Source organism: Onychomys torridus, chromosome 4, assembly GCF_903995425.1.
Source record: "Onychomys torridus chromosome 4, mOncTor1.1, whole genome shotgun sequence".
In the NCBI taxonomy this organism is placed as follows: domain Eukaryota; kingdom Metazoa; phylum Chordata; class Mammalia; order Rodentia; family Cricetidae; genus Onychomys; species Onychomys torridus.
In genome coordinates this window covers 149683253-149754325 of record NC_050446.1, presented here as the reverse complement: position 1 = coordinate 149754325, position 71073 = coordinate 149683253, and the positions used below count along the sequence as shown (strand labels likewise).

Genomic DNA, 71073 nt, shown 5'->3' with positions numbered 1-71073 from the left:
TCTGAGGAGCTTAGCTGTTTGCCAATGTGGTCTAGGAGAATTTGGGCAGGAAAACATTTCATAGCAGAAGACAGCTGAAATATTGAGGCTGTATAACACCAAATATTCTGTGATAAGTGGCTTCCTATTGGACGGACCCTTGGCCAGTCCAAGTATAGCTTTAATGCACAGCTGAATGTCTATAATGTATTCTTGTAGCCCTCAAGAGTCTTTGAAGTGTTTGAAGATTGCCTATCTATCTGAAATATATCTCTGTATACCTAGAAAACCTAACTAACATGACTATAAATTTGATAGTTATGGATGACTATTAGCCTGTATTTCTTTATTATCCTAAATAGCTTTGAAGGACTAAAACTTCACATTGCATACTTAACAAGCTGTATAGGTACAAGCTATATAGGTAATAACTTAAGCAAAATTAAAAACAGATTATAAGGACAATAAACTCAAATTTGTAACAATACACAAAAATATCTTAAACAGAAGTAGAAACATATACACAATATAACAAAAATAACCTTAAATCTATAGCAAGATACAAAAATATCTTAAACAGAAGTAGAAACATATACATAGTATAACAAAAATAGCCTTAAATTTGTATCAAGATATAAAAATACCTTTTTTAAATAAAAAATATCTTAAACAGAAATGGAAACATATATACAGAGTAACAAAAATAACCTTAAATTTGTATCAAGATATAAAAATATCTTAAACAGAAGTAGAAACATACATACAGTATAACAAAAATGACCTTAAATTTGTATAAATTTACAAACATCCACACCAACATAAATTATTTAAGACTAGTAGTTGCTTTTTTAGTTTGAAAATAGATTCACTAATCTACCCTTTTATCCTATCTGTTTAGAGAGTTTGACCTTTAACTAGACATCCAACTCTTTTTTTTTTTTTTTTTTTCCTTTTGGTTTTTCGAGACAGAATTTCTCTGTGTAGCTTTGTGCCTTTCCTAGATCTCGTTCTGTAGCCCAGGCTGGCCATGAACTCACAGAGATCCGCCTGGCTCTGCCTCCCAAGTGCTGGGATTAAAGGCGTGTGCCGCCGCCACCGCCGCCGCCACCACCACCCAGCTTCCCCCCCACACACACTTTTTTTTTAGCATATCCAATAACAGCTTGTAACCAACGCCCCCCCTACACGATGGCAAATAACCATAACCCAGTGAAAGACCAAAAACCACCCATCCTACCTCTTGGGAATGTGGGTGTCATGTTCTTAAAATTACTTTCTGCTGTCTGGGGGGCGATGGCATCTCTTGGGGACACTGCAAAAAGAAGAAAAAATGGTCAAGTCCTGGGAGCACTAACTGTACCATTTGTTGCCAGTCTCTGAGTAATGGAAAAGTGTAGGGCTTATCTGAAGTCCTGCTGGAGTAGTGTGTGAGGGTGGACCATCTCCGCTAGCCACCTGAGCAGTTTGTAGTCCAAAGTCGATCTTCGTGTGGTGGGTTTTTTGTTTGTTTGTTTGGTTGGTTGGTTGGTTTTTTGAGACAGGATCTCCCTGTGTAGCTTTGCGCCTTTCCTGAAACTCACTTGGTAGCCCAGGCTGGCCTCGAACTCACAGAGATCCACCTGACTCTACCTCCCAAGTGCTGGGATTAAAGGCATGAGCCACCGCCGCCACTGCCACCACCCAGCATGGGTGGTGTTTATTAGTTTAGTGACATATCAAAATCCAGATAGTATCATCATTATGGTGTCCCATCATCATTTTGGAGACTTCAGAGATTGATGTTAGGAATGTTTATTATTCACTATAGAAAACTTAAACATTAACTGTTATATGCTGTAAATCATAAGGAGGTTAAAGGACCATGATCTATTAAATACATCTGGGATATTCTGGCTTAATTCCTAAATATCTGTTTAAACTCAAGCCTGAAATCATGTGCAGGAAACTAATGAAGCCTAAGGTTAGAATTAGTTAGTACTTACCATCAATATCAAGTCAGAAAGTTTAAGTTTTGAGATAGTACTTATACCTTAAGAAAAGTTTTAAAGAATCTACAGTACATTCCTCTAATCTCAGTACTTTAGAGGCAGAGACAGGAGAATTGTAAGCTGGAAGCCAGCCAGGATTACATACTGAGACATTACAAAACAACAACAACAAAATCTAAACATGTAGTTTAGATTTGACCCAGTGATTGCAACTGTACTTTTGTAATTATTATAGAAATAAAATTTTATGTTCTGGGGTTGGGGATTTAGCTCAGTGGTAGAGCACTTGCCTAGCAAGCACGGGGCCCTGGGTTCAGTCCTCAGCTCTGAAAAAAAAAAAATTTATGTTCAGACATAAAATATACAGTAATATTAATTCAAAAAGCCTTAATTGGAAGATCCAAAATTAGAAACAAGCCTACATCTTTTAAAAGGCAGCTTGTTAGAGGAACAATGGTACATCCATGTCATGGAATACTACTCTGCAATACAGAGGAATGAATTCTTGATAACCTGATACACTCTCCAGAGAATTATACTAAATGAAAAAAAATTGGGGCCTAAAGAGATAATTCAGTGTTTCCGAGCTCATGGTGACTTATCACAGCAAGAGAAACCCTAAATAAGACAGAAATTGGTACCGGGAGTGGGGCATTTCTGTTACAGACCTGACCATGTTGTTTGGGGAGGATTGTGGGAGGACCTTCAACTTTGGGCTAGAAAAGCCACTGAAAATTCAAAGCTTGGTGAACTATTCTGTGAGAGTTTGGGAGATAAGAATGCCGAAGTAATGCAGATGATGAATTGTGAAGTTTCAGAGGGAAATTTGAGAGTCCTTAAAGACTCTATCAGGGGCCATTGAATATTTTGAGTTAAGACTCCGTGATTCCAGGGGCTAGAGAGATGGCTCAGCAGCTAAGAGCACTGGCTGCTCTTCCAGAGGACGGAGATTCAATTCCCAGCACCCACATGGCAGCTCACAACTGTCTGTAAACTTGTTCCAGGGGATGGGACACTCTCACATAGCTATACATGCACATAAAATAAATGAAATAAAATAAAAATAAATTATTAAAGAAAAATTAATGTTGATTAAAAAGAGACCAGCACTTAGAAGGCAGAGGCAAGAGGATCTCTGTGAGTTCAAGGCCAGCCTGATCTACAAAGTGAGTTCCAGGACAGCCAGGCTATGCAGTGAAACCCAGTCTCGAAAACCCAAAAGAAAGAGAGAGAGAGAGAGAGAGAGAGAGAGAGAGAGAGAGAGAGAGAGAGAGAGAGAGAGCTGCATCATTGAGGCAAAGTCTTATAGGAAGTGTTTCCTCAGAGTCAGCACATAGAAGCTGTGTTCCAGATATGGCCAAGACCGTACCTGGTGCTGGCAGCCAAACTTAGCCATTTGTAAGAGTCTCCTAAGGGTACTGGTTTTGAAAGCATGAAGAGGTCATGGAAAGCAGCTGAGGCTTGACACTGAAAGAGGACAGGAGAGGCCATTAGTGAAAGTGCAGCCTCAGTGGCAGTTGAAGGCTCAGGACTGAAAGGGTCACACAGAGAGTAGAGGCTTGGCACCATGAAGAGAGCCTAGGAGAGGCTATTGGTGCAGATGAAGCCCAGTTGCAGCAGGAGACCCCAGAGTTTTGGAGATGCCAGTAGCATGGTAGGACCACCGAGGACCACAGTAACTATTGAGTGGAGCGGGCCAGAGTTTAGGAGACCAGCGGTGTGGGCTGCAGAGGATGGAGCCAGACAGTGACTCAGGCCCTTTGGAGGAGTGCACAGGATCATGAGTGGGTCCCAGATATGGGACACGAATTGTTTACACTTTTGGAGTTTCATTTTGCTTTGTTCAGGTTGTGACTATGCCCTGCTTCTTCCTTCTTGAAATAAGAAAGTATTTTTTATTTTGCAGGAGTCCACAGTTGAGAGACTTTGAACTTTTTTTTTTTTCTTCTGCTTTTCAATACAGGGTTTCTGTATGTAGCCCTGGCTGTCCTGGAACTCACTCTGTAGACCAGGCTGGCCTTGAACTCACAGAGATCTGCCTGCCTCTGCCTCCTGAGTGCTGGGATTAAAGGCGTGGGCCACCACTGCCGGGCACCATTTTCTTTAAAAAGGAAAATAAAGTGTTACCACTTCAGGAAGGAATACATAGGTCACTGTGTATTGTTTCTTAGAGCTACATGTAAATCAAGTTCATCTATGTCAAAATAAAAATGTCAATTGGCCAGGCGGTGGTGGCGCACGCCTTTAATCCCAGCACTCGGGAGGCAGAGGCAGGCGGATATCTGTGAGTTCAAGGCCAGACTGTGCTACCAAGTGAGTTCCAGGAAAGGTGCAAAGCTACACAGAGAAACCCTGTCTCGAAAAGCAAACAAACAAACAAAAAATGTCAATTGAAAAAAATAAAATGGAAGCATTAGAAACTAAAAAATAGTTTTCAAAAGTAGATCTTCATGGGACTGGGGACCTGGCTCAGGGATTTGGCACACACACTGCTCTTACAGAGGACCTGAGCTTGTTTTCCAGCACCCATTTGGGGCAGCTCACAGTTGCCTGCAACTCCAGCTCCAGGGAGATCTCGTCACTGGCCTCCATGGGCACTGCACTCATGTACACACATAATTAAAAATAAAATAAGTATTTTTCAAAAAGTTACTAATAAAATTAATTTTTTTAAAGTGGAATATCAACAAAAACTATTTTTAAACAGATCAGAAGGAAAATATAAACAGCCACAAGGTAGTTGCACATGACTTTAATCCCAGCACTCAGGAGGCAGAGGCAGATAGAGTACTGAGTTCAAGGCCAGCCTGATCTACACAGAGAGCCCCCATCTCAAAAATAAAAATAAAAATAATTTTAAAAAATCAAGATCCAACGTTAACCTAGGTGTTCTGACCTCCTGAGAATTCTCCTTACATGTCAGTCTCACTGAGCTGTGAGGTGCCCAGACAGCTGGCGGCAGAACATAATTTCTTGGTGTTTCTACATATGATTAGCATTTACAACTGGATTGGGGAAAGCGGTCACCTTCATCAATGCAGGTAGATGGACAAGGGATAAATTCACTGTCTGTGTGTAAGTCAAGACATTCAGGATCTGACCTTGGACACAAGAGAGGGGCCAGGAGAAATAAAGGGTGCAAAGGAGACTATTTCAGGACTTGGCAGAGACCAAGAGTCATCTAACCCAATTTTTACCCAAATCTGTAGGTTTGAGAACAGCTCCGTCCTATTTCTAGATCGTGGGAGAAGTCCTTTAGCTTGTCAGCGCTTTGCTCTCTTGGTTTGCAAAATGGGAGTCTCTGTAGTGGGACCATCAGTGCCTCCCAGCATGCCGCAGACCCTTGCCAGCCTGTGCACATCTCTGCCTTCACGCTCACAGGAAGGGAAGATTCAGCATGCTCCAGAGCAGCACCAACCAGGGACCAAGAGGAGCTATGAAATAGACTCCTGGGGCTGGAGAGATGGTTCGGTGGTTAAGAACAGTGGCTGCTCTTCCAGAGGACCCAGGTTCAATTCCCAGCACCCACATGGCAGCTCATAACAGTCTAACTCCAGTTCCAGGGGATCTGACACCCTCACACTGATATACATGCAGGCAAAACACCAATGCACATAAAATTTAAGAAAGAAAGAAAGAAAGAGAGAGAGAGAGGGAGGGAGGGAGGGAGGGAGGGAGGGAGGGAGGAAGGAAGGAAGGAAGGAAGGAAGGAAGGAAGGAAGGAAGAAAGGAAGGAAGGAAGAAATAGACTCCTAGACTCCCAAGGCCAGGCAGGTCAGAAAAGCTGTCCACAAGTCTCCCAGAGTTCGACAGTGAACTTGAACTCCCATTGCTCATAGTGATAATGCATTTGATCACACAGTCTCATCAGCTGCCCTCTGTTATATTTCAATTCCCTGTGAACCCCCCCCCCTCCCATATTAAGTACTTGTGCCTTTATTCTTGTCACAGGCTCAACTTCTGGGACATCCCAAACCAAGAGACTTTCCTATGTTCTCAGAGTTTGGTTGAAATCTTGGCACTATTCTGTATGCAGGCAGAAGGAGCCACCGTGCTGTTTGAGTGGGTATTCGGGAGCTTTTCCATCCATGATGCTTATGTAGAGACTTAGTAAGAGGGACATATGCAATAAAACATGGAGACTGGGCACATAACTCAGAGGTGGAGCCCTGGCTCCTGACTAGTTTAATGGCTCCCAACAGACCCATAAATTCAGCCTCTGACTTTCAAAGACCCAGCCCAATACACCAAGCAGCTAACGGATGTGCTGAGCAGCCTTGAGGCAGAGCACCACCTTCGCTGTCAAGTGAGTGATATGATCTGTACCCTGGAGAGAATTATCTGAAAATGAACTAAGCAACATTGTAGCAAATCCTGGGGAATTGCGTGGAATCAGGAAAAGATGGAGTTTCTTCAAAGGATGCAGAAGCTCCAGAAGGTTCCAATGGCTGGGGGCTGAAGGAATATGAACAAGAAAATAAATAACAGCATCACACTGTGACCCATAGGATAAAATACATATCCATGAGTTCACACTGAGATACATTAATATTTGGTTAAATAAATTGCTGGAGAAATAACAGCTCTTCTTTGGGACGGAAATTCAATCACTCAATATGGAAGGATGCGGGGGAGGGGAAAATCGACATTAGGCAAATCACAGTGACTGAAAACAGGAAGGTTCGAGAAGAAAAGTGATTTTCAGAGCCTCAGATGATCTCTTCCAGGAGATTGCTGACAACAGTGGCCAGGGCAAAGGGGAAGTAGTAACCACAGCACAGAAGAAGCCCCTAAGAGACTGCCTTGGCCAGGAAACAAGGCTATCATTACAGAAGTGTGACCTCAATGCCTTGTGACACAGTGCACATCTGCAATGCATGACCAGGATGCAGGATCTAATGAGAGGCCCCAGCAGAGGGTATTCAGCAAAGCAGCCAATCAGAGGAAAGGCTGCAGGTTGGCAGGGCACTAAGGACAAACAAAAGTAACTATATTGCAAAGGTAGACCCTTGCATGGACTCTGGTGAAGGAAAAGGACAGTAGTGAGGAAACTGGTCCAAGGCTTGACTAAGGATACTGTGCCAAGGGTCATTTCCTGGATCTGACCATATTCCTGTGGTTTTGTGAGGTTAGGGGCTAAAGGAGGAATGTGGTGAAACACTGTACTGTTCTTGTAACTTTTATTTTCTTTTGGTTTTTCAAGACAGGGTTTCTCTGTGTTAACAGCCTTGGATGTCTCAATTTGTAGATTAGGCTAGCCTTGAATTCCACCTGCCTCTGCCTCCGGAGCGCTGGGATTAAAGGTGCACACCGCCACACCTGGTATTTTCTTTCTTTTCAAAAAAGATTTTAGGGGTTGGGGATTTAGCTCAGTGGTAGAGCGCTTGCCTAGCAAGCACAAGGCCCTGGGTTCAGTCCTCAGCTCTGGGTAAAGAAAAAAAAAAAGATTTTAATTATGAATGTGTGTGTGTACAATTTGTGTTCCAGTGCCTCAAGGCCGGAAGAAGGCATCTGATCCCTGAGCTAGAGTTATAGGCAGTTGTGAACCACCATGTAGGTGCTGGAAATAGACCCCAGGTTCCTGCAAGCACACTAAGCACTCCCAATCTCTGAACCATCCTCTAGCACCAAATTCTTGCAACTTTTCATTTCTTGTTTTGTTTTCTGTGTACCAGGGTTAGAACCTAGGGCATTCTGCATGTTAGGCAAGGGTTCTACAACTGAGCTAATTCTCCAGCCTTCCTATTACTTTTTTTTCTACTACTGTTTTTTTCCCTGAAGTACAAATTTAATAGAAATGAAGAGGGAGAAAATCCAGCAGCAGTGGCCCAGTTTTCCAGCAGTGTCTCACTGTTTGTGTTGAATGGCGCTTGACACCAGGGCAACAGAGCTCAAAATATTTTGAATGTGGGAGAGAAGAGGTCAGGCTCAAGCATTTTCTCTTTAAACTCGCTCCCTGAGCTTTGGAAGAGGCAAACTCACAAAATCCCAACTGAATAACTGGGGCAGGAATGATGCTGGGGTTTGGTCTGGGACCGGTCAGTCACTTATCAACAGCAGCCACGACTCCACATTCCGGGATTGGGCCCACATCCTGCATCAGCCACCGCCAGGCTCTTACTCCCCAGAAAGTGATGTGCACATCTGCTGTAAAGTGCATGTCCCTGGCCGCAGCCTCTTTGCAGCCTGTTCAAATTTGGATCCAGAGCTTGTGCTGAAGCCAGCAGTGTCTCTGGGGCTGTGAGGCATATTCTGAGAGCCTCTATTCTAGGCCATATGACTAGAACTGAGCTTCTGCTCACAATGCCTTTGGCTTGGAAAAAAAAATTGTTTTGGCCTGAGAAATTTTTATGTGACCCTGGATATAAGTATATATATATATATACATGTTTATAAAATAGGTATAAGTGGGGGTAGAGAGATGGCTCAGAGGTTAAGAGGGAGTACTGCTTTTTAGAGGACCCAAGTTTAGTTCCCAGCACCCACATCAGGTAGCTCACAACCACCTGTAACTCCAGCTCCAGAGGATCTGACGCCCTCTTTTGGCCTTCATGGACACTGCACTCATGTACATAAATCATGTACCAACACACACATACATATAAAATTTAAAAAATAAAATCTTTAAAATAGGTTTGCAAACCAAAAATTTGCTGATAATAAATCATAAACAAATTTACTTTAGGTCAGGCATGGTGGTCCACACCTTTAATGTTGGTTCTGAGGAGACACAGGCAAGTGGATCTGGGAGTTCGAGACTAGCATGGCTTATATAATAAGACCCGTCTCAAAATAAAAGGCAGGGGTTGGGGTGGGGCTGGAGAGCTGTCTCAGTAGTTAAGATGCTTTCTGTGACCTCCAGAATTATTGCATGCCCATGGTACACAGACGCACACACACACTCAGGCACACATATAAAATAAAATTAATAAATATTTTAAAAGTAATTTTATTTAAGAACTTTATTTAAAAAAAAAATCCAGTAGCAGGTAGGCTCTATGAGTTTGAGAATAACCTGGTTCCAGTCAAGACTAAATGGTGAGACCCTGCACAAAAAAAATAAAATAAAATAAGGTCTCCCAAGGCATCCAGTCCCAGGGGAAAGACAGGCTTGCTTTGAAGCCTTCCTGCAGAGAGTAGATAGCTCCTGCCCCACCCTAAAATACCCAGAGGAAGGAGTTGCAAGACAAGAAGGAAGGGCAGCCATGTCTGCCCCTGCCCTTTACACAAATATCATGCTGTTTGAGGCCAGAAGAGAAATAAATATTGACAAAAGGAGAAATAGCCTGCCAGAAGGGACTGGATCCTGTAAAGGACATCCCAGGAAAGCCCAGGAGAAACTTGAGGCCCGAGCTGTCTTCCCCAGGGACCTCTCTCTTAACTGAGGCCTTCAGTGCCTTTGGATGACTCTATAGTTCCCCCAGGATTTTGAGTCAGGCCTCCAGGTGTTTGGCTGCTACTGCTGGGCAAGGCTGTGGGCTCCAGAATCTCTGGGGAGTGCCGTGGTGATAAGGCCCTGGGCTAAAAGTGTCCTGCTACAGCAGCAAGTGTGCCCCTCTATCCACAGACCCTGGCTCTCAGGATGCCTGGGCTCAGCGCTCTCATCAGAGGCTCTGGGTTGCTGGGTTGGAAGGTCCCCACCCAATCTCTATGCTCAACCTTGGGATGCACTCCAGAAGCAGTTTCTCAAACAGCTTCTTGAATTGGAAGCTTCGGGGCCTAGAAGAGGAGGCCAGGGTACAGAGAGAGGACAGAACTTTCTATAGTTCCCCAAGCTCTGAGAGGCTCAGCACTAATGTCCCAACTTCCATGTGGCCTCCCACAACCAGGACAATGGGAAGCAGGCAGGGCTGGGGAGCAAGCATAGGTACCCCAATCACATGGGAGAAGTCTCCTTCCAGAGCAGGGAATGTGTCTTATCCATCCATAGGATCTGAAGCCCCAGCCTCCTGCTCACCTATGTGTGACTATCCACCAAGTCTTTCCCACCCCAGCACAGTGGTCAGCACACGGGGGCCAAAGCACAGTGGCCAGCACATAGTGGTCAGCACAGTGGCCAGCGCACAGTGGCCAGCGCACAGTAGTCAGCAAAGTGGCCAGCGCACAGTGGTCAGCACAGTGGCCAGCGTACAGTGGCCAGTGCACAGTGGCCAGCACATAGTGGTCAGCACAGTGGCCAGCGCACAGTGGTCAGTACAGTGGTCAGCGCACAGTGGTCAGCACAGTGGTCAGCACACAGTGGCCAGAACACAGTGGCCAGCACACGACACAGAAGATTGAGGCAGGCCTGACATCCCAGAGAGAATCCATAGCACCGAAGGTTTGCTGGCTGCTCTGACGACCCCCATCAGCTAAGTCAAACCCACCTACCTCCTGTTGATACGTAACTGGTCCTGCACTCTCCTTTCTTCATATATAACATATTTACACCATACGTTCCACAGAAACTCGTATCCCACGCCAGCTGCCTACCCAGCTGCAGGCACCTGGCCTTCCCCACATATGGAACATTCTGTACTTGATTCCCCAATACATCCCCATTATCTACCATTCAAAACAATAGGCTGGGCGTGGTGGTGCACACCTTTAATCCCAGCAACTCAGGAGGCACAGGCAAGTGGATCTTTGTGAGTTTGAAGCCAGCCTGGTCTATATCACAAGATTCAGGACACCCAGGGCTACATAGAGAACAAGACAGCAAATGAAAGAAACCGTAATACACCTTCCCAAGCACAATCACAGAAGGCAAGATGCAGGTCAGGTCTCTGTCTTCCTCCATGACCTTCAAGGGAGGAGAGGTTTAGTTTGGCTCCGGCTTTTGGAGGGCTCAGCCCCACCTCCTAGTCTCTCCCCTTCCCCATCTACAGACAGGGATTTTACAATGCCTTTCCAACTCCCCAGGAGGAGAGTCCACTCTGAGGTTTTTTCTTCTCAAACTTTGCATTGAGGCCTGACATGTCCCTAAGGTGGGAAGACACAAAGCCCTCCCCAGAAGCAGAAGCCTCCAACGACCCTAGCTCCTGAGCACACTGACTTTTATGTTGTTTTATGTAGAGTAGCCATAAGCAAAGAAAAGAAAGGACGAGCAGGCTGCCTCCACTCAGACACGTGAAAGCAAGAATGAGGCACAGGGAAGAGGGTCTGGATGTGAGGAAGACCAGAGTTAGGCTCATCTCACTCCCTTTAGTGACCCTATCATCACAGTGTCAGAGGTTACCTGGTTTGCAGTATACAACGTCAGCTATCACTCTTGACAACACCTCGGATGTATGGCTACTCTGGAAACCATTGCTTACACTGTCATCTAAAATTGGGAGGTAGCCTTGTATAGCCAATGCGGTTGAAACCACCTACCTTTAGGGGTGTGCAGAAGTCTAGCAAGTGAGATTTTGACCTCAGAGGCCCTCAACTCCACCCCAAAAGACTTATTTTCTGAACACATATGCTATGAAGAGTCGGAAGTCTGCCTTTACACACACGCAGCCATGATGCTTCCTTCCCCCTTCCTTGCCTTCAGGCCCCTTCGCCTGCCTCAGACCACACTACTTTGTGTGTGTGTCACTGGAGGCTGAGCCTAGGCCTCGTGCAAGCTAAGCAAGCACTCGATCACCACTTTATCCTGCACCCCCAGACTCCATATCACCAGATATTAATTATACAAGATACTGGATTTTAATGCATTATGGGGTTTTTATACAGACATTAAAAACAAAACAAAACAAAAAAAACCACCATACTTTGAGCAAACTCTCCCCCCATTACCCACTACCTTTTCTTGAGAGAAAACATGTAGTATTTGTCTTTCTAAGCCTGGTTTATTTTGCTTAATGCAATGATCTCCAGTTCTTGGCTTATTTACTTGGGTCCTGGGGACCAAATCCAGGTCCTCTTGTTATAAGACACTTTACAAACTAAAGCATCTTCCTAGTCCCCCATTGTAACCTTTTAAAATTATGCTCCATAACCCTGAGTCATTCTCTCTCTCTCTCTCTCTCTCTCTCTCTCTCTCTCTCTCTCTCTCTCTCTCTCTCACACACACACATATACACAAAGGTAAGATGGTCAGCTTGTCTAAAAATGTTTTGTTACCCATCCTTCTGAAATCATGTCCTTAAGTCGAGCATGTTCATAAATGGGCCCAACGTCACATGACTACATACAGGCTCCCAGAAGAAAACCTCCAACTTCCTCTATTGGAGGGCACTACATTGAACTAACTGCAGACGGATATCATCCTCCACTTTCACATCCTGGCTGTACGTGTTCTGGTTTTGTACTCACCAAGATGCAGTCCAGTGCATTCAGTAATCATAGAATACTAAAATCTCCATCATTAAGCATTGCTGGGTGGCAGCCGCAGCTGCTTTTTGTGTACTGGTGTTTTGTGTACTGCCTGTGTGTCCATGCTCCATGTGTGTGCTTAGTGCCTGGTGTCCAGAGGCCAGAAGAGGGTGTTGGGTCCCCTGGATCTGAAGGTGCTGGGACTCCAAACCCAAGTCCTCTGGAAGAACAGACAGTGCTCTTAACGACTGAGCCATCTCTCCAGCCCCTGCTGGGGCTCCTTATGGATTATCTCCTTTGAAGTTCACAGCTCCTTCAGTGAGACAGAGATACCTCTCTGACTATCCTCTCCCCTGAGACAGGACCAATGGCCCAAGTGCCTCTCAGCAAGTAGAGACCAGACCCTCCACAGCCTGACACTCTATACTTAGAATACGGAAAGGGACAAATTCCACATGGCTCACTGGTGTCAGGGAGAGAGGCAGTGACAGGACCATAGGAAGTCTAGATGGTCTGAACACCGAGTACTTCCTGGAACCCTATTCTGGCAGGAGCCACCACCCAGGCACAGGGAACACCTTGAGAAAAAGAGGTAAATGTTAACCCAATGTGAAGGCAGCAATTCCACACACAGCTGGGGAGGCCATTTCCTTCTGCTCCCTTCTAGATATACCCTGCTGCCCATTCCTTTTATGTCTCTGTAGTTCAAGGAGTAACTAAAAAATGTACTTAGGCGCATGCCTTTAATCCCAGCACTCGGGAGGCAGAGGCAGGTGGATCTTTGTGAGTTCGAGGCCAGCCTGGTCTACAGAGCAAGATCCAGGAAAGGAGCAAAGCTACACAGAGAAACCCTGTCTTGAAAAAAACAAAACAAAACAAAATACTTAAAGAAGCTGGGGATATGGCTTGGTGGTAGAGTACTTGCCAAGCATGTGTGAGGGCTTGGGTTTCATGTCCAACATGGGGTGGAGGTATTTAAAACAGTTGTCTCCTGCTCTTACCAGTCTTACTTACCTTTTTTGGGCTTTACAAATGAGCCTCTCCATTGGGCAGCAGGCAGCAGGAAAACTGGCCCTTCCTCTAGCCAGAGCAGCTTCCCAGGGATAAGAGACAGCTGAGGAGGCAATGAAATTAGAGACTAGCACTGAGTAGATTACAGAAATGAAGCTGCAGACCAGGGAGCCTGTCATTAACTCAATGTGCTGGAAAGAGGCCTGGCTAAGGAAAGAAAGCCAAGGAAAAGTGGTTATATACCTGGGATAGAGCAGAGTTTACTGGGAGTCCCTCCAAAACCTAGGGGTCCGTAACTGTCAGGTCAGATCCTGTTCTTTCACTGTTGGAACTGGAGTCCCAGATACATCTGGGGTCTTGGGCACCTGGCCTACTTTCCACACCTCATCTTCCTGAGCTGTAAAATGGAGCAACAAATCCCAATGCACAGCAGATGATGACATTGAATGAGTCAAGTGGTCCCAGCCCTGGCCTTGGCTCACAAGAGCATGCATACCAACCCACCAGCCATACTGGTGCCCATCTGTAATCCCAGCACTCATAACCAACTACAGTGGTAGACGTTGTGTCCTCTACCACTGAAATCTAGAGCTTTAGGGTGAGAATTGGAGTGGGAGCCCTGATGCAGGAGGGGTCTCAGGAACCTGAGACTGTGGCTAAATGGAGTGTGGGTGGAGCAAACAGAGTGTTAAGAACTTCCAATTACACTTGCCAAGAAGCCCTGAGCACCAGGTGCACGAAACCGGCACCGTTTCATTATGACAAGACTGTCTGGATGGAGGCCAGACAGGGCTGAGCGGAATGGTTTGTCCGTGTTACTCAATGTTGGGGGCTTCAGTTAGGAAAATATGAACATCACAGGATTTAAGTGTGCCTGGATCTGAGGCTGGCAATCTATGTCAATGGTGGGGCATATGCTCCACAAGCATGAGGTCCTAAGTTTCTAATCCCTGGTACACACATGTGAACATATGTAGGCATGCTCATCAATGTACATGTGCACACACATGCTCGAGCAATGTATGTGCCCCTAAATTAAAATGCAAATAAATTTAAAATGAAATTTAAACTTTTGCTCATTTGTACTAGCTACAATTCCTCAGTATAGAATTGCCAGACTCATCAAATAAAAATATACATATTTCCCAGTAAAAATTTACATCTCAGAACAAAAAAAAAATGTCAAATACTACATGCGATATATTACACTAAATACTCTATTACCTGAAATTCAAATCTGACAGGGTGTTCTGTGTTTTACCTAAAGCCCAGCCTTCCCTCTCACAGCAAGAGACTCTGCTATGGAGACCTCGTCACTCACTCAGGATGACCTGAAAGCCAGGACTCAGCAGGAGACAGGCCTTACCCACATGTGGTTGGCTCCTCACTGGGTTCCAAGAGGAAATAACCTCCAAAGCTTTTCTCTGCTCTGAACTTGGGAGTTGGCCCCCAGCATCCCTTCATGGCTTGCATTCATGTCCCCAGAGCAGACTCTGATTCTAGGAGTAGGCAACAGTGGGGTCTGGACGGTTACTTAGACTGAAGCCTGCCCTAGGCCAGGCTGAAATAAGACTCCAGCCAAGTTGTTGGTGATGGAGAAGTTGGTATGACCCCACTTCCCCTTGAGCTCACCCCAACAAGGACCCTTCCAAGTAGCAAAGTGTCCTCAGCCCTCACCCCTAACTCTGAGACAAGTGGCTGGCAGTTTCAATCCTCCTGCCGCCTCTGACATTTTTCAGACTATGTGCAAGGAGCCAAAGACACCACGCAGACTTCGGACAGACACAGAGGCCTTCTGGAATTCACTGCAAGCTTGCGTTGTTCTCCAGCATTCAAGGAACAGGCCAAACTCTGCTTCGCCCGACTATGTGGTCTTTTCACACAGCCTGTGCACACTCATTGGCCCCTTCCCCATCTCTATGGGATACTTTTCAGACACCCTTTCTATTCTCGCAGACTTTCTGCCAGGCTCCCACTTCCCAGCCAGGATCCTGATATCGTCAAATCCAAGAAGCCTAGAGACCTGTGGTGGCTGTAGCTGGATCCGGCTGGACTTGTAAAAGCTGGCTCTAGCTTGGTGTTCCCACTCTCCAGCAAAGCACTAAACCACTTTGCATGACCTCCCTGAGCTAATAGGCAGGGCAAGGCAGATATAAAGTAGGACTTGTAAGAACTATGCTGAGAATTACCATGAGCTTTGGGCCTGGGTCACTGACACGCAACCTGACTAGGCAGCAGTTCACATTTGCTGCTTTGGACTCTTTATTTGGGGGTGACCCATCAAGAGGGCAAATTGTTCCCTCCTATGGTTGCCAACATGAAGGACCCAGGCCAACCAGCAAACACACAGCCCTAGGCCATTTCTAATCCCACCCAAGTTATAGGGAAGACCTGAGACAAGATGAGGTCAACAGTCCCAACAAGCAGCCATCCACTCACCTCCATAACATGTTAGGTGGAAGCCTGAACTTTCTAACCCGCCACTGCATGTGGAAATCCAGCATCAGGACTACATAGAGACCTTTTCGCAGAAACTTAAAAATTACCCGATAAACTAACAACTCAGAGATCCACCTGCCTCTTAAAGGTGTATGCTACCACTGGCCAGGAGACTAACAAACTTTAAAGGAGGGTTGAGGAAGAGGAGTACATAAGCTGGTCAGAGTGCTTTTGGGACAAGCCTAGCAACTTCCCTTCAGTTTCCCAGAAAGGAAGGACATCTGACATCTTGAGAGTGGTCTTTTGACTTGTGACACATGCCCAGGTCCACACAATAACATTCAAATAGCTTCCTAGGCCTTTGGAGGCATTCCGGGGATTACTCCAAGGGGAGAGGGGCTGGGACAGAGCTCAATGGTAGACCTAGTTTATACAACATTCTGGATTTGATCCCCACCCTTCTCCCCTAAATGCCCTCTATTCCATACTGAGAGAATGGTTGGAAACTATACTGGTATCATGGACCATTTCTGCCCAAGGTGTGTATATGGATAGAAAAGAAATCTGGAAATGCTTGACTGCAGTCAAACAGGTCTTTTTCATTGTTTTGTATTGTCCCAATCAAATATGTACTTTCGTGATTGACCAAGGCAAAGGTTAACCAAATCTGCAGTAAACACTGGGCAACCCACCCAGACACAACCCAACCTACAACTCAATACATATGCATTGAGGTATACTGGGTAGAGGTGAGAATGTCCCTGGACCTATCACTTCCAGCCATGCTTCTCCCAGACAGGTCACATGGCCTGGCTTTGAATCCCTATTACCTCATAGCTGCTTGATGAGCTCCAGAACATAAGGCCTTAGCCAGGAAGGCTCTTGACTAGGAAGCTCAGGCTCACTAGTCTGGTTAGACAGTATACCTGTACTAGTGGAGGTGTCAGGTGATTGGGCACTTCCTTTCCTGTTATGATTCACAGGTTAGTTATAGGAGCCGAAAAGCTCTGGAGACCAAGACCACCCAGCCCTGAACTGGTGGCTCAAACTACAAGCAGAAAGTTGAACATGGAAGGCTTGCTTAACTCTTCCTCTGCTGGAAATGATCCAATGGTTGGACAGGTAACTCAAATGACTCTCAAATGTACAGCAAGACAGGGAAAACTAATATAGAACTCAAGCTCAAGTGAGTGCAACAAGGCAAAACTCACCCTTTTAAATTTGTGTGTGTGAAGCTTCATGTATCACAAGCATGCAGTTGCCAGGAGTCTAATCCAGAACTGGAATACAGGCAATGTGCAAGCTGCCTGATGCACTGTACTTTTCCCTGTGTAGCTTTGGTGCCTTTCCTGGAACTCACTTTAGACCAGGCTGGCCATGAACCAAGAGATCTGTCTCTGCCTCCTCAGTGCTGGGATCAAAGGTGTGTGCACCACCCCACTTCACTCCCTCAACTTCCTGATCATGGTGTTTGAGCCCAGTAACTAGACAGTCTGCTTGTCTGCAGTCTGTACAACTTGAGCATTCTGGGAATTTCCACATTCTAGATTGGACTCCAAGTGGCCCACCTCCAAAACAACTTCCCATCACCACTTTGGGAGGAGTTTGTTAGTCTACAATCCCAGCACTCAGTGGGTGGAAATAAGACCTTACAGTTGGGCATGGGTGGCACATGCCTTTAATCCCAGCCCTCGGGAGGCAGACAGGCAGGATCTTTGTGAATTGGAGGCCAGCCTGGTCTGCTGAGTGAGTTCCAGGAAAGGAGCAAAGCTACACAGAGAAACCCTGTCTTGAAAAACAAAAAAAGACGACCACCTTACTCTAATTTAAAAAGACCCTTCACATGTACTGTGTACCCTAATAAACTTACCTGGGGTCAGAGAACAGCCACAATATTAAATACAGAGGATTGGCAGTAGTAGCACATGCCTTTAATCCTAACATTCTAGAGGCAGAAATTTGTCTGGATCTGTGAGTTCAAGACCACATTGGAAACAGCCAGGAATGGTGACACACACCTTTAATTCCAGAAGTGAGCCTTTAATCCCAGGGAGTGATGTCAGAAAGCAGAAAGGTGTATAAGGCGTGAAGCAAGTCAGGTGAGACTCATTCTGATGAGGACAGAGGCTTCCAGTCTGAGGAAACAGGATCACCTGAGGAATTGGCAAGGTGAGGTAGCTGTGGCTTGTTCTCTGATCTTCCAGCATTCACCCCAATAACTGGTCTCAGGTTTGACTTTATTAAAGACCTGTTAAGATTCCTGCTACAAATGGCACCCAGTGTGGGGCACAAACCCACGATCCTGAGATCAAGCAAAGAGAATTCTGGAAAGTGGAAGGCTGAGGCAGAGATACACAGCCACATGGCAAAGTATAGATTAATAGAAATGGGTTAATTTAAAATAAAAGTAGAAAACAAGAAGCCCGCCTAGGCCATAGTTTGTTAAGTAATACAAGTCTCTATTTACTTCCGTTGGGTCTAAGTGGCTGTGGGGCTGGCAGGTGAGATTTGTCCTGTGAACCAGGCAGGACCAGAAAAACTCTAGCTACACCACCTGTACTCTTGGCTTGCTTCAGGATGCTGATGCGTCTTTTCTACTACTTCACTTAGTTCCCAAGCACCTTGAGAACCCACCCAATGGCAGCCTTTGCGGTATACATTTGTTAGGTCTACTTAAGATTCTCAGTCAATCTATTCGTGCCAGGATCAACCAAAAGGGCACTGAATAAGCACACAGGGCTTCAACTGACTTACAGCAACTCTAGTTTATCTAACATTCAGGTAGCTTGGCAGTGGCTGCATACCAGTCAGGAAGCGGAACTAGGACCCATACATGCATCCTTTTCTTTCTTGGTTTCTTGAGACATGGTTTCTCTGTGTAGTTTTGGTGCCTTTCCTGGAACTCGCTCTGGAGGCCAGGTTGGCCTCCAACTCAGAGATCTGCCTGCCTCTGCCTCCCAAGTGCTGGGATTAAAGGCACGATCCACCACTGCCCGGACATACATGCATCTTAGTCATCCTGTCTGAGGAAAGAAAACATATGATCACATAGCTACTACTCATGTAGCTGTGATCTAGGTACCCACTACCACCCACAACAGAGAATTGCTTAGTAAATCTCTGAAGTTATCAGTTATGGCAAACAGCCAAGCTGCACAGTACTCAAAACAGACTAAGCCAGGCTTGCTGGTACACCATAATGGCAGAACTCTGGAGACTGAAGTTGAGGCAGTGGAATCCTGAGTTCAAAAATATTGCTCATGGTAAGGCAGCACACAGCTTGCCTGAAAGCCCTGGGCTGTCCCCAGAAGACAGGTAAAGACTACAGGATTGAGCAGGCAATAAAGCCTTTCCACCCGTGGAAATGTCAACAGCATGCTTGAGACGCACTCTAGTCTTGTGTTTTACAAAAACACTCCATATGGCAACATGATTATTTTATTATATACTTTATATAAAAACATCCAAAGTCCAAACACACATGCCCTACCATCAGGGAGTGTCAGAACCCTAGATTCTCCTTTTCCCTCAAGCATTTATATCCCAGTCACAAAAATGGAGCAGTAGAGGGTGCATAAACAAAGTGAGATCTTGCTTGTCACTGTACAAGCATCTGAAGTGACCTTGACAAGAGGAGCAAAATCTACCTAATTAAAGAACAGTGCCTGCAACCTGCCCACAGACAGTTACCACTTGTTGTAATTGGCACCTGACATGTCTGTAGGGGCACAGGAAATGTTGAGACAGACATGAGCCAGGCTATTGCTTCTCATTTCCAGAAGGCACACATCTCCATACCATTTATTCGTAATTCCTGACAATCTATAGGAGAATCTGTTAGATTCTACCTACTTTGAGGTATTAAATGCATAAGAAAAGGATTAGTTATGTCCAAGTAACATGCAATGAAAATTTTAAACCAACATGGTTAAATGTTAAGATTTTTAGAAATCAAAGTGTTTATTCACATGATTTTTGGACTAGTCAAAGCTATTCATCTGCAGTAATGGGTTAAGTGCAGGTGATGCTGGCTTTCACACTGGCGTTCTTCAGAGTAGAGACAGGTCAGTTGTTCTTGAATAAGTCAATGCAGCTCTGCAAGAGGGAGACGTTGTTCTAGGAGGAAAAAGTGTGTGAGAGAATGAAAATAAACCCAGACAGTTTTCCTCCTCAATTCTGAATCTCAAGTAGCCAAACCAGCTGACCCTTTCCTCCAGGACAGGTTGCCCCAGACTAAACACAGTATCCTGACAAGTCCAGTAAGGATTGCTGTTGTTAGTGGGGACCAAATCTATGCCCTTCATTATTGCTAGGGCACTGATTTGCCACTGAGCCCAACCCAACCTGACTGCAATTTAAATACAGGTGACAAAATTCTTATAGGTTAAGTAAGACCCCAGGATTAAATCATGCCATTCTGTTTCTCTGGTGAGCTACCAAGTCACGACAGGCCAATGACTTTTTAGTTGGGGAATCTCTGTGAGCTCACACCAGCTGCCAAAGCTACAAACAAAGCAAGTTCCAAACCATGGCTATAGTTCAGAAGTCTCAAACAGAAACAAAAAACAAACCAAACCCTGAAGATACCAAATGCCCCCTTTTGGTGTGGCAGTATTTCACTACACAGTCCAAGTTGTCCTCAAACTTGAAATTCTCTTGCTGTTATCAGTCTCTTACTACTCAAGAGACTTCAAGGTCTGCTACCACACATGGTTCAGAAGAGCTTACTAATAAAAATCATGGCAAGAACTGACAAAGTGGCCTGTCAGGTCTGTGAGAGGGAGGCAAGAAAGAATACTCTAAACCTCAAGTCAACCCATCTCCACTGCAGTGAGACCATTAGCTAGCAAATGAACAAGTCCCTAAAATGTTGGGTTAACAAAGGAACTCACTCTGGCATGCTTTATTTCCAATTCAGACATTTCAATTAGGTTCTTTCTAAATGCTGCCACTCTTTTCCGTTTGAAGTTTATCAGTTCTGTAGGAATAAAGAGTTAAAATCACCAAACTATAAGAAAGATCAATCTCCCCACTCATTGCATTTCCAAAAGAGCCCCTTTCACAAATGACCTCCAGCACTTCCTTACACAGCCATTCAAGATACATACACTGAACACCACATAGCACATTGCCTGCATCTGGGCCAGCACTTGATCACTAAGCATACCTTGGTTAAAAAACCCATAGCCCAGGATTGCTCAAATTTGTGATAATCCTCCAGCTCCTGTACATCCTTGGTAGGATTCTAGACATGGATCACCATGCTTACCTACCGCCTTATGAAAATTTGAGGGATAAAGATAAATCAAATCCACTATCCTATCACAGCTACAAGTATATGTTTGGCTTTGTTTCTTTCATGCCCATGAAGAGAAGAGCCTCCCAGAGAAAGACCATACCTTGCATTCAAGCCTCTTAAGACACTGCTGGTGAGCTCCAGGCTAACGCACATCTTTAGACCAATCTCATCTGGGAAGTGTGCTAACAAAGGGGATAGACCTTACCTTCTGCCTCACTGGCAGATTTCTCCTTTCATATAACCCACTATTATTGTCTCTAGTGTTGAGGCATGAATTCTCCTCACCCCCTACCATGTTGTTGCTTACCATTCCATGGCAATAATTCTAACACATCACTATAATAACTAATATACTCCCCATTCCCCAATAATCTCAATGTCCTGCTGTGGAACAATCTTTTTGAACACTGTAAACATATATTACTCTCACTGGCTAATAAAAAACTGGCCAACAGCTAGGCAGCAAAAGGTTAGGTTAAGACTTGTGGACAAGGAGTGCAGGGAAGGGGGCAGTCACGGGAAGTCATCAGGAAGCAAAGCAAGATGAACATGGCAGATCATAGATAAGAATGATGGGTTAATTAGATGTGAAAAGCTAGTTAGTAATAAGCCTAAGCTGTCAGCTGAACATTTATAGTTAATATTAAGTCTCTGTGGTTATTTGGGGAGCTGGCCAGCAGGACGGAAAAACTATTCCACCTACAATGTCCCTTTTACAATTATTTACTTATTTTCTGAATTTTGTCTGCGTGTATGTGTGTGTTCATCACATTCATGCCTGGTGCCCACTGAGATTGGAAGCAGGTAATCAGTTCTACCATGTGGGTGTCCTGAAAACTGAACCCTGATACTCTACAAGAGCAGCAAGTACTCTTAGCTACTGAGCCAACTCTCTTGCACCTCCACAACCTAACAGGAAAGCTGAGTTTTCTTTAGTATTAAAACTCATCTTTCTTCGTTACTAGGGACAAGCCCATAGCCTCACAAATGCAAGGGAGGCTGTCTACCAGAACTGCACAGCAGCCCTGTGGGGATGGGGGGTTACTTCTGCATAATTTGTAATATTTGTTTCCAAATAAAAATTGAGTACAGAAGAAATGCTCAACCTTCTTTTGCAGATTCAGAAAGTTGTTCAAACTTCTGGCAGCATTCCTGCTGGTGAGTCTCAGCCAACTTGACATCTTTGCTTTTTAACCGAGCCTTGTCCAAAGCTTTGTTTGAATTCTCATAGTCAATTAGGGCTTTTGTGCGTCTGTATAGGAGATCCTGGGAAGCAAATTAATAGCTATATATAATCTCCAGAGAACAAAAGGAAAACACCATGTGTTGAAAATGAGTGTCTAGACATGCACACAAAGTCTAAAAAGTAGACTAAAAGCACCAACACTTTGAAATGGCAAAAGGTAACCCCATTTCTCTATCCAACACTAAGGCTTTATTTTTGTAGCTATGTGTAAGTATCTGCACACACAAGTCTGAAGGCACCAGATCCCTAGAGTTAAGAGGTAGGTACTGGCAGTTGGTTCTAAATCACCTGACATGGGTGCAGGATATTAAACTGCTGGAGCACCACTCTAGCCCTTTACCCAGCATAATCTTAAATCTTCACAAGGGACTGAAGATGTAGCTTATTGGTATAATGCTTGCCTAGTTTGATCCTTAGCAGCACCAGAAGGGAAGGGGGAGTGGAGACAAACTCCACCTCTAAAATGAGGGGGCCCAATTCCCAACATTTTTTGAAAATCTTTGATGAAAACTTCCTTCTTGTTAAATCAATAACTGAGGTTATATCAGAAAATGGAGCACAGCATATCAAACGTCTATTTACTGCTGACTGAGTCAAAGAGAATGCCACCGAGCCATGAACATCCTGCCTCTCAAATCCCATTTCTGAAAATCAGCACCAGAACCCACCTAACTTGAAATAAAAGCATGGGTCTAATACCATGAAACCTACTGTTTGAATTCTAGGCCAGTAAGAGGCCCTGTTTAAAAGAGGGTAAAATGTATCACACTGCAGGAAAAATTCCACATGTTTATTCTCAGGACTTCACATACATGCACACACACACAAAACAAGACATCTTAAGCATTAAATTTCTGGTTGGGCAAGATAAATTAAGGGCTGCTAATGGGCCACCTTACCTTTGCAGCCTCTATGTTGAGCATGTAGTATCGGAGGAGCTCTGTCAGTTTTAAATCTTCATCAGATGAGACTCGACCTTCCACTTTCTGGTTTAAACAAGTAAAGGTCACCAGTCAGGCAGAAATCAAATCTAGGGACCTTAACTTAATATTACCAAGATCAACACAAAACTTCTTACCCTCAGTTTTTCAAATAGCTCTGCAACCTTCAACAGGTACCTGAAAGTATATAGAAGGTCACGGTCCTCTATGACATACAGAAAGTTATCAATAAATACTTAAGACTACCACAGTCAATAATCATACATAAGGTTAGCAGAATGGTGGTGGTGCACATTCTTAGTATGTGCATTTGGGAGAGATGCAGGCAGAACTTGGGAGTTTGAGGGCCAGCCTGGTCTACAGTGTGAGTTCCAATGAACAAGGGAAGGGCATTTAAGACTTGGATGCTGGAGACATTTGTTGATTAGACTGTGTTCCAGGACAGAACTGAAACCAGCATTAATACTTGAGATTTTTGTTGTTGTTGTTGTGTTTTGTTTTGTCAAAGACAGGTTCTCACATAGCTCAGACTTGCCTCAAGATCACTATAACTAAGGGCCACTGATCCTCCTGCCTCTTGAGTGGCGGAAGTATAAGCATGTGACACTAACCAGGGCTTTGTGAAGGCCGGACCAGCCCTGGTCTCCTTTCCACTGTACTTCACTTTAACGTTTAATCAGGTATATGGATTGAACTAAGTAAGGCCCTTGCATAAGCTAGGAAATCACTTTGCTTACTTTTTGATGACTGTGGGTTCTTCTAAGGCAAGGCTATGCAAGCAGGCTGCAGTGTGGATGTAGTCATCAGCAACACCTGGAGAAAGAAGCACAGACACTGTTATCTGAGAAGACCATAGACAGCAGAGCTGTAAGTGGCCAAGTGGAGAGGTAAAGGTATTTACTTTTGTGACATCTGGTCATCTTGTCGGCTTTAGCACAGGAATCCTTGATCCTGTTGTAATAGTTAATAAGGAAGTTCTTCTCTTGTTCAAAGAAGTCATCTACCTCCTAAAAAGGAGGAAAAAAGAACTTAAGCAAAACTGTCAAGAAGAGGAATAAATATTAGAAAAAACATGGGCAATCCAGCACATTGGTGGCTGAGGTCCAACCACCACTGAAATGAGTCTAGCTTGGACTGCAGTGAGAATCTGCGTCCAAACCAAACAAAGAGGTTATTAACAATCATAATTTTAACCAGTAGAGACTACATTATCATGAGACTTACACCCCAATACTGGCAAAAATAACCAAGTACTAAAAGGCTGTATTAGCAGAGAATCATTTTGAAGAGCATCTTTGTGAATGGCCAATAAATACTGATATCCTCCACAACCCAATTCTTGTGCTGCAGCTCTTAGGTGGGACACTGCCACCTAGCCTTGAATATCATTTGTATTTGTGTAGGTTTGTATCTATGCTTTTGTTTTTGATTTGGCTGATTTCAGACTGACAATTTGGGGGTGCCTGATAGGTCCTTGCCAGGAATAGCAACCAACCCACAATACATATGCATAAAACACACACCCATGTTATCTAAGAAACTCCATTTTCAATCTTCCCCTTCTCTCAGTACCTGTGTCCTATGCTCCCTTCTCAAGCCCTGGAGAGGCAAAGCCAGATACCAGATAATAACTGTCAAAATCATTATTTACAGGGGAGGCAGAGATGGCTCAGAGGTTAAGAGCTCTGACTGCTCTACCAGAGATCCTGAGTTCAATTCCCAGCACCCACATGATGGCTCATCTGTAATGAGATCTGGCACCCTCTTCTATGTACATAATAAATAAATCTTTAAAAAATCATTATTTACAAAGTGTGAAGAAATAAGGCACCCATGAACAAGAATGGGAGTTTGTCATTATCTTCTAAAGCAGCCCTGCCAATCCCACAAACAAAAAGCCAAGCAGACAATGTTAACTGTAATCCTGATACAATCTAAAAACAGTCATTTCAACATATAGCAACATATTCCTCTTGTACTAAGTACATAAAATCTAGTATCTGTAAGATTTTAAATCTAGTCTCTACAAGGTCTGGTGGCAAACACCTTTTATTTCAGCAATTTTGAGGAAAAGGCAGCTGGAGCCAGGCCATTCAAGGTTGCAAAGTTGAGTCCCTGTCTCAAGAAAGAGAGAACACTAGTTCCTTATGTCCAGCTAAGCTACATGTTTTTCACCATTACCTATGGCTGGCACCAACATTCTGCGGTCCTTGAACACTGGCTTCCACGCATGCTAGGTAGTGCTGCAGCACCACAGAGCAACCATCCTTGCTGTTTTCAGACAGGGTCATTCTATGTTACACAGGCTGGTTTCTACCTCAACACTAGGTTCATAACCCTGTCATACCATGTTCATAACTTGTTTTCTTTTTACAACTGAGAAACTGACATCCTTCCCCAAAAAAGACTCAAGGATTAAAAGTTAATGTTGGAGAAAGGGTATTCAGAGGAAAGTTAAGTTGCCGGACATGGTGGCCCATCTTTAACCCTGCACCCAGAGGGAAGGAGGCTTGAAGACAAGTCCCTGGGTTTGAAGCCAGGCTGGTACAGGACGGCCAGGGCAACACAGAGAAACCCCATCTTGAAAATACGAAAAAGTAAAGGTTTAACACCTGATTTATAAACACTCTCCTCCTCCAAAAGAAAGGGATCTGCTCCCATGAAACCAAGAATTTTCTGAAACAGCCTAAGCTTCTTACCTTCACTCCAGAAAAAAGGACTTCATCAGCACTCTTCACCACACTTTTAAAAAAGCCACCAAACATCTCTTTGGTATTTTTCCGCCTAACACTTAGCTAAAGGAAGGAAATTCCAAAAGGACAGTTTATGAAATGGCATCTGTTTGTTAGTACCTTAGTAATCACACAAGTAACACGTTTTACTAGCATAGACACACCCAAGGTACTTTAATTCTTTCTCAAACAAAATCTAAAACATAAAGTGCCTAACAATAAATACAGATTATCATATTCTAAAAGGCTAACCAAACATTTCTGAACCATGGAGGCACCAAGTGTGTGTGTGTATATATATATATATATATATACACACATACACACTCACTAGTCTCCAACTCACAGAAATCTGCTGGGATTAAAGGCTGCATAACCTAGGCTTGCTGAATATACATAAAGAAACACGGTTTAAAAAATAACTACAAAATAAAGGTACAATCAATTTCAATTCTTCCAATATTAAAAGGAGGAAAATTAGTCTAAGAGGGAAGTCAATTCTCTTTCAGTGGTTTTTAAAAAGTGACCTCTATAATGGATCAGCAGGAAGAAAGAGCAATGTTTCTCCACCTTTTTTCTGTATTGATAAATTCCAACTCAAGAAGCTCCTATTTTAGAAGTATTTCAACCATGGAAATGGAAAAATTGCCTTACATCTTGATCATACTCCAGGAAAACATGAAAGTTTCGGTCTTTACTAAGAACAGGGTGAGAAGAAAGCCGCTGAAGAAAGACTTCATGGGAAGACACAGTCTTCTTAAAGACAGCGAGATACTCACTGAAAAAACATGTGCAAAGAATTCAGTTGGCATTGCTCAATTCCTGCCCAATACAGCTCACTCCTTAGCTTCACTCTTTTGCTCATGGTCACTAAGGAAAATAATGCAACTAGACTTGACCTAAACACTATGATTGAACTCAGTAGCTAATTAAATAATAAGGCAGCTGCCATTTTGGAATTCGTAGACTGAACTAACAAAGGTAAACAGTGCTACAGTGGTAACTGAATTTGTTGCATCTAGTCTGAGACTCCAAGCTTACATGCAATTACTGCTGTAATCAAGAACAAGATATTCCTGTCTTTAAAACCTCTTTCATTCTGCAGGGACACAAATACCACTGTTAGTGCAGGCCCGATAATAAAGAATTGAAGTAGGCTGATGGTGGAAGGAGAGTGAGTGCTTCTGAGTCAAGATAAAGAAATCCAAGCTATGCAAGCACACATGTAGAGATTTAAGGAAAAAAAAAAAAAAAAAAAAAAATCACACAGTACTTCTAACGTTTCAGGCACATTTGCTGGCTCATAACTAGCTGGTTTGTGTGCAAACTTTAAGGTGTTATAATCTGTGAACCTGGCCTCCTCTTTCAAGGCATCTATGTGGTCATTCAGAAGACTCTGCAACAGTATTTGCTACAATCTAGCAAAGTTCCACAAGTACATCATATAACCTGCCAAAATCTACAAAATGTAGTCTAGAAAACAGCACTTGGCAATAGATAGATCTATTTTTAAGCATCAGTCCTTTGCATTTGGTCGCATTCAGTCCCGTGAACCTCTTATAAGAGAGAGCAAGAAAATTCACTTACGCTTCCAGTTCTTGCTTCATCTTGGCAAACTCTTCTTTTGTCATAGATCCTTCCCCTTCTCCCAGTTTCTGCATCTTCTCTCGAGGGCCATCAAAGTCTGGCTTTGTAGGAGCAGGAGGGATCTGTAGCAGAGGCAGGTAATCTTACCCCAGTGGCCATATATGGGGTATTGTCATCTCATCATCTCTGCCAATACAGATGGCCACCCCAATCAAGCTAGCTAAAAATCAGCCCCCATTTCATACAAACTTTACTCTTTCTAATCCTTTAAAAAAGAATTATCCTAGCTGGGCATGATGGCAGACCTTTAATCCCAGCATTCACAGGACAGAGGCAGGTGAATCTTTGTGAGTTCGAGACCAACCTGGTCAAGGGATAGTTCTAGGATAGCCAGGACATATAGAAACTCCTCACAGTAGAGCACTGATTGCTATCTTTTCAGTTTTAGACAGCTGGCAAAACACCACAGCACAAATACGCTACTTCACTGTCAGCTAACAACAGGCACAATTAATGCTAACGATGACTACATCATTCAGAATGAGGCTTCCACATACCCAAAGGAATCCCCCCTATTCCCAAAGATTCTCATTTGGGTGCTGGAGATCTAACTCAGAAGTAGAGTTCCTACCTAGTGTATTTAATACTCCATATCACAAAACCAAGTTTATTATGTTTCAATTAACACCATTCTGAGCAAATATCAAGTATCAACCAAATTCAATGTAAAAAGTTTCAGCCAGCTATGATATACAGCACCTGAGAGCACAGACAGGAGTCAAGAGTTCCAGGTACTCTTAGGCCATGAGATCCAGTGTCAAAGAACCAGAGAGATTCTTCATTCTGCCCAGCTGTATAGGACGCCTACTTCAATTCATTTAAAAACTACCCATAAGCTCTGCCTACTGTCTCCATCACTGTAAGTACCAGTAAGGAATTTTACTGTATGCTAATACTCAGGTTTCTTGGAAATCAATTCTACTGGTACTTGGTGGGGCTGTGGAGGGGAGACAGAGGGCTGGAGAGATGGCTCGGTGGTTATGTTCAGTTCACAGCACTTATGTACTTACAACCACTGTGAACTCCCAGCTCTAGGGGAAAAGACACTTTCTGACCTGTGGGCACCCACACTCACACAGACACATTTACACAAAATTAAAAAATAAATCGTTAAAAAAAGAGGAAAAACCAAAAATAAAGTTAGGTAAGACTTTGCTTTACAATATAAGCATAGACCTATCTGCACTCTTATCTCACCACTCCTGCACTAGTCATTTTAAATGTAGCCAACAACAGTCAATAGACTAAAATAAAATAAAATAAAAATAGGCAGAAGAAATGAGACTTTTTACAAACCATGACAAAGCATAGAACTCACAATAAGTCCGGCATAATCTGTTGTTTCAGTAAGAGTGTCATGCAGCCACACGAAATCTTCATGTTGCCTGGTAACAGAAAACTCTGGGCTCTGAAATGTGGGCAGTGTGGTCTGTAAAGAGAGGGAGTAAGTGGTAACCCACCATCTGAGTAAAAAAAGGCTTTAGATTTTCTAGGCTGCACTATGGGAGTATCACAATCAATATCATAAACCTAAGTTTCATCTCTAGGAAATTCTTTTCACAAGCCCCTTTGAAGCTCGCTGTGTATGAAATAGCCAAGATTAGTGAAAGTTAAGTTCTAGAAAGTTCACAATTTCCACAGTGAACCATAAAAACAAAAGAGCAAGCATAGTAATGTTAAAGGTCTTCACTACAGTTTCCTACGGCTCTGGAAATTGTCCTTGGCTTCCTTTTCCAGCCAGTGATTTACCTCATATGCAAATAAAAACCAAAAGGGAGAGAGTCACCGCTGTGGAAGCTGCTGTGGCTACATTTGCTTGTTAAGGGCTCCACCACCCCAGCAGAAAAGAACTAACAGCACAACACAGGAGCCCAACAGGAAAGACAGCAGCTCAGCTTCCCAGGAATTTGCCACACTGCCCCTAAAAACAACCATTTCAACTCCAATCTCTTTCCACTCCTCTGAAAATGCAACCCAGTACTAACAGTTATTGCTAAGGTTATTCTGTCACTTACCTTGGTGTGCACTGTAAATTTGACCTTATCTCTCTCACTGAGTGCATCAGGTATGTCGATCTGAAGCGAAGGGTCAACATTCAGGTCCACGGACACAGATCTCAGCTGAAATACATTTTAATTATTAGACTATTTCCTACCAGTAGAGGGAGCCAGCAAGCATTCTTTTTAATGATGTGACCTATGGTAGGCTGCCCACAGGCCAGACCATCTGAAGATTTACCCAGTAAAATGGTCCACGCTAGCTCAGACAGGCACAGTCAGAGATGGCACTCTCAGGTGTGAGGATCCTGAGTGGAAAAGTAACTAGACCTCTACTTAAATATGGGAACTGAACCTCCCTCCAGTACTGCCATAACACAAAACCTAATAAAACAAAGCAAACTCTTTCAAGAAATAGATTCACTAGATCCAGCTGCATAGCAGAAGCTGAGTTTGGCAGGCCCCAACTCCCAAGATCAGCTGGGCAACACAAACTGGACTTGATACGGGAAGAGAAAAAAAATCTCAAGTTGGGTATGGGAAGAGATGGGAGGGTGGGTATGTATGAATATGTTCAAAATATACTGTATGAAAAACTAGGTGTTTAGAAATGCATTTAATTACCCAGCGGTGGTGGCCCCTGCCTTTAATCCCAACACCAAGGAGGCAGAGGCAGGTGCATCTCTGTTGAGTTCAAGGCCAGTCTGATCTACAGAGAAACCTTGTCTTGGGAAGAACCAAAACTTTATACAAATGCTACCATACCCTCATAACCAAACAGTCCTGACTTAGCATAAGCACTTTCGTTTTCTCACACTCTGTTTAGTTTCTTACGTGTCCATTTGAGATCCCTGCCTGTAGACAGTCTGTACCTAAGCAACATGCATACTTATGACATAATACAGAATAAGCATACTTACAGAACACCAAGTTTTATTCTATAACCAGAGAATGTCAAGAAGTTAGACACATTTGAAAGCCTGAAGGCCAAGGGATTTAAAAAAAAAAAAAAAAAATCACAATTTTGTTTAGTTCTGACATTTCTGATAAGCAACCTTTCCTTCTGTAAATTACTATTGAGTAGACACAGCCTCCAAAAATTATCAACATATAAACTTCAAAGGCAAACTGTCATTACACCTTTTATGACTGTTATGGTCAGGTGGGATCTTAGGATAGGAATAAAACCAAAAGCTAGGCCTTTACAAATGGCCAGCACTAGTACACACAAGGGCAGCCAAATCTCTGGGACACTTCTCTATAGAATGCATTTTCTGGAACTCAGCAACAATGTCCATACTTCTGAACAATTTCCTTATTCTCTCTCTTTTTTTTGAGACATGGTTTTTCATGTGAGGCCCTGGTTGGCCTGGCCTTAAACTCAAGAGATGTGATGCCTGCCTTGGCTTCCCAAATGCTGGGATTAAAGGCATGAGCCACTCATTTCCTTATTCTTAAAAAGTCAGAAGCACGTTACCAGAGAGTTAACATGCTTTTCAGTGGTGGTTGTCAACTTTCCTAATGCTGCGACCCTTTAATACAGTTTCTCATATGGTGTGACCCAAAACAAAATTATTTTGTTGCTGCTTCATAACTGTAATTTTGCTTGTTATGAATTGTAATGTAAAAATCTGATATGCAAGCCCCAAAGGCTGAGAACTGTTATAAATGTTGACAATTCCTTAACCTTTGCTCATGAGCCTAGCAAACCTTTGGCATTATGGTAGAAGGGCCCAGGGGGGAAGTGATCAAGTAAATAGGGTTTCTTTTAAGTACTATAGACAAAGTGACAAAGGAGTCCACCATCAAGTAACTATCATCTGGTTTTATCTTCTTGCACTGACATCACAAAGGGGTATATATAGCTCCTACCACTTACATCCACACGCAGCAATAAAAAGTGCAATCCTCAGAACTAAGTCAGCACTTGTATCCAGAACCACCAAGCAGATTAAAAATTAGCATTCCTGTTTATGCTTAGCTAGCAAAACCAACACCCAGTAAAACCAGCCCGCATTTGCTAAATAAACCAGGCCCAAGGGTAGAAGGGTGGTAACCTTGTCACCTCCTTCATCCCATCAATCTTTTAAATTATAATGCAGTTAATTATACCACACCCCTCCACTTCCTTCCTCTTATCTCCACAAGTGGGAGATGCACACTCACATAATCAATATAATAATACGAACATGACTAGAAGGGCTGCAGGAAGTGATCAGATTTGCACCACTCATCTTAGTGAGATGGAACCCAGAGAGACCCATCCCTGCTGACACTAGCCATTCTTACCAGTGTAGTCTACCAACACACAAGCAATCCACAGTAGAACACTGCAGATAGCAGGGCATTTGGAGGCTACTCAGCCCTATGTTCCCAGAACAGGAACCAAGGCTGGGAAGAAGGTCAGCCCAGCGTACTCAGCGAATGGATAAACAGAATCATCATTTCACAAGGCTGCAAGCCCAGGTACTAGTCAGAATATGCCAAATTGCTGCCTTAGGTAATTCACGTCAAGAGATCTTAGCTATCTGGACTACTTTCAAATAATCACAAAAGATTCCACTTTCCTCTTTTAGAAGAAGAATCTTCAATGGCTTACTGGAAAACAGGGCCAGCAAGGCACTTGTGGCCAAGCCTGATTACCCAAGCTAGACGCCCAGGACCCACACAGGGAGAGGACAAACTCCCAAGTGTCCTCTGACTTGTGTCCACAAACGGAAAAAATATAAAGGGGGAGGGTACGTGTTGCCAATGAAGTCACTTTTGGAAAGTTAGATCATACAGAAAATTTTCCCAATTTAGTTACTACTTAAGTAAGCTTACTATAAGATGTCTGTCCTGTAGTTCCCTTCTGATTACAAAGAATGAAACTGTTTTGTCACAAAAAAAGCAGCAGCTATCCCAGCACTCCGGAAACAGAAACAAACTCTGAGTTTGCGGTCAGCTTGGTCTTGTAGTTCCAGGACAGCCAGGGCTATTTCACAGAGAAACCCTCTCTCAAAAAAAAAATAACAAAATTGAAATTCACAAGATTGTAAATAACCACACTACATTTTTTAATACTTGATCATTGAAGACATTCAGGTTTCTACCTACAAATCTGTGTCCACTCACTACTATTCTACTAGGCAGCCTATGCTGGCCAATATCTTCCTGAGTAGTATGCTAGAGTTACAGGTATGGTCAGCCACATTCAGCAACAGCACGACTTTTAACCCAATCAGCAATCCATTTCTGGATGAAGTGCAGTTCTGACCCACAACGTTTTGTGAGGGATGTAGCAAAAGAACCTCAGGTTCCCCAAATACAAACTGAGCACATACATCACTCACAAATATATTGTACTGCTGAAATGCTAAATTAAATGCCAAGAACTTGTTAAAGTTCCTCATAATATCTGGACCATACATTTAAACCCTTGCAATAAACTGGCAAACTTCACCCTCCCATCACATCATTTTAGAAAGCTAGTTTAACCTCATGATTGATTCTCAACAAAAGGTAATTTGCTCAGTGCCAAAGGACATCTGACAATGTTGACAGATAGGACAGGTGACTAATGTCACATCTAGTGAAACTGTTAGTCATCTACTATGGAAAAGACAGGCTCCCAAAACACAATTTCGCCAGTGCTTAGGTTTGATAGAAGGCCTGACTTATAAGCACTACATCACAGTAAGTCAAACCAAGAAAATCCTCTAAAAGCTGGCAGGCTTCTTTCTGCAGCCAAAACCTGAATACCATAACCGGCTGAAATATTCACAAATGGGACACTAAGACACCATGTGCAAGTTGCTGATCCAGAACTAAGGTGTGGGCAGCTTGGAGAAGCCACACTTCCTGAGTCATATGACTACAGTGTGAAACTTCACTGCACAAAATTGATAAATTTAGACTTGCTACGGTACTGATCAAAGTTCAAGGCCGTCTATAACTAACAATCACAGTTAATCAAAGTATCTATAGAGAGAAACAGTAGCAGCAGTTAAGCTTATAAATTTGTCACTATGTACGTCTGAGCAAATGTCCTTCATTAAGTACATTAGTGAAAGTTCCAGTCAAAATTGTTACAGGCACTAAGGATTGGCTTTAGGGTGTTGTTCATGTTAGACAAACAAGCTACCACTGCTACATTACCAGCCCTAACAAGAAGAAGCCCTAGTTAAAAACAGCAGAATACAAAGTGCTGAAATAGGCTCAACCTTCAATCTCATTCAGTTTTCTTTTTTTGAGGCCGAGTCTCGAGATACAGCGCCACTATCTACCAGGCTGGTCTCCAGAAAGCCTCCTGCCTCTGCCTCCTAAATGCTGGAATTAAAGGAATGGGATCCCACACCCTTTCAGAGTTTTCTTCTTTGGAGACAATGGGTCACTATCTAGTCCAGGCTGGCCTTGAGGGAGCCTTCTGCCTTAGCAAGATGGGATTACAGGCATCTAGTCAAAAGCGAATACCCAGGGACAATCACAACACAACACAAACACTACTGCACTTGATTTACCCTAATTTAGACGGACCTACCAAGACACACAATGAACCTAGTATGTCAAATACTTAATAGGCAGGTAGACCTCTGAGATCGAGGCCACCCTGGTCTGGTCTACAGAGCAAGTTCCAGGACAGGCTCCAAAGCTACACACAGAGAAACCCTGTCTCGAAAAACAAAAAAGCTAAATAATTAAGAGTACTTAAATAAAATAGTAAAATATATTAGTTGACAAAATTTGCCCAACTTGGATTCCAGTTCCATTTTGACACTTGCCCAATTTCCTTCAGGTAACTCCTGCCATCTAGACCAGATCAGGCAACAGAAATGAAACCACATGCTTATAAGCAGTAATTGATTGTATTTCTCTAACTCAAAGGAGAAGGAAGCAAAAGCTGTGTACTTCCTCCACTGTAGGCGTGTGTTTGCACTCACTAAACCCTTAATCTCCAATCTTGCTGGATCAAGGTGATGGCGAACTCACTTTTAAAATCTATTAGCAATTAATATAGGTGGTCAAGTCATTTTATATAGCTGATTCTGCTCCAAGCTACAAGGAAACAGATATCAGAAAACAAGAAAAAACAGCCATCAAAATCTCACCCAGCACCTATTATAAATGCTAGAAAGAAAAGTTGCTAATTCTTCTAATGTACAAGAAATAAAACATCACCTACAAAGCTCTATTTCAATACAGTACCCTCTGTTCAAACAGGTGCTCCAGATTGGTATTTACTTACTAGATGAGAGTTTGTCCATTCAAAGACACTTTTTAAAAATCTAATACAACTCTTCTTTAAACGCAAGAGCTCCTACTATTTTTCTAGGATTTCTTTTAAACTTATTTGTTGGGGAACTATTACTGAGGATTCTGCACACAAAATCGTGACCCATAACCTAATTTGTGCAATGAAAAATTAAAATTTAAAGAACCAATAAAAGTGGGATCTTTAATTATCTAAATAGTAACCTCCGTTTATTGCATCAGACCTCAGGATATTTGCAGCCCGGGGCTTACATCAACACCAGGATTTACTAAAAATTACAACTCCCACAAGGACACAAATAGCTTTTTTTAAGTTGCAAGAAAGATGCTACAGATTCTTGGTGGAATTTTCCCATTCGCTTAAAGGAAAAGGCCGTTTTATTAAAAGGGGGTAGGACTCGCCAGGGAACCTCTGATTCACTTTTCCAATTACCACGGAGTTAAGTTTTAGGAGCCTTTAAACACGCTCCTAAGGTCTTCGGGCAATAGCGGCACTCGAATGACTGGCAGAGCGTCTGTCGACTCAACACCAAGAGCTTAAGAATCAGGGTCCTGTCCGGTTCCCCTTGGCCAGAGAACGAGGGTGCACTGAGACCCCACAGGAAAGCATTTATAAACGGGCCGTAGGGAATGGGTGGAGGGGAGCTCTGGGTCTTGCAAGTGCTTCGCCTGCGAGGACCGCCCGAACCCGGGAGAAGGAACAGCCAGCCCAGGGAGGCCGGAGGGACCTCCAACTTTAGGTAGCGAAGCAGGGAGGACCTCACCTTGCTGCGGTCCTCATCCTGCTGCTCCAGCAACTCGGGAACCGCGGCCATGGCGACGCGGGCCTCGAGCAAGGGCTGTCTGGCTGTGCGAGGAAAGAAGAGGCTGGGCCGCCGCCGGGGCGCCTTTCAGGGGCGGCCGCGGCCCCGCCTCCGCCGGCCTCCCTGCCGGACGGCGGCTGGAGGCCGCTGGACTCCGCCACCATCCCAGCAGCCCCGGGCGCAGGCCAGCGGCACGCCACGTGCTCCCCCAGAGAGGCCTCCCCCGTCCCCGCTGCCGTCCATCTTGGAGCCGGGCAAAGAAGCAACGCGGGGCCTACCCTCGCTCCACGCCACGCGCACACCAGCACCGCAAGGCCGGGACGGGGACGCGAGATCCGAGCCCTCTCCCAGGGAGGCGCGCCTCGAGAAAGAGCGCGTACAACCGCAGGGGGAATTTATTGCTCAGCCAGAGTCCAAGATGGCGACAGACGGTGACGTACGCGAGATCTCGCGAGAGCGGAAACGCGAGGCTTGGAGGTGCCCGTGTTTCAGTTTTAGCGGGTGGGGGGGAGGAACGCCTCCCGGGTGTGGCGTGAACAGCGCAGTGCATGCTGGGGCCGTCTCTCTTTCGCGGGGGGGGAAAAGCGCGGGACGCATAAAACTACGGGTCCCGAGAGGTTGGCCGCGCCCTGGGCTCCAAAAAACGAGGTGGTGTCTCAGGTACAGACAGAACCCTGCAGTAGGCTGAGCGTCCGTTCAAATAGTCTCTTCCCTGAGCACGAGGGGCCACAGTTGCCCTGTCCCCACGTTACTGGGCCCTGCAGACCTACCTGCGACACGTGACCTGCAGGGGTTCCTGTCCCAAGTCTTGTACCACAGGGTCATAATGGCACCCACGTTAAAGGGTGTGAGGAATAAACGAGAAATGCCCTTGCAGAGTGTTTAATAAAGAGTTTGGGCCGGGCGGTGGTGGTGCACGCCTGTAATCCCAGCTCTCGGGAGGCAGAGGCAGGCGGATCTCTTGTGAGTTCGAGGCCAGTCTAGTCTACAGAGCGAGTTCCAGGACTACACAGAGAAACCCTGTCTCGGGACCCCCTCCCCCCCCTCAAAAGAAAAGTTTTGTATATAGGTGCCGGTGTGTAACTGTTGAGTAAGATTTGTGAGTTTGGCTTTGGGGTGGGTGTGTGGTGGGCGGGGGTGTTTTGTTTTTGTTTTTTGAGACAAAGCTAAGCCAACCTCAAACTCACAATCGTCCTCTCTCGACCTCACAGGTACTAAGTTTCCTGGCCAGTGCCACCAGGCCCTGTCACGTTACTTCAGATTAAAGGTTTAGGGTGTCTTGTCCCCAACGGCCAACACGGTGACATTTAACGAATGCTGGCTCTTGTAATTGTGGTGAATCTTTCTTGGAAACGTTTTTTCTCCAAATGTCAGAGGTTGAGTGTATGCACTTTTGATGTTTGTGCTTGTGTGATTCTTCACTTTGATGGTTTGAATATATAAAACAGCCCAAGTCTAACACCACTTTCTTTGTCTTTTTTAGATAAGAATACAGCATGCTTTTAAACGTTACAGACTAGAGAAAAGTGAGGGGGGAAGTCTAAACATGAAGCTATTTCTGACCACGCGCAGGTTACTTAGAAGTTTAACCGGATTTTCCGTAAAGCCAAGCCCTCTTGTGAGTCTCTCCACTTGCTCTCATTTGTGTGGCCAGAAGAAAAAGAACTCTTACGAAGCAGTAGACCAGGCCAAGTACTCTCGTTTAGTACGGTCCGTCTTGTCCAGAGCCCCGGTCCAGACCCCAGAGTCATTGTTTGATGAAGACGATGTACTCTATGGTCCTGTAAGTAAGCGTAAGGCTCCAGGGCAAGAGCAGCAGGCAAGAGTTCCACAGAACTGGTTTCCTATCTTCAATGAAGAGAGAAATGTGAAACCACACACAAGTATTTCCTCAGGTCCTTTGAAGATCCCTTTGCAAAGAAATGTGATACCCAGTGTAACACGCATCCTTCAGCAGACCATGACACCAGAACAGAGCTTCTTCTTGGAGAGGTGGAAACAACGGATGGTTCTGGAGCTGGGAGAAGATGGATTTGCAGAATATACTTCAAGTAATTATTTTATTTCTGGTTATGTGTGATCACTGGTTTCTAGGATATAGAGCATTCCTGTCCAAAAAATACGAGGCTAAAAAAAAACTACTTAACTGGCTGGGCATTGGTGTCACACGCCTTTAATCCCAGCACTCAAGAGTCAGAGGCAGGCGGATCTCTGTGAGTTCGAGGCCAGCCTGGGCTACAGAGTGAGTTCCAGGAAAGGCGCAAAGCTACACAGAGAGACCCTGTCTCCAAACAAACAACTGAAGAAGTACTTTTGAATAGCATTAAATAGCATTTCATGTCTGAAAGGAAGAGTGTCGGCTCAGGACCCCTGAGGCCAAGTTCTCAGCACAGAGGAGATTTATTTGCCACAGAGGGACAGAGGCCAGGGAATAAGAGACAAAGACAGGAGAAGGGGAAGGAATATTTGTCCAGGAAGGACAAAGGACTGCCTCTGGATAGAGAGGAGACAGATGTGGCACATAGGAAACTGGTGGTTTATAAAAGGTATAAGGGGAAACCCTGTGTTAGGACGAGTGTTCATTAGGCAAGCCAAAGGGGGCTTTTGATTGCTAGACTTCCCACACTTTGATTGCTGGACTTTGGTGGTCAGCCTCAGGAAAAAGGAAGCGGCCAAATAAGGGAGTAGACCTTGGTGGCTAGCTTTAGGGATGTAATCTCATGGGAGAGAAGAGGAAGGCCTGCCAGAACCATGCCCACCATACCTACTAATCACTTAATCCTTCTGTTAGCTTCGATTAACTGTATTTTACAGAAAAGAAAAGAAAAATGGAAGTACAGAGATCAAGTTACCTGACAAACTTGCATAAAAATGCATTTAATTTGTAAACAATCATTTTTTCCATCTCTTGACAAAAGTCTACTTTTTTAATAGTTTTTTTTTCTCAGAATCTAATTAATACCCATTGTTGTACTTATCAGTGTCAATTGACCAGTAAGTTTAAAGACTAGCTACAATCCAGAACACATGAGCCCCACTTATATTTTGACTAATTGGACTGATCAAATGTTCTTGACTTAAAACTGGTTAAATAAACTTTAGCCTTCAGCTTTCTTATTTTTAAATTTTTTACTAGTTCTTAGAGACATTTGTACAATGTTTTTTGGTCATATTAAGCAGCCTTCGACTCTTAACTTATTAGACAAGTGAGGGTAGCTTCCTTAAAGCAGGTCCTTTTAAGCTGGACATGTGGCACATACCTTTAATCCCAGCACTAGGGTGGTAGAGGCAGGCAGATAGACCTCTGTGAATCAGCCTGGTCTACTGCGTGAGTTCCAAAGCAGAGTAGTGAGATCCTGTCTGGAAACAAAGAAGATTCTTTTTAAAAATAGAATTTTGAGTCAGACATGGTGGTGCACGCCTGTAGTCTCTTTTCTCAGGAGACTGAAGTAAAATCACATGTTCAGGCCAGTCTGGACTACATAAGGAGACCCTGCTGGTGGTGGATCTGGGAGTTGGGAGCAAACCATTGGCATGGGAGAATGAGCTGGTCTCATAAGGATTATATAGATGTCTTTGGTTAAAACTGGGGTTTACATAAACATTCCTTAGCCTTTGTTTCCCCAAGAATATTATATGTACCCTAGTGACATGAGCACTTTTAAGATTATTGTCTTTATTTTTAGGTCTTTAGGGAAAAAAAAAATACCAAAATAGTGTAAGCATATAATTATAAAGGTGGTACCTGGATATGGCAAAAGTGACTAAGGTGGGGCTGGGGAGATGGCTCAGTGGTTAAGGGTACTGGCTGCTCTTCCAGAGGACCCAGGTTCAATTCCCAGCACCCACATGGCAGCTCACAACTGTAACTCCAGTTCCAGAGTATCTAACACCCTCATACAGACATACATGTAGGCAAAAACACAATGCACATGAAATAAAAATAAATATTTTAGGCTGGGCGGTGGTGGCGCACGCCTGTAATCCCAGCACTCAGGAGGCAGAGGCAGGTGGATCTCTGTGAGTTCGAGGCCAGCCTGGTCTACAGAGGTAGTCCAGGACAGGCTCCAAAGCTACAGAGAAACCCTATCTCAAAAAACCCAACTTAAATAGATAGATAGATAGATAGATAGATAAAATTAAATATTTTTTAAAGTGCCTAAGGCTTTCCTTTACAACATTCTTTAGCTGTGAGGGGCAAGGATTATATGCCAGGAGTACCTTCTTAATGATTAATCATAACCACTAAACTCTGCTTTCTAAACAAGCAAAGTGGAAACCTGGTAATGGCATTCTAAGTTTCTTATTTGTGCCACTAGAATTTAGAGTTGATATTTTCCTCATGATAAATTGTTTTGGTTTTCCTTAAACTAAGAATGGTTTAGTTGTCAGGAATCCTAAAGTTATTAGTAAGAAATGTAGAGGCAGCATTAGCAAGATGGCTCCACAGGTGAGAAGGCACTTGCTGCCAAGCCGGAGGACTTGGATTGGATCCCCAGAATTCTCATTGTAGAGAGAACCATTTCCAGCAGGTTATCCTCTGACCTCCACACAGGAGTGCACACACACACACCACTAAATTAATTAGTTAATGTTTTTAAAGAGTGAAAGACAAAGCTGCTGGGTCGTATAGATCGGCCTTGACAGAGTAAGGAAACACACTGGTGACCTGCTTGATGAGGGAGAAAGCTTCTGTTTGGAACTGGCTGAACTCACTGTCCAGTCGGACAATTTCCTAGTCAGCAGTAGACTAAGGCTCTGCTGTGTTTCTCTGTTAACTTAATATGGACTTTAAGCAGTGAGCAAATTCACTTTCAAGTAAGGGGGTACTCATGTTGGTTCATGCAATGATAGGAGAAAGGTAGTTGACCTTAATCTTGGGATCTTCCTCCCTCCTCCCAACTGCGGGGATCACAGGCACACACCATGCCCAGCTAACCTATTTTTAAATGTTTTTAATTTTTTTTTTTTTTTTTTAAATATGTGGAGCTGAGGATCGAACCCAGGGCCTTGTGCTTGCTAGGCAAGCGCCCTACCACTGAGCTAAATCCCCAACCCCTAAATGTTTTTAAATTTTGTAAGTTGAGTCTTGTTAATGTTTTCTGAGCCTAAAACTCATGGGATCCTCAGATCTAGATGTTCATGGTTACATATATATGAAGAATCTAGCCAGGATGGGTCTGTAGCAAGTAATTTTGTGTTATTTGATAGTGCTGAAGTAATTTTGTATTATTTGATAGTGCTGATGGTTAAACTCATGGCCTTGTGCTCTGCTACTTAACTACCCGCTCCTGTTTTAACAAGGTTGTCTTCTGATTCATTAAGTAGTGTGTAGGCTAACACTGTATCTTTTTAAATTTTTTTTTTAAAGATTTATTTATTTATTATGTATACAGAAGAGGGCACCAGATCTCATTACAGATGGTTGTGAGCCACCATGTGGTTGCTGGGAATTGAACTCAGGACCTCTGGAAGAGCAATCAGTTCTCTTAACCTCTGAGCCATCTCTCCAGCCCCATCTTTTTAAATTTTAATTCCATCAGGGTTAAATTTCTTGTAGGCCTTTCACATGCAGATAATTTCAACAGGGCCAAAGATATGTGGAGTAGAATAGTTTACCTCCTAAACTGAATTCCATTTAACTCTTCAGTAATTTCCCAGAAGCAATTTTAATTTTTGCTTATGTAGAACTAGCCTTTCAAAGTCTGTAAATTTGATAAACATAGTATGGTTTACTATGACCCCGTTTGGATGAGATTGTTTCCTCTTTCTATGGGTCTGCCTGCAAGCTTGTGCCTCTGTGTGTATCTAAATAATACTCCCTGAACTTACTTAGCTCCTTGCTCTGCTAGGAAGAGTCTTGTGCCAGGGTACTCTTGCTTTGGGTAAACAGGACAGCCTAGGCTAGTGGAGGAGCACATTTCATTATCTTGCTGAGTTGTATGAAAATTAAGTAATGACAGAAAGCACCAAGCCACTACCTAGCCTAACAGTGCACCCTCTTTCTCCTTCTGCTTTACCAACGATCAAGTCACAACATAGCATTTCTTTTTTTTTTTTCTTTTTTAAGATTTTATTTATTTATTTCTTATGTATACAGTGTTCTGCCTGTATGCATCCCTGCAGGCCAGAAGAAGGCACCAGAGCTCATTACAGATCGTTGTGAGCCACCATGTGGTTGCTGGGAATTGAACTCAGGACTTCTAGAAGAGCAGCCAGTGCTCTTAACCACTGAGCCATCTCTCCAGCCCAACATTTCTTGTGTTTATTACATATGTTTGTGTTTTCTTTTTTTTCTTAACTTAAAAGAATGTAAAGAAGGCTAGGGAGATGGCTTAGCTGTGCCTGCTAGGCAAACATTGCAACTGTAGCCTTAATCAGGGCTCCATTAAGGTCTACTAAGTGAAAGCTATTTCCTTCTGCTCAAGAGTATGAAATCTCCCTCCGGCCTGGGTAGAAACCTAGTATTACAGCCTACACAAAACAGAAGAATTTATTCAGCTGGGCTGGTCAGTCAGCTTGACTAAGGGACCACTCTTTGGGAAGGTATACTATGCTAAGAAATGGAAGGAAGAATTATCCCCTAATGAAATAATGTATTTTTCCTTCCCAGAAGCCCATGGTCTCCTTGCAGTCTCCACTGAGCTACTGAGATCTCTGTGAGATCTGCTACCTTCATGAATTCTGACTCAAAAATTTTTTGTGTGTGTGTGTGTGTGTGTGTGTGTGTGTGTGTGTGTGTGTGTGTGTGTTGGACACTGACCAGAGACTATGTATGCTTTTTTTTCTGGTACTTTTGGCTTTTTCACTATTTCCACATGGCTGCTTGTCAAACCTCCCTGGCTATCTCAGAAAGGAATGGCTGTCCCTCATCTTCTTCCTCCTCTGGGCAGCTGCCAAGATTTAAACTTGGGTACTGGAGAGATGCTTCATGTTTTAGAGGACTTGTTGCTCTTCCAGAGGACCCAGGTTGGATTCTCAACACTCATGTGATGGCTCACAACCACCTGTAACTCCAATCCCAGGAGTTCCAATGCCCTTTTCTGGCCTCCATAGGCAACAGGCACACATATGTGGTACACAAATATTAAGGCAAAACATTCTTACACATTTAAAAAAGGGAAGAAAGAAATTTACAGCTTGCCTGCCCTGTGGTTTTTCTTTTAAACTCTTTCAAAAAAATTTTTTTGGGTTGGGGATTAGCTCAGTGGTAGAGTGCTTGCCTAACAAGCACAAGGCCCTGGGTTCAATCCTCAGCTCAAAAAAAAAATTTTTTTTAAGATAAAGATAAGCCAGACATAGTGGCACATTCCTTTAATCCCAGCACTTGGGAGGCAGAGGCAGGCAGATCTCTGTGAGTTCCAGGACAGCCAGAGCTATATAGTGAGACCCTGTCTTGGGGGAAGGAGGGGGGCAGTGCATTCTTGGGTTTCACAGGAAACTGAATTTTGCAGGGCATAGTTATATATACCACCGCATGATGCTTAAGTAAGGATCACACGTTGAAGGCTAGCCTACAAAAACCAAAGAGGATGAAATTTTGTGTCTAAGGGGTTGCCATTTAAAGATAACTTGTGTATAATATATATATTTATTATGTGTATATATTTTAATCTTGCTTTGGTTTGGTTTTGGTTGGTTCAATTTTTATTTTTCCTTGACTTTCCTTTTAGATATCTTTTTACAAGGCAAACAGTTCCATGAAGCCTTGGAAAGCATACTTTCACCCCAGGAGAACTTAAAAGGGAGAGAAGAACACCTCCAGTGTGGCTATATCAAAAGTGTCCAGCATATTTTGAAAGAAATCAGTGGTGTGCAAGCTCTGGAGAGTGCTGTCAAGCACGAGGCCTTGAAGTATGTAGGGCTGCTGGACTGTGTGGCTGAGTACCAGTAAGTACAAGAGTGTCTCCATCTCAGTGGGCAGTGTAGTGATGTCCACCGGAAGATGTGCCTGAGGAATTGTGGCCTCCATAAAGTCAAAAAGAAGTGAGGATAGGGCAGGAGGTGGGAGGGATATAGCAGGGAAAGGCACATACTCTGTGCCAATATGAAAATCAAAGTGGTGAGGGAAAGGTGTGTTTTTCAGTAGCCCCAGCATGACTTATCTTCCAGCCTGACCCTTCTCCCTTCTCTCCAAGAAAGATGCCAGCTGTAAGACCCGGTTTGTTCCTGCATGCTCCCTTCTGGTTTCCCTTTTAATCAGTGTTGTTTTCTTTTGGTTTCCTACCCCTCCCCACCTTTTTTTCCTGTTTCCCAAAGATTGGACAGTGATCTGTTGGCCCTGAACATGTACTCTCTTCCTGGCTTCCAGGCAGTGGCTGATTTGATAAGGATTCTAAATCGGCTACAGTTTCTAAGTTGCTGCTGTTACTGTTTCCCCCAGTCATTCCAGATTCCAAGGGTGGCTGTCTTCTACAGATACCCCATTCCAAATAGAGCATGTGGGGGAAAGAGTGGAGAATCTGTGTGTGTGGCATTTGAACCTCTGATTACATAGTTTCGTGAGACAAGGTTCTCATTATGTAACTGCCTGTCCTGGAACTCACTATTTAGACCAGGATGGCCTCGAACTCACAGAGATCCACCTGCTTCTGCCTCCTGAGTGCTGGGATTAAAGGTGTGCACCATTACCCCCCGGCTTCAGGGGATTTTTAAATTACAATTTATTTATTTATCTATTTAGTGTGTGTGTGTGTGTGTGTGTGTGTGTGTGTGTGTGTGTGTACATACATGTGTGCATTCCCACACCATGGTGTGCATGTGGAGATCTGAGAACAATCTTGGGAATTTGCTCTCCTACCATACTCTCCCAGGCATTGAACTTGGGTTGTCAGACTTGGCAGCAAGGTGCAGTTTTCAATTTGAATTGTTACTTACAAAGGCTTCCTCTGGATTCTCCTTAGAGGCAAGCTGTGTGTGATCGATTGGAAGACATCAGAAAAACCAAAACCTTTTATTCGAAATACGTATGACAACCCACTACAAGTTGTAGCGTATATGGGTGCTGTAAACCATGATGCCCACTACAGTTTTCAGGTCAGAACCTTGAGCTCCTGCTTGATAAGCTTTGTGTTTGGGGGGGGGGGGGTTACTCTTTATTTATAACACTGCTGACTGTTCCTTAGGGTTCTCATCTGTAGAGTACTTCTTCCCTTCCTGGACTGTTCCCCACCCCCATTCTTGCTTAATGAGCACAGTCTATTCTTCAGTGTCTTATCTGCCGTCTTTGTGTTCTCCTGTGTCCTGGTGAAATTTTTAACTGGCCTGTGTTAGAAACTGATGTGGAGATACTACTGCTTAGCACTGGATAGTTTACCCTGGAACAAGAGGAAATACTGAAGCTGTGCTGTGTTTCTTTCTAGGTTCAGTGTGGCTTAATTGTGGTGGCCTATAAAGACGGGTCCCCTGCCCACCCTCACTTCATGGATGAAGAGCTCTGTTCCAAGTATTGGGCCAAGTGGCTTCTTCGACTAGAAGAATATGCAGAAAAACAAAAGAATCAGAGTATTCCGAAACCAGACTAGAGGCCAGGATATTACTTGGGAACATTCAGTGATTCTGAGAGTTATGTTAACACAAACTGAAGATGTAATTTGTTGGGAAGTATTGCTACTGAGAAGCCAGAAAAACCAGAAGTCAGCACTGGACCAGCTGTCGTACCTCTGACTGCTACCTACCTGAGAAGAGGGCACACAGGATTGACAGTCACCTTGGTGACTTCTGGACTCTCTTGCAAATCTTTTTGTGTTCCTGGCAGGATGCCTAGTCTTTGAATTGAGATCAGAAGGCAGTGAAGCTTCATGTGGCAAGCATGTCCCTAGGGTTCTCAGGGAGGGGTCACACACTGCCAGGGTGTGTAGAGGGAGAGCATATCAGCCATCACCACTGTAACAGTTTCCTACAAGGTGCTTTATACAGTAGGACTCCTATATCATTAGGGGAACGCTTCTTAACATTGAATTCATTCACATGTGATTGTTTGGCCCAGAGTAAACCTGGCTGCCTAGAAAGCTGGAACACTCAGCACGTCATTGGCCAGATCCTTTTCCATACAGATAAGCCCAGCAGTGGTCACCATTGTTAGGGTTTTATACCATGTTTCTGATGTCAGTCAGCAGGCCATGTACTAGAAGAAAAATACTGTTGTCGGGTTTTTCAACTAAGAGCAACACTGGTAGTCCATTTTTTTTCCTGTGTTTGTTAGGTAATCTTTGGTTGTCTTTGAATTTGGGAAAGTTAAATAAATGCCATTATTTCCCTGGGAGAGGGTTTTCTATTTTATAAAGTAAATCTCATTAAAGTTTAAGTTACACTACTAATTTAAAATTAAAGGTTCTGTAATCACATTTACTTTTCATTAGTCATTAAAAAAAAAAAAAAAAAAAAAGGATATTTAGCTGACTCAGCAGTTAAATGCTTCCTAGTCTCTCAGAGGACCAGAATTTGGTTCCCAGTGCCCATCCAGGGGATCTAGCACCCTTTTCTGGACTCTGAGGACTCCCGTACTCGTGTGCATAGACACACACATACACATAAATAATGAGCTTTTGTTTTGTTTTCTGAGACAGGGTTTCTATGTGTACCTCTGGCTGTCCTGGAATTCATTCTGTAGACCAGGCTAGTCTTGAGTAATAAGCTTTTTTTTAAAGAAAAATAGGGCTGGAGAGATGGCTCAGAGGTTAAAAGCACTGACTGTTCTTCCAGAGGTCCTGAGTTCAATTCCCAGCAACCACATGGTGGCTCACAACCATCTGTAATGAGATCTGGTGCCCTCTTCTGGCCTGCAGGCATACATGCTGTATACATAATAAATAAATAAATAAATAAGATGTAGATAGAAAAATGTGTTAGGTTTACTAGAAGAAGTGAACCAAGAAAATATAATAAGATTTATTGGGGCTGGAGAGATGGCTCAGAGGTTAAAAGCACTGCCTGTTCTTCCAGAGGTCCTGAGTTCAATTCCCAGCACCCACATGGTCGCTCACAACCATCTGTAATGAGGTCTGGTGCCCTTTTCTGGCCTGCATGCATGCATGAGCTAGAACACTGTATACATAAATAAATAAATCTTTTAAAAAAAGAAGATTTATTGGCTTGACTTAAACTATAGGGCTCTGTATTCCAACAGTGATCCATGCCAGAGGGCCAGAGAGCACAGTAGCTGCCTCCCGGAGAGTTACTGGTGTTGAGTTCTATTTGAAGGCTGACTTGGGAAATGCTAATGTTGGTAGAAGTACTGTGGAAGCACAGCTCCAAGGCAGAATTCCTTAAGGGCTCACAGCTTGTCCACAGTATTGGTACTCCTACAACGCTGGTTGAAGTCTCAATCTGATGAAAGAGAAATGGACATTTTAAAGATTTTTTAAAATTATTATTTATCTGTATGAGTGTGCCTGGTCTGCAGAGGCCAGAAGGGACACCAGATCCTCTGGATGGACCTGGAGTGACAGACAGCTGCCAGACATAGGCACTGGGGCCCTTGAACTTCTCTTATCTCTCCAGCCCCAAATGCACATTTTTAAAAGATGGGGAGAGGTGTTGGAGAAGTGCCCGATGGCTGAGAGCAGTGGCTGGCTGCTCTTCCAGGACCCAGGCTTGGTTCCCAGTGTCCACACGGCAGCTCACAGTACTCTAACTGCAGATTCAGGGAGTCTGATGCACTCTGCTGGCCTCTGAGCCACCTGTACTCACATCTACACACTCACACACATGGGCTTTTTTTTTTTTTTTAACTTTTAATTGGACATGGTATCACATATACAGTCCTGCTGCTCTGAAGGCTGAGGCAGAAAGACATCTTGAACCCAAAAGGTGAGGGCCAGCGTGGGAAAATAGTGAGACTCAAGAAGAACAATGATCACTGTTAAAGGCGTAGAGCAATAAAGCAATAAAATAGAGACAATGTTACTCAGTTTGGACCCCCTTTCCTTCTAAATGATATGAATGAAGATCCAGTGGAGTGAGTTTTCTGAGTATAAAGTGTTTTATAAATTAAAGCTCTCACTTTATTTTGAGACATGGTCTGGCCTCACTGTGTAGCCAGCCCAGTCTTGCCTTGGATATTCTATATAGCTGTACCCACTTAAGCCACGGCAATCCCCGTTTCAGCTTCCTGGGGGCTGGAAGTACAGATGTGTACTACCATAGCACACTTATTGAAGGTTTTTAAACAGTTCATCCTTTGAAAACATTTACCATGCTGTGTATGTGCAGGTACACACAAGTAAAGGACATGTGTATGTGTAGGTGCACACTCAGAAGTAAAGGACATGTGTATGTGCAGGTGCACACTCAGAAGTAATGATGTGTGTATGTGTAGGTGCACACTCAGAAGTGAAGGACATGTGTATGTGCAGGTTCACACAAGTAAAGGACATGTGTATGTGCTGGTGCACACTTACAAGTAAAGGACATGTATATGTGCAGGTGCACACTCAGAAGTAAAGGACAAGTATGTGCAGGTACGCACTCAGAAGTAATGACGTGTGTATGTGCACTCAGAAGTGAAGGACGTGTATGTGCAGGTTCACACAAGTAAAGGACATGTGTATGTGGAGGTGCACACAAAGGATGTGTATGTACAGGTGCACACTCAGAAGTAAAGGTCATGTGTATGTGCGGGTGCACACTCAGAAGTAAAGGACATGTATGTGTGGGTGCATACTTACAAGTAAAGGACATGTGTATGTGCACACTTACAAGTAAAGGACATGTGTATGTGCAGGTGCACACTTACAAGTAAAGGACATGTGTATGTGCAGGTGCACACTTACAAATAAAGGACATGTGTATGTGCAGGTGCACACTTACAAGTAAAGGACATGTGTATGTGCAGGTGCACACTTACAAATAAAGGACATGTGTATGTGCAGGTGCACACTTACAAGTAAAGGACATGTGTATGTGCAGGTGCACACTTACAAATAAAGGACATGTGTATGTGCAGGTGCACACTTACAAGTAAAGGACATGTGTATGTGCAGATGCACACTTACAAGTAAAGGACATGTGTATGTGCAGGTGCACACTTACAAGTAAAGGACGGCTTCCTGGAGTTGGTTCTCCTTCCGCCACGTGGGGCCTGGGAAGTTTGTTCTTTTTGAAAAGTTGATTTTACAGGGCTGAAGAGATGGCACAGTGGGTAAGGGCACTTGCTACTTTTCCAGAGACACAGGTTTTGTTTGCTGGAACCCACAAGATGGTTCACAACCATCTTTAACTCCAGTTCCAGAGGATCTGATGCCCTCTTCTGACCTCCACAGGCACCAGACACGCATGTGGTACACATACATACATGCAGGCCAAACACATAGAAAAGAATCTATTAAGAATATTGGTAAAGTGTGTGTGTGTGTGTGTGTGTGTGTGTGTGTGTGTGTGTGTCCGTCCACGAAGTCTAGAAGAGGACATCAGATAGCCTGGATCTGAAGTTTCAGGTGGTTGTAAACCCAGTGTAAGTTCTAGAAACTGAACCTGGGTCCTCCACAAGAACAGTAAGTACTTTTAACTGCTGAGCCATCTCTCCAGTCCCAGTTCTGGGAATCTTAGGTTGTCTGGCTTGATAGCAAGTGTCTGCTCACTGAGCCATCCCAGATTCCTTACAGGAATATAAAATGTGGTTTGGTAGTTCTTAGTTTTTGAGACAGAGCTCACTATATTCTCTTTTCTACTATCATTCAGGGCTGGTGATATAGTTCCATAGTGGAGCACGTACAAGAGCACAGGCTTAGCCCAGTACTACAGCAACAGCCTGATGTAACTCTACTCACTGGCTGCTTTAGAATGGGGGAGGCACTGACAATAAAGAACAATTTCAATTTAAGGCCAAATTACCCTCCCTTCAGACCTGACCCGTCACTGCAGCCATCAGCCTGTGACGGTCTGAGAACATTAGCCTCTAAGAACCTATTTTTAAGTTATAGGGAAACTTGTCAGCATGTGACCCTGTGGTTTTATGTGTTGACCTTGGCAAATACAGGAAGAAGGTTGGTTAGTGAGACTGTGTTTCTAGGTAACCAATTTGCCTACCAGCTTTAAGAGGCGCCAGAAGGGGGTAATTTGTTCTAATCACTGCAGCTTTCCACCTGAGCAATTAACATTTGATTACAACTTACCCTGCCCTCCCCCAGATGCAGAAAAGTGAAGCAGGGGAATAGCCAAACGTCTATTTTTAAAGAAACGCTGAACGTGTTTTGAGCTGGTACCTAAAGGAAACCATTCCAAAGCAATCAGCCCTAAGTATAGGGCAGAACTGATCTCCTTCTGCCTCCCCCCCTAAAAAAATATAAAAAGCAATTCTGGGTTGGGTTTTGAGGTTCTCCCATTTTGCTTAAGAGCTATAGATAGATGGGAAATATGAAGTAAGAACACTAACAGATGAGTCCACTCTGTTTGTTTCCTGGACCCCACTCCCCTCCTCAGTGAGACAAACATCAATATGTTTGGATCTTTCTAACATATACTTTTATAGATTTAGGATATGGACTGGTCTCCATGAATAAGGAAGTTTTACTTTATGTTTTTAGTACTTAGATTTTTAAAAAATCTTTTCTCGGTACTGGGAATTAAACAAGGGCCCTTCATGTTCTGTACAAGTGCTGTGGTGCCCTGTCCCTCAGCAATTTGCTTTTGAGACCTATCCAAGTTGACCACATGTGGATATGGTGCATTTTTTATTATTGTTATTGTTATTATTTTGAGACAGTGTCTCTACATATCCCTGCCTGTCCTGGAACTCACTACATAGACCAGGCTGGCCTTAAACTCACAGAGATCTTCCTGACTCTGCCTCTCAAGTGCTGGGTTAAAGATGCATGCCACAGCCAGCATTGGCATTAGTTTTACTACTCTGTGGCATTCCCTCATGATTTACTGCCATGCTGCTGAGTTATTACGTTAACTTTTGAGAGCCGACAGCCCTTCAGTGAACATTTCTCTACATGCTTTTCAGTGTGTGCAAAGCACATGCAATACTGTGCAAAGTAGAAGATAGTTGTGACTCTCATTTACTTGGGCTATGACCTTGGACAAGTTACCTAGGAACTTATTTAGGAACATGTATAAATAAATATATATATTATATGTAAATATAGCATGTTATATGTAACACATTTATAAGTACATTAACAAAAATTAATGAAAAAAGAGTCCATGGATTTGAAGGAGCAAGGAGGGGTATATGGAAGGGTTTAGAGGGAGGAAAGAGAAGGGGGAAATGATGTAAATATAATCTAAAAAATAGAAGAAATAATTAAAATACTTCTCTTCAAAATGACACTATCAAGTTAAATACCTACAAGCAGTGTCTAGCTTTCTGATTTTTCCATATCCTCATCAACAGAAAAGTTGCAAGACTTTCCCCCAGCCTGATAGGTTGAGATAATGCATTTAAAGTACTAGTCCTAATCGCTTGCATGAAACCCACTTTAGAACTGGATTGCCACCTAGTGGTACCAAGTTGCACTGCAATTATGATGCAGGAGCCAGAAATGTGTAGACTTTCAGTTATCTCTGGGTAACTGGGTGGACAATATAGGTCTGGTTTGATTTTATTTACCTTTTCGTTTTGTTTTGTTTTTGTCTCAGAATTGTTCAAGCTAGCCTCATACTACTGATTTTCCTGCTTCAGACTCCTGTGTCTACCACAGGACCAGTTCTCTGATTGGAATAGATGGACTAAATGAGTTTTCCATCATCTAGTCTCTATTTTTTTTTTTGAGCTGAGGATGGAACCCAGGGCCTTGAGCTTGCTAGGTGAGTGCTCTACCACTGAGCTAAATCCCCAACCCTAGTCTCTATTTTTTTAAGCAGCTATACTTCTCATTTTTTTTTACCACAGTGGCAGAAAGCCTTTCCTCTAAGTCCCAGATGAGAGAAGTCCTGTCTGCAAACCCAGTCAGGCCTCTTTCAAATGAATGCATCTGGGTCACAGCTCAGACCAAAGATAAATTAGGAATGAGGCTATTTACCAACCCAGCAGGAGACTGTAGTTCCCACCAGGGTGGGCCATCACTGAGCACCACTAACCTGCAAATGAGGGGTTGTCAGTGGGGTACATTCAGTGCTGGCCCAGAGAGCCTCACAGAGGCCTGAGCTGTTCCCAGAGAATCCTGGGTCACATCCTTCCAAATCAGCCCTAGCCTATCCGCTGTGAACACTTCATATCATAGTCTGAAAGGGTCTGGGAGTGCTTAAAATGCTAGGCAACAATCAGAGGCATGGTACGGTTTACATTATTCATGTATTCTGTGTATGTATGCACCTGCGTGTCATGGTACACGTGGAGGTCAGAGAACAACTTTCAGGAGTCAGTTCTCTCTCCTTCCACTGTGTGGGTCCTGGAGATCCAACTCATCTTTTCAGCCTTTTCTACAGGTACCTTTTCCCACTGAGCCATCTTGTTAGCCTATAGATACATTTTTTAAAAGATCTGCACAAAAATGTTCATGGAAAGTAAGGTGTCAAAAGTAATATTGCCGGGCTGGAAAGATGGCTCAGAGGTTAAGAGCACTGACTGCCCTTCCAGAGATCCTGAGTTCAAATCCCAGCATCCACATGGTGGCTCATAACCATCTGTAATGAGATCTGGTGCCCTCTTCTGGCCTGCAGGCAAACATGCTATATACATAATAAATAAATAATAAATAAATAAATCTTAAAAAAAAAAAACTATAAAAAAGTGATATTGCCAAAATTCATGTCACATAGCTTTAAATTCTGTGGCTAAATTAATGGGATGTTAGAAGATTGAGAAGAGAAAGAGGGTCCACAGCAATTTAGAGCCATTTGTAATTAGAAACATCCAATCCCGCCAGTCTGAACATCTCCCAGCTTATGCATATTTTGAAGCTTTTGTTTGTACCAAAGCCCTTGTGTTTGTGTGTGTGTGTGTGTGTGTGTGTGTGTGTGTGTGTGTGTATTTCTGTGCATGTATGGTATCCTTGGAGGCCAGAAGAAGACATCAGATCTCCACATTGGAGTCATAGAGGTGGTTGTAAGCTGCCATGTGGGTTCTGGAAACCAAATCCAGGTCCTCTGTGAGAGCAGCCAGTGATCTTAACCACTGAGCCACCTCTCCAGGCCCTGAACTGGTACCTTAACCCAGAATAACTTCCCCTTCTTACCTTTCTCCAGCCACATCTGGACTGTGTAAGTATGGTGTCTTTCGTCCCTGCTCTGCTGGAAACACGATGGTGGAGGACAGGAAGGGCGGAGACAGACAGAGCTCCGATCCCAGCCCTGGAATGGCAAGTTGCCTCGCCTCTCAGTGCTGCCTTCTCATTGGTGGTTTTAGGTAGATTCTGACCTCAGCACTGCTGGAAATTTAACATGGGAAGATGAACACTGGGGAAAGTATGTGTCCCTTTCTTCTTGGAACTGGCTCAAGCCTTCACTAACTCCAGGGGTGCCGCTGTTCTCACACTGTGTGTGTGCTCTGCCCTCTGCCCCTTGCTCTGCCCTCTGCCCCTGTACTGTCGCAGGTGTCTGGCCTCCCAGAGCCTGGGAAATGCCTACAGGGCTGGATAAATGTAGAGCTTTAGTACATACATACTGTTTGCGGTATGAACCACACATTCTATAATCTGTGTGTGTGTGTGTGTGTGTGTGTGTGTGTGTGTGTGTGTGTGTGTGTGATATCTAAAACTTGAATAATGGACAAGTGAGATGACTTGCCACCCAACCCAACAACCTGAGTTCAACCTCCAGAACCATTCACAAGGTAGAAGGAGAGAGCTGACACCACAAAATTGTCCTCTGACCTCCACACGTAAACTGTGACACATGTGCATGCCCTATACTAAATAAGTCAGTACGTGTAAAAAATAAAATGAAATGTGACTAACTACAGAATGTGTTGCAGGAGACAGGTCATAAATTGAAAGACTTGGGTATATTTTGAGTTCAAAGTCAAGTAAATAATAGACAGTCAAAGCCACATAGAACAGTGTCTTAAGAGAATGATACAAAGGGATAGAGAAGAGGCTCAGCGCTTAAGAGCACTGGCTTCTCTTCCAGAGGACCTAGCTTTGATTCCCATCATCCATTTGGAGCTTACAATCATATGTAACTCCAGTCCCTGGGGATCAGATGCCCTCTGCCGGCCTCCGAGGGCACCAGGCATGCACATCGTGAGCAGACATACATGCAGATAAAACATCCATATGTATAAAATAAGCTATTACAAATGTAAGAGATAAGAAAGGGGACAAACAGCACAGGAAACAGCCCTGACATCAGGGAAAGGTCTGCAGGCCAGAATGTCACCAGAGATAATGTATTTAATGCCGGTCAGTACTTGGGAGAGGCTGTGAATGAATTCATTGCCAACACGGAGATTTATATGTTATGCGCAGCAGCACTAGAGACATCAGACAGTGAATAAGGACATGGTGTGGGAAGTCACAGTACTGTGAATTACATGGGGAATTAGTCATGATTTGCCAGAGTGACAGAATCAACAGGACATGTAGACAGATATGAAAGATTTAGTAGGGGAATTTGCTCACATGACTTTGGAGGCTAAGAAATCTCATAGTATGCCAACGATGAGCTAGAGAACCAGAGAAGCAGAACTGTGGCTTAGCCCAAGTTCAGAGTCCTGAGAGCCAGGGAAGCTCGGCCTGAGAATGAGGGTCTGAAACCCAGGGGCACAGGTATTAATCCTACAGCCCCAAGACCTAGAATGCTGACGTAGGACAGAAACTGGTCTTCCAACTCCAGGGTAGACAACAGTGAATTTACCTGTCCTCTGCCTTTTGCTCTGTGCTGACCATCCAGACATCTAGACAGTGCTTCTTACATCCAACAGCCCCACCCCACCAAACACACAATCTATGCCCTTATATACACATACAACCCATATCTATTCACCACACACATGCGTACACATAATGGGTAAAGGCAGAACATCCTTAGTTCACTGATTCAAATGCCATACCCCATAACACCCCTACACAAAGCAATGCTTTACAAGCAATCACCGATCCAAATATCAGCCTCTTACCACAAATCCAAGAATTTCCACCTCTAGGCCTTTTTCTGGGTACAGGTAAGGCCAAGATGCCATGGAGTTAGCACACCTGGCCAGATCTTTATGTTGCTGTTTACTTATTTTGACACAGCCCTGGCTGGCCTAGAGCTTGCTAGGTAGACACAGCTGGCCCCAAATTCATAGAGATCTGTCTGCCTCTGCCTTTGAAGTGGCTTTCTTGTTTTGTTTTGTTTTGTTTTCTTTTTTTTTTTTTTTTTTGGCCAGAGCTGAGGACCAAAGAAGCTAGGCAAGCGCTCTGCCACTGAGCTAAATCCCCAACTCTGTGACTCCGTGGCTTTCTTTTTTAATCCTTTGTGTTTTACTTGTATGGGAGTTTTGCCTGTTTGTATGTGTGTGCATGCCACATGTGTGTCTAGTGCCTTCAAGGGGCCAGAAGAGGGTGTTGGATTCTCTGGCACTGGAGTTATATTTGTGAGCTCTCATGTGGGTGCTGGGAATCAAACCTGGGTCCTCTGGAGGAGCAGTAAGTTCTCTTAACTACAGAGCCACTTTCAAGCCCCATTTCTCCCTTTGTCTTCTTCATTTGTATTTTATTGTTTTACAAGTGTGAGTGTATTTATGTCTGGGCACCATATCCACGCAGCATCCAAGGAGACTAGAAGGAATTGGAACCTCTGGAACTGAAGTTGCAGACAGGTGCGAGCCACCATGTGGTTACTGGGAGTCAAACCCAGGTCCTCTGGAGGAGCAATCAATGCTCTTAATTGCCGAGCCACCTCTCTTGCCCACCTGGGCAAATTCTTAACCAATGAAAATTGGGAACCAGTAATTCAGACTAGACCAAACCAACTTCGGGCCATGTTCTTTCTGTAGTCACCCAGAGGTACCCACAGCAATGACCTGCTCATTAGCCATCTGTTATGGCTTTGTCTTCTCTTGTGACAGTGCCTGGGACCAGACAAATGACTCTTAGGTCAGCTTTGGGGAAGCTCAAATTAATACAATGGATTGGTTATAGCATCGATGTGTGGATGAGTATGGCTCACAGTAAAGAGCTAACCAACCTACCGGTTGTCCCCTACCACACACGGGTGCTCCCACAGCATGTCTAGACTCCGCAGGAGCACGTGCACAGCCAACAGTTCTAGCACAGGAAAAAGCACTTCTCAGCTGGCCCCGCAATCCTGCTATTTGTCATTCCATCCATCTGCTGTCCCCAAGAAACACTCACCCACGTCAGCTAAAATGGTACACTGGGCTTGGAACTGGCTAAGGAAATGTCAGGCTGGCAGAAGAGAGAAGAAAACCAAAATAGCAATTGTGTGGACAGTGGTGGCAACACAGATCTGCCCTTCTGGATAGGGCAGAGGGAGCACAGGAGGCCTCCCGTGGGGCTGTGGGGAGGCCTTGGAGTGAGCTCTGGGAACCTAGCTGCTAGCTCAGGGCCTTCCCACCATCTCCTCCAGGGCATCTGGGCACTCTTTCCTGGAACCAGCCCTTTACATCAGCCTCTGCTTCTTGTCCCTCCACAAGAGCAGGGGCTTTGACAGAGAGAAAGAAGAAGGTTTCTATTTTTTTAAAAAAAGCTTTTTCAAACAGGGTTTCTCTGGGTAGCCCTGGAACTTACTCAGTAGACCAGGCTGGCCTTGAACTCAGAGCTTCGCCTGCCTCTGCCTCCCGAGTGCTGGGATTAAAGGCATGTACCACCACCGTCTGGCTGAACTAGGTTTCTTTAAGGTTGATGTTGACATGTTTATAATCCCAGCACCCGGGAGGCAGAGGCCGGAGGATGGTGGGTTCAAAACTAGACTGGGTTATATAGCAAGACCTTATCTCTCCAAAACTAAATACCTAGCTGCTGTCTGTTTACCTGTTGGTTTTCTGGTCAGCCTTCCTTGAGGAACAAAGGAAGTTGTTGAACAAAAATATGTGAATTCTCAACTTGAGGTGAGTTGTAGGAGGTGCCCCCAGGTCAGTGTGTGCCCACTCCAAGGGATGAAAATCTGGTGTTTATCTCTCCAAGGGAAAGAGTCATTCTAAACACACAGCTGTTTGGATCTTAGGCTAGATAATTATGCATTCATTTCATTCAACAAATATTTACTGAGTTCATTTTGAGCTAAATATTATTCAGGGCCCCAGCAATAAGGCAGTGAGCAAAATATGCTAAACTTCCTACCATCTGGGAGCTCCCAGGCCAGTAGGGAGACAGCAGTTGATAGGTACAGCTACAGATGTAAGGACATTGAAAATGCTGTGAAGAAAGGCAAAGCAGAGGGCTTGGGTTTGGCTCAGTTGTTAGAGCGCTTGACTAGCATGCACAAGGCCCTGGGTTCAACGACCAGCATGACAAAATCAGATATCTTCAGTTACATAGCAGCCTGGGCTACAGGAGACCACGCCTTGCTTTAGAAAGAAGGGAAGAAAAGGAAAGTATGGAGGGAAGGAGGAAGGAAGAGGATAGGGAGCTGAGCCTGCTGTTCTGAGGTGGGGTGGTCAGAGACCTGACTTCCTGTTGTGCTGTAGACCAGCCATCTGAGTTTAACAGCTGTGTTACATCTCAGGATTCCACAGAGTAACTGGGCTCAGGTGGCTCTTTGGTTCCTTGAGGGCTCCTGTCACCTGGGTCTTAATTGGCAATCCACTCACCTCTGAGGTCTTGGCCGAGATGGCTGAAAAGTAGCTCAGCTGGGGTTGCAGACCACTGCGCTGCCTTCCATGTAGTCACTGGGCCTCCTTCCCTATAGTCTCAGGGTGTTCCCCTTCCTTTGGAGCCAGTCCGTGTGGACTTTCTAGCGGGGTAGGCAGACTTCCATGTGAGTGAGTATGTGTGTGTGTAGGCAGGATCTCACTACATAGACGAAGCTGGCTTCACACTCACAATCTTCTTGCGTCAGCCTTCCAAGTGCCAGGATTGTGGGCATAGATAGCCGCATCTGGCTAGATTTCTTATCTAGTAGCTCAGGGTTCCCGAAAGTCAAAGCTCCCAAGACATCTGGAGACTTAGCCTGGCATGGCCTTTTGCAGTATTCTGTGGGTTAAACTGAGTTACAAGGCTACCTTAGAGTTTGTATGGAGAAACAACCACACGAGGCGGAGAATGCTAGGCAGACATGGCTCACTCTGTACCAGCCATCCAGAAAGCCTCACTGTGTGGACAGTGGTCAGAATAAGGAGGAAAGCCATTAAGAGGCTGTGAAGAGGGCCTGAGATGAGGATGTGTGAGGAAAGAGTGAGCAAAGGCTAGAGAAGCTGGAGATGAGGTTAGCAGGCAGCTGGGAGCTGGATCGCTTTGGCCCCACAAGCCACGGGAAGGGATACCAGAGTTACAGTTGGTGTGGCAGTAAGGGGGTGGGACTTAATCTGCTGGTGTCACCCTACAAACCATGGAAAGGGATGCTACTCTTAGCGTGGCAGGAAGCAGGTAGGGAGCTTAATCCATTATCATCACCCTCACTGCTGGGTTGAGTTTGGGTTAGAGCCACGCATGGACTGTGCATGGACCTCTCATCATAAAGACCTCCTGCTGAGGCCACCTGCAGCCTACTCTTGGCATTTTCCCACACTCCTCTGCTTGAAGCGTTCACCCTGGCATGTGGTGTGGACTTCATATGCTAAGGACTTATGACTGTCTTTCCCCTCTAAAATGTAAACTCCAAGTAGTCGAGGATCTTTGTCTGCTTCAGCTGTGGGCCCACATCGAATGATGGACTGAGGAACTGGTCAGTCCACCTCTGCAGGCCTAGCTGAGTCTGTCACAACGTCTGGGGCATGCAAGGGCCTTAGCGAGTCATGAATGTCTCACTTTGCTCAGCAGCACAGTGGCTTTTAGAGTTCTGCTCAGCTTGTACAGAACTCCCCTTCAGTAAGCAATTATGCAGGGGGAAAGAAAAGGAAAGAAAAGGAACGCCTTGGAAGCAGTCCACACAGTGACTGAAGGTCACAGGACCAACCCTCATTCACCTGATTCAGGCACACTTGATAAGCTGGCTACCTAACAACGTAGCCTGGAAAGCCCTTGTTGAGGGAGGAGGGGCCAGGACAAGAAGGAAAACACCAGCTGCCAGCCAATGGAGAGCAGAAAACCAAAATGGGAACAGGAGGCGCTGTTTCCAAGCAGACCAGTACCGAGCTGCACAGTGGGGCAAGCGGCAGGCCTGGGGACCCCAGCAGCTCCCGAGGCCGTGCCCGCAAACTAACAACAGTTAATATCTGTAACAATCATTACATCCATTTGTTTGTTTGCTTGCTGTTTGTTTGGTTTTTAGACCGGATTCAATACGTAGCCCAGGCTGGCCTTAAACTCACTATGTATTCCAGGTTAACCTCAAACTCAGAAGCCTCCTGCCTCAGCCCCTAGAGAGCTAGAGGTATGCACCACCACCTGGATTCATTACATGAAGTGCAATCACACATAAAAAAAAATACATTTAAAATTTTGCATTTTATGTGTATGAGTGCCTGCATGTATGTAGGTACACCATCTGTGTATCTGGTACCCAGAGGCGGGAACTGAACCCTAGTCTTCTTTGAGAGCTTAAGTGCTCGTAACAGCTGAGTCATATCTCTACCCTCCATCACACCACATATAAAGGAGCAAATTGTGTTCAGGGTTCTCAGTTTAAGACGAGGACAGGCACATATGTAAGGGGAAAGAAGTATTTGAAACAAAGAGATAGTCGCTCTGTGAATAGGCACTTACTGTGTTGTAGACAACATCGTTGAGCATATGACATCCCTATCCTGGTTGGTTGTTTTTTGTTTTTTGTTTTTTTGTTGTTGTTGTTGTTTTGGTTTGGTTTGGTTTGTTTTTTGTGAACTTGCCACAAACTAGAGTTATCTGGGAAGGAAACCTCTAATGAGAAAATGCCTCCATCTGATTGCTTTTAAGTAAGTTGGGGGCTTTTTCTTCCTTTCTTTTTTTGAGACAGGGTTTCTCTGTGCTGTCCTGGAACTCACTCTATAAACCAGGCTGGCCTCGAACTCAGAGATCCATTTGCCTCTTCCTCCCCAGTGCTGGGATTCAAGGTGTGCACCACCATGCCCAGATTGACTTTTTCTTAACTAAAGATTGGTATGGGAGGGCATGGCCCATTGTGCGTAGTACCACCCTTGGGAAGATAGTCTTGAGCTATATAAGAAAGCAGGCTGAACAAGCCAGTAATTATGTTCCTTCACGGTCCCTGCTTCAGTTCCTGCTTACAAGTTCCTGCCTCAAGAGCCTGCCTCAACTTCCACTAATGATGGACTCTAACCCATAAACCAAAACAACCCTTTTGCCCCCAAGTTGCTTTTTGTTTGTTTGTAATGTTTACTTATTTATTTATTATGCATACAGTGTTCTGCCTGCATCCCTGCAGGCCAGAAGAGGGCACTGAACTCAGACCTCTGGAAGAACAGCCAGTGCTCTTAACCTCTAAGCCATCTCTCACCATCCCACCCCCACCCCAGCCCCCGCCAAGTTGCTTTTAGTCACGGCCTTTATTACCGAAATAGGAGGCGGGCTAGGACAGTCCCCACCAAATCCTTCCACTCTCCCTCCGCTTCTGCACAGCTCTATCTTACTGTCACTGCGAGTCCAGAAAAGGTCCATTACGAATGGAGAATGGTCTCCAAGGCTGTTGTTCTGGGAAGCAGAACCTCTAAGACATGGGCCTTAATAGAGGTCTTTAGGCCTTGGAGACAGGCCCTTGGAAGGGATTGTGGAGCCTCCAGATTCTATCTCTGACTTCCCACTTGGTGACGTGACCCATATACACACTTCCTCCTGCTGATGTGACAGAGCTGAGAGAGGGCTCCCTCCAGGTGAAAGAAGATGCCAACATCATGATCTTGAGCCTCTCAAACGTTGAGCTAACAGGGCATGATGGCCCATGCCTTTAATCCCAGCACTCTGGGAGGCAGAGGCAGGCAGATCTCTGTGAGTTCAAGGCCAGCCTGGTCTACAGAGTAAGTTCCAGGACAGCCAGGGCTGTTATACAGAGAAACCCTGTCTTGAAAAACCATAAATAGCTGGCGGTGGTGACACACGCCTTTAATCCCAGCACTGGGGAGGCAGAGGCAGGCGGATCTTTGTGAGTTCAAGGCCAGCCTGGTCTACAGAGCAAGATCCAGGAAAGGAGCAAAGCTACACAGAGAAACCCTGTCTCAAAAAAACAAACAAACAAAAAAAACCCATAAATAAATAAGTCAGACTTCTAGCTAAATAACCCTCTTTAGCATAAGTAGCCTGTGATCATTAGTCTTGATTGTCTGAAATCAACAAAGAGTCAGGCATCTGCATAGGTCTTTGAGGACATTTCAAGAAAGGTTAACTGAAAGAAGACCCTCCTTCAGTCGGGGAGGCACCTTCCCATTACCACCCCAGACACAGAGATCTGAGTAAAAGCAGCGATTGCTTTTCCTTGAGTGAGTGAATCTGTCCCTGCTTGTTGCTGCTGCCTTGAGCAGAATCTAGCTTTGGCTTCCAGTGTGGACTGAAAACCAGAATCTTCCTAGGAATCTTCCAGGCCTTCAGTGCCAAACTGGGACTACTAAGGCATCCAGTTTCACAGACAGAGCAGCTGCTGTGTTCTATAGGGTGCAGCCATTGTTGGACTACCCAGCCCCTCTCATGTAAGTCACCTGAACAATCCCCTTTTATAATACATATACACTCAGTGGCTCTGCTCCCATCGAGAACCCTGCCTAATACATGATCTATGACAGATATTTTACTGTAGCCACAAAAAGCAGACATTGCCCTTAACTGAGTCCACATTAACCTTCAGTTTCTGCACAGTGTGCTATGCACCCTTCTCCCTGGTGTGAGAGCACCAGCTTCAAGGCATCGTGCTGTTTATGCAGCACCCGGATTCTTCTTTCTCCTTAGACTCCTGCCTTGGACTCCATCGCCTGTTCAATGTACCTTTGTGCTTATGAGGCACATTAGCAACTTGACAAGATCTGAGTCCGAGCTGATTCCCAACCTCGGTTAACCCAGCTTCCCCCAGGGTCATCCCATGTCGGTTTGTGCTGCCTCGATTCCTAGGGAAGCTTCCAGTGGAAGGCCAAAGCTTTGGAGTCATTTTGGAGTTCTCTCTTCTTCTCATAACCAGGGTAGCCACACAATTACATAAACCAGAACTGCCCCCAGACAAATAAAGATGTGTGGTCTATCCATTAACCCACATTCAACCCATCAGCACACGCAGCTAGCTCTATTTTTAAAAACATAGCCAGCATCCGGCCATCTCTCGCCACCTCCTCCACCATACCCTTCCAGTCCAAGCATTCATTGTGTCCTGCTTTATTTTTGCAAAGGCTCTTTAATTGGTCTCCCCACTTCCACCCTTGCCTCCCACCCCCAAATCTGTTCTCTCAGCATCCCGAGCAAGTCCCCTAAAACACAAACAAGAACATGTTGGCCCTCTGCTCAGAGCTCTCCATGGTTTGGGCTCTAGTTTGAATTAGTGTTCCCTGAAGGCTCATATAGAAGAAAAAAGAAAGAAAGTCCTTAGGTTCTTGGAGCTGTGCCCTGGAGAGGACCCTGCTGGTCTTCTTTCTCTTTCAGCTTCTGGCTGTGAGGTGAGATATTTGTGCTGTCATGCGCTTTTCATACTTGCCACCCAGCACCCCTCCAAGGCCCAGCTAAATGGGTCCACCTGGTATTGAACTATGACCTAAATTGCCATACACTGTCTATCCTCACCATCACCTGCTCCACCTGCTCCCGACCCAAGTGCTAAGATGGCGAGAATGACCTACCATGCCTGGCAAAGTTTTTCTCCTTTGTAGGTTAAGTATCCCGGGAATTTCCTTATGGTAATGTGAAAATGATTAATAGTTTCCTGATTCATTCAGAAGGAAAGCTGAAGTCTGCCTACAGCGGTAATCTGCTCCCCACCCCACCCCCATCTCCCCGTTCCCATCTGTCTGCTCCCTGTTTCTTCTCACTCCACACACACTACACTCATCCTCTATGGGTCTGTCTTCCCGGCCTGTGTCTTCTTTGTTCCCTCTGACCGGAACTCTTCCCCCAGGTAGAGTCAGGCAGAGTCAACACTTGAAGGCAGAGGCAGGCAGCTCTCTGTGAGTTCCAGGGCAACCTGGAGTGAGATCCTGTCTCAAAAAAAAAAAAAAAACAGGACTGGCAAACTATAGTAACCTATAATTAGCCTCTGCCTCACGAAGCTTCTCCTTCAAAACTTACCCTACCAAGCTGGGTGTGGCGGCACACACTTGTAATCCCAGCACTAGGCTACGGCTGCAGTATAAACTCGAGGTCAGCCTGGGTTGAGAGTAAGACCTTCCTGTCTCAAGTTTACCATGTCACTGATGCCATACAGATCACAGGGACCACAAGGGGTGGTGCATAAGAAAAGGAATGGGAGATGCCATCCAGCCACCAGCATTGCCCACCAGGTGGGTGACGAGAGCCTTCAGACAACTCCAGAGTCCAGCCTTGGCGTCTCCCAGCTGAGGCCCCAGACATCTGAAGGATAGAGAAAAGCTGTGCCTTGTCCTCACCCAAACCCACAGAACCCATACATTTTGGATTGGCTCATTCCACAGTCATAGGAACCGACCACCTCATTCAGTTTCCTTCACAGCATCCAGTGTGAGATGTACTGACCTACTTGTTCATCCATTGTCTGTCTCCACCTTAGAGAATCAGGGACTATCCTGGCATGGTGGTTCATATCTACAGTTCCAGCCATTGGGAGGCTAAGAGAGGAGGATTGGCACAAGTTCAAGGCTAGCCTCAGCTACATAGTGACTTCCAGACTAGCATGAGGAAGAAAAACAAAAAAACAAAAAACTAAGACTGTATCTCCACACAAGCAAACAAAACACAATAAATGAAGACACTGGTCTATTTTGTCTAGCCTTAGTATCTAGAAAAGTCCCTAGCATGCCATGGGGACTTGAGAAATATTTGTTGAACAAATGAATCCATGCTAATTAAAGAAAACTGCTCCTTACTATAATTCGCACACCTTCTGCTGAGGCATGTGACCTTTTCCCGAAGAAAGTGTTCTCTGGTGTGTTTTGGACTAGCTCCCTGTTAAAAAATATCTCTTGTCAGCCATCTGGAAAATGATAAAGTTGGATCCATACCTCCCACTATACCCCAGGAAATAGTCCAAACAGATCAAAGATTTATATGCGATAAAATGAAGCCATTACAGTCCCAGAAAAATGCATGGCAGAAATCCGAGGTAACCTTGGAGTCGCAAGGCCTTCTTCTCTATGACTTGACCCCCAGTAGCAGCCACAGAAGAAAAAGATGGCTCAGCTCACACTAAATAAAACTTCTGCAAGGGGAAAAAAATTCATGAGTGAAAGTCAAAAGCTAAATGACAATCTAGAAGGAAAAGAATCGACTTAAACCACGAAGGACTGAACTTCCTGGTACAATCAAGCATGTGAGTAAATAAAACACTCTTAATCTTAAATCAAACAGAAGAAGGACCAAGAAATTAGGCAGTAACTAACTGGACGTTAGACTGCTCCCTGAGACAGCTACATATGGCTCTTGATAAGACAAGACAGCCAGCCTTCCTCTCACACACAGTGAGACATATGTCAAATAAAACGACACGGAAAGACTATTTCTCTCCTATCAGATGGGCAGAGAGCCCAAACCACAGCAATACAATGTTGGCACAGTGGCAAGGACGTGGGTACACTCACAAACTGCAGACTAGCACCATCTCCTTGTAGGGTAATTGAGCCCTATCCACCAATGTTAGAACACCCAGCAACTTACCCTACCAAGGGCCAGCCTTCTTTATATAAACATACACACACATACACAGACACACAGACACACAAACACATACATATATACACACACACATTTTTTTAAAACAAGATCTATACAATTCCTACAAGTTCAGTGGAGAGGCTAAGGGTGTAGCATCGTGATAGTGTTTGTCTATTGTAGGCAAGGTCCTGGGTTCCATCCACACAGCACAGGAAATGGAAGTGGAGAAGGCAGAAAAACAGACTAATAACCTGCAGAAAATGGACATTCAAGCAGTTCACAGAAAAGGGAACTACAAATTGCCCTTAATGTATGAAACTGTGAACACTGACAATTGCATTTCTGGAATTTATCCCGAAGACAGGATTGCATTTATGTGAAATGACACATATATAAAGTTACTCACCGTCGTATTCTGTACATAGTAGCAAAACATTGGAAGCCTCATAAATGTCTATCACTGGAAAACCGATAACCTAAAGTATGGTACATCCACACAACACTAGACAGGCTTTAAATTTTCTCATATTCATTCATTGGAGTGTGTGTGTGTGTGTGTGTGTGTGTGTGTCTGTCTGTCTGTCTGTCTGTCTGTCTGTGTTCACATGCCACTCCATGCCTGTGGAGGTCAGAGAACAACTTGAGGGAGTCAGTTCTCTTCTCTTACCACCTGGGTACCAGGGACTGAGCTCAGTTAATCAGACTGGGTGGGAAGGAAGTGCCTGCACATGCTGAGCCGTCTTGCTGGCCCAGGTATGTACTGTCGGAAGGAAAATTCAGGGGTTGGAGAATGTGTACTGCTTTTGCATAGGACCCAAGTATGACTCCCAACACACGTGTCAGCTGGCTCACTCCAGCTCCAAGGGATCCAACCCACTCTTCTGGCCTCTTCAGGCACCTGTATACATGTGATACACACACACACACACACACACACACACACACACACACACACACACACGAGTAAATATTTTTTTGAGCTGAGGATCGAACCCAGGGCCTTACGCTTGCTAGGCAAGCGCTCTACCACTGAGCTAAATCCCCAACCCGAATACAATTTTTTAAAAAAATATACACATTAATGTTTGCCAAAAAACACAGAAAAGTTATTTCTTAAAAAGCCAATAATATTTACATCCTATTAGAGAGTTACATCTATCTTGTGAAATAAAATCCTTTATCTTGTAGGGGAGAAAACTGACCAACTATGGAGGAGAGCCTGGGCAGATTTGGAGGCACCACATTTCTCCACATATATTATTATAAATATTTTAAAAACAACTTCTTTGAATGCCACATAATTTGCAATAACTGATATCCTTTAATTCTAAAAGTAGGTCCTTTATCAGAATGCTTGCATTCTGAGGAGGGTCAGAACCTGTGGACCTCAGCCATTTTTTTTTAAATCTCTGAGAATCCTTCAGTCTGGTCCCATTGTCCCACCTTGGGCACCTCTGCGTGAACCACATTGGTTACAAGAGCTCACAGCTGCTGTTACTGAAAAGGCCCAGAGGTCATGCCCTCTGTGTTAGTCACATGGGATAACTGGCCCCTTGCTCCAGGTGGCACTTCTAGGTGCTGTTCACACTTCTACGGGACTGTAGCTGGGTTTCTGAGGAACCCAGACCTTCATCTTTCATTTCTGCCTCTTTAGGCTGTGTTACCCTCACCTCCTTATTGGCTCCTCCCACGGCATCCTTCATTCAGTAAGTCACCTGTCCCAGAAGCCCTGTTCCATCTTGTGCTTCTAGGAACCAGCCTATGACATCCATAAAATGAGTCACACTGCTGGACCCAGGAGTCAGATTCCTTTCTCCGGAAATGAACACCCAGGAGGACAGCTGCCTAAAATCAACGTGAGCCAGCATTCCTTCCCTGTGGTGACCGAACACTAACCCAAAGCCGTCGCTGCTCAATAGTCTCAAAGCATGTCAGAAGCTCACGGGTCCAGTCCCCGACACCAACAGTCCCAAGGTTTCAGAGCCGTCACCACTTGGACTAGTCCCCAGATCAAGCCTGACAGCTGGCTGAGCAGGCCAGGCCTGGCTAGCAGGGTTGGGATGAGGTTGGGGTCAGAAAATCGAGAGTGGGCATCCAAGTTGAACGTGGTGGGTACATGCTTGTAACCCCAGCAATTGGGAGCCCGAGACTGGAGGAATAGGAATTCAAGGCCACCCTGAGCTACGTGAGACCTTGCCTCAAAAGCACTCAGTGACAAGAACTCGTTCCTCTGGCAGAGGCCTGGAATAGCATTCCTACACATCAAAATAAATTACTGAAAATAAAGCTGAGGGGCTGGAGAGACGGCTCGGTGATTAAGAGCACTTGTTCCTCTTGCAGAGGACCTGGATTCCATTCTCAACACCCACATGGCGGCTCATAACTGTAACTCCAGTTCCAGGGGATTCTATGCCCTCTTCTGGCCTCTGCTGGTACCAGGCATGCAAGCAGTGCACAGACATACATTCAGACAAGACACCATACACACGAGATTTTATATTAAAAAAAAAAAAATGAAAGGGGGTGGGAGGTCTGAATGAGAAAGGCTGCCATAGGCCCAAATACTGAAATGCTTGGTCCCCAGTCGATGGGACAGTTTGACAAGGATTGGTGGTCCTGGCCTTGTTGGAAGAAGTGGGTCGTTGGGGATGGGCTTTGAGGGTTCAAAAGCCCATGATACTTTGTCATCCCCCTCCCTCTCCCTCTCTCTGCCTCTTACTTGTGTATAAGAATGTAAGTTCACAGCTACTGAACCAGCATCATACTTGCCTGCTGCCATGCTCCAGACCATGATTGTCATGGACTCGCTCTCTGAAATAGTAAGGCACAATAAACTCTGTATTTCTATAAGTTGCCTTGTTCATGGTGTCTTATCAGGGCAATAGAAAAGTAACGAAGACAGGGAGTTGGGGAGATAACCCAGTCAGTTACATGTCTGTTGAACAAGCCTGAGGACCTGAGTTCAATCCCCAGATCCCTTGTGGCATGCTAGCATTTACTTAAAATCCTGTCACTGGGGAAATAGAGACAGGTGGATGATCACCAAAGCTTAAGGGCCAGCCTAGCATAATTAGAAAGTTTCAAGTCCCATTGAAAGACCTTATCTTTAAAAACAAGACACTTGAAGAACAATGCCTCTGCTTCACCTTTGGCCTACACATACACACCTCCAAAAAAACTCCTGTGGGTGCTGAACCCAGGTCCTCTGGCAGAGCAGTTAGAGATTGTAACCACTGAGCCAATTATCCAGTGCCCGCTTTGAGACGGGCTCTCTGTGTGTAATCTTTTCTTTCTTTCTTCCTTTTTTTTTTTTTTTTTTTTTTGGTTTTTCAAGACAGGGTTTCTCTGTATAGCTTTGCGTCTTTCCTGGAACTCACTCTGAAGCCCAGGCTGGCCTCGAACTCATACAGATCTGCTTGGCTCTGCCTCCCGAGTGCTGGGATTAAAGGCATGCCACCACCGCCCATCTTAACTGTCTTAGAACTGGTTATATAAACCAGGCTGGTCTAGCACTCACAGAGATCTGCCTGCCTCTGCTAGAACTTGAAGTATGTTCTACCATGTCAGGCCCAAAAAAGAAAGAGTCGAGAGTTGATTTTGCCTGTCATATAAAGACCACAAGACGCCCGTCATAATCCATTCCCTCACTTTGTCACATATAAGCTTTGTTGAGAAAGCTATATACTCCACCTTCAGTGATGTAGCTACATCCTCCCCAAGGATCCCCCACAAAGGAGTATAAAAGTCACATACTTTGTACAGCAAGTATCCTCACACAATGAAAAACCTTTTCCAGACATGTACAGACACAGATATCTCTCACCTGTAGTTCATCAGCTTCTGGTCTATGGCCTGAAAGCTGTTTCTGACTGACCACTGCAGCTCTCCTGTTAGGAGTAAAGAGGGGTTCCTGGTACAGCAAGTATACTTGGCCCAGAAACAAACACCTTCAATGGCAGGAGACCTCAACCAATGATGGATGGGGAGTTCATGGGGTTTCCTCTACCTACCCCATGAGAGGGCAGCCAGGCATGCTTTCTACCTCCTAGGTCTCCAGTTGCCCCAGCTTTCCAGCTTCTGTGTCCTTTACCAACACTGTCTTTCCTTCCTAGCACCCTTGCCCAGTGCGCACACACCCACACCCACAGGTGCTTCTGGGAATTACCTCCCAATCCCTGTAATCTGAACACTTGCCTCTGAATCAGTTTCCTGTAAAACCAAGTCCAAGATGGCTACCCATGCTCATGTTGGCTTCAGCTAGCATGTATTAGCAACACCCTAGGCCATGACAGTGAAACAAGGAGAGAAATCGGGGTCCCCGGTATGCCACACAATGAACTCAGCATCTTTGTAACAGAGTTGTCTGATTTTTAAAAAGAATTTTATTATTTTTAAATTGTGTGTGTGTGTGTGTGTGTGTGTGTGTGTGTGTGTGTGTGTGTAAGTACGTACTGGTGGAGGCTAGCTTTGTGGGTGTCGGGGACCAAACCCTAGGCTTCTGCAAGAGCAGCTAGTGTGCACAACTGCTGAGCTATCTCTCCAGCCCCAAGCTGTCTGATCTTAGCCATTACACCTGCCCAACATCCATTTTCCCTTTGGGTCCCATCACCCTGGTTTTCTGCTGGGGAGCCACTTTCTTAGGACTAAAGCTAATCCACTCACTACATTTAGGGGCAGTGGGAGCATGTGCCTCAGGTCTAGGCCAAGAGAGCAGCAACATGTCCCATGGAAAACAGTGATGGTCCAAAATGGGTCCCAGAACCAACTTACCACAATCTCAGGTAAACTGGTGGGACAGAAGTCTGGAGCTGTGGATGGCTATCAGAGCTCCACCTGAACCTCCTACAGAGCCACAAAGGGAGGAAAGGAAGCTCAAAGACAGAGGGGCAGTGGTGGTACATTCCTACCTGGCTGCTTGGGAGATTAGGCAGGGTTACAAATTCAAGACCAGCAGGAGCCATCTAGCAAGACCTTGTCTCAATTTCTAAGGACACAGAACAGATGGAAAGACGACAGTGCTGTTACTTGAGCATTATATCCGGCCACCCTGAAACTTGAGCTCTTTAAAAATGTTGCTTGTATAGGGGCAGGGTGTGTAGGTGCCATGGTGTACATATGGAGGTTCAAGGACAATTTGTTGGAGTCAATCCTCTACTATGTGGGTAGTAGAGGGTAAACAGTGTGTCTGGCTCAGAGACCCAGAACCTTATGATTTTCAGCCCTGATTCCAGCAGGTCTTTCTTTTCTTTTCTTTTCTTTTCTTTTCTTTTCTTTTCTTTTCTTTTCTCTTCTCTTCTCTTCTTTCCTTCCTTCCTTCCTTCCTTCCTTCCTTCCTTCCTCCCTCCCTCCCTCCCTCCCTCCCTCCCTCCCTCCCTCCCTCCCTCTCTCTCTCTTTCTTTCTTTCTTTCTTTCTTTCTTTTTTGGTTTTTCGAGACAGGGTTTCCCTGTGTAGCTTTGCGCCTTTCCTGGAACTCACTTGGTAGCTCAGGCTGGCCTCAAACTCAGAGATCCACTCGCCTCTGCCTCCAGAGTGCTGGGATTAAAGGCATGTGCCGCCGCCACCACCTGGCTCCAGCAGGTCTTTCTGAGGGCAGCTTCCTGCCAGCTCTTGGTCATGAAGAAGTCTAAAACTATTGCGAATGCCATTTTAAACTGGGTTTCTGTCACTTGCAACTGAGCAAGCTGTTTAATGAAAAACTAGCCCTAACGGGAGCATTCCCTGATGCACGGTACCCATGTGACACCAGAGGCAGCCAGCCACACACATGCAGCCAGAGGAGCTCACTTTGTCACGTTACAACCTGCATAACTGGGGGAAAGCAAGTCAGCTGACTTTCAAACTCTATGGCAACAGTTTGTCCTCTGAAGTCAGGGTGGAGCCCTCAGTGATGGCTGCACCCTGGGCCACATGAAGTCCCAAGTTGAGCCTCTGCCATTGCTGATGCCTTGACCATAGCTGTTCAGCTGGAGCTCTGAAGCTGTAACCCACCCACCTGGTGCTTCAGGGAAGGCGGGACAGACACCCTGGGATCTGAAGATGGCTGATGATCTGAGCATCAAAGCCACTCTTCTGACCTTTGTGCCTTTCTCTGCATGGTCCCAGTTGAACCTGAAACCTTTTCTCTGCTTTGAAGGAAGAATGAGGGAGAGGCATTTTGACCAGGTCTGAAGATCTGAAGGTCTCTGCACTGACTCACAGAAATAGCGTTGCTGCCCCCTGGGGTGTTTTACAGATGTTCCAGATGACACCTGCATGGTGAGGGGCACCCAGGTTAGTGCTCACAGAGCTCTCTTCCAGAAGCAAAGCCAGGTTGGAAGAGAAAGGGTAATGTATCTCAAGTGTCCAGCCCTTGGCATAATACCTGCCTCAGTACAGAAGAGAAGAAGGGGGTTGAAGGTGGAACTAAGGGAAGAGAAAGTGAAGAGAGAGGGCAAGAAAGGGAAGAATGGAGGTACAGAGAGAGGAAGTAAGGAAATGGCCATGTCATTCAAAAGTTCCCCTAGACCAGGAAGCTGAGCCAAGATCCGGAGACAGGACTAGGTAGTAAAAGACAAGGATGACATGCTTCTGATCATCATCTCGTCCCGGTTAATTCAGGGGAAGTAGGCTGTCACACTGGCTGGCAAGGCTTTCTTGGCTAAGGGGCTTCCCAAGGGAGGGTCTGGGCCCTTCCTGCTGCCCAGTGGCCATGGAAACCACCTCCTCACCCACTCGGCTTAC

General features: G+C 44.6%; 2 protein-coding genes and 2 non-coding genes across 6 annotated transcripts; 2 read left to right on the top strand and 2 right to left on the bottom strand.

Annotated features, from left to right (window-relative positions):
* Positions 1–19120: 19120 nt before the first annotated feature.
* Positions 19121–36087, bottom strand: Snx5 (sorting nexin 5). 2 transcript variants are annotated; one of them, XM_036184777.1, is made up of 14 exons: positions 35892–36087; positions 35575–35657; positions 29579–29683; positions 28882–28992; positions 27504–27625; positions 26571–26694; positions 25884–25979; positions 24086–24191; positions 23922–23997; positions 23322–23361; positions 23143–23229; positions 22104–22263; positions 20591–20676; positions 19121–19814 (listed from the first exon to the last, which is right to left on the bottom strand). In XM_036184777.1, the coding sequence occupies exons 2-14, from the start codon at positions 35623–35625 to the stop codon at positions 19764–19766; spliced, it is 1215 nt and encodes a 404-aa protein (XP_036040670.1). In that variant the 5' UTR covers positions 35626–35657; positions 35892–36087; the 3' UTR covers positions 19121–19763. The 2 variants fall into 2 exon arrangements, with proteins under 2 accessions (XP_036040670.1, XP_036040669.1); XM_036184776.1 differs by having other exon boundaries at positions 35575–36039.
* Positions 31772–32010, bottom strand: LOC118583301. The gene has a single exon (XR_004944885.1). It is a non-coding gene; the product is annotated as a small nucleolar RNA SNORD17 (small nucleolar RNA).
* On the top strand, positions 36051–45877 carry Mgme1 (mitochondrial genome maintenance exonuclease 1). Of its 2 annotated transcripts, none has more exons than XM_036184779.1 (5): positions 36051–36090; positions 37097–37664; positions 43287–43503; positions 44517–44649; positions 44976–45877. In XM_036184779.1, exons 2-5 carry the CDS (start codon positions 37160–37162, stop codon positions 45135–45137), a joined length of 1017 nt encoding a protein of 338 aa, XP_036040672.1. In that variant the 5' UTR covers positions 36051–36090; positions 37097–37159; the 3' UTR covers positions 45138–45877. The 2 variants fall into 2 exon arrangements, with proteins under 2 accessions (XP_036040672.1, XP_036040671.1); XM_036184778.1 differs by lacking the exon at positions 36051–36090 and adding an exon at positions 36151–36273.
* Trnav-aac lies at positions 42799–42878 on the top strand. Its single transcript has one exon. It is a non-coding gene; the product is annotated as a tRNA-Val (tRNA).
* Positions 45878–71073: the final 25196 nt, after the last annotated feature.

What these genes read in the sequence shown, in the direction of transcription:
- Mgme1 (XM_036184779.1), top strand. Translation starts at nt 37,160, where the DNA reads ATGAAGCTATTTCTGACCACGCGCAGGTTACTTAGAAGTTTAACCGGA. An exon ending in ATTTGCAGAATATACTTCAA is followed by an intron (nt 37,665 to 43,286) that starts GTAATTATTTTA and finishes CTTTCCTTTTAG; the next exon opens with ATATCTTTTTACAAGGCAAA. An exon ending in GACTGTGTGGCTGAGTACCA is followed by an intron (nt 43,504 to 44,516) that starts GTAAGTACAAGA and finishes GATTCTCCTTAG; the next exon opens with AGGCAAGCTGTGTGTGATCG.
- Snx5 (XM_036184777.1), bottom strand. Translation starts at nt 35,625, where the DNA reads ATGGCCGCGGTTCCCGAGTTGCTGGAGCAGCAGGATGAGGACCGCAGC. An exon ending in CAGATTATGCCGGACTTATT is followed by an intron (nt 27,626 to 28,881) that starts GTGAGTTCTATG and finishes CCTCTGCTACAG; the next exon opens with ATCCCTCCTGCTCCTACAAA. An exon ending in GAACCCACAGTCATCAAAAA is followed by an intron (nt 23,362 to 23,921) that starts GTAAGCAAAGTG and finishes ATATACTTTCAG; the next exon opens with GTACCTGTTGAAGGTTGCAG.